The 64,207-nt window shown below is 42.6% G+C and overlaps 1 protein-coding gene across 1 annotated transcript; it reads right to left on the reverse strand.

Annotated features, from left to right (window-relative positions):
* Window positions 1–26,469: 26,469 nt before the first annotated feature.
* LOC112400470 (serotransferrin-like) lies at window positions 26,470–57,929 on the reverse strand. The gene is made up of 17 exons (XM_024746229.1): window positions 57,800–57,929; window positions 55,670–55,842; window positions 49,676–49,784; window positions 48,721–48,897; window positions 47,832–47,979; window positions 46,720–46,775; window positions 46,015–46,193; window positions 45,109–45,286; window positions 43,746–43,900; window positions 41,690–41,780; window positions 41,052–41,090; window positions 39,566–39,721; window positions 36,652–36,796; window positions 35,429–35,493; window positions 31,726–31,910; window positions 30,336–30,525; window positions 26,470–26,658 (listed from the first exon to the last, which is right to left on the reverse strand). Exons 1-17 carry the CDS (start codon window positions 57,840–57,842, stop codon window positions 26,624–26,626), a joined length of 2,124 nt encoding a protein of 707 aa, XP_024601997.1. The 5' UTR covers window positions 57,843–57,929; the 3' UTR covers window positions 26,470–26,623.
* Window positions 57,930–64,207: the final 6,278 nt, after the last annotated feature.

Genomic DNA, 64,207 nt, shown 5'->3' on the forward strand with positions numbered 1-64,207 from the left:
TTTATATTCTTCTGAAGTGTTCCTTTCTTGTTCTGTCAACAAAAATTTCCATAGCTTTCAAATTTAGTTTTTAAATCCTTTCATATCTACTATAAACTAGGTCTAGAAACAGCGGGAAAACAAATTGAGCTGTAGTCGCAATAAACCTGAGATTTTCTTTCCACGAAAATTTTAAATATCTATAAACATCCCATTAATACTTTTTACAGTTCCATTAATTCTGTTGTCAATTATTTAACAAGTATATTTCACACCAATCTTCAGGCTAATTGTGATAACCATACAAAACCAAAGACCTTAAGCAATATATACAGTTAAGAGATACTGTTAACCAATAGGACTTATTCTTACTTACATTTCTTTTTCAAGCTGCTGCTGAATTAACTTTGCTGATTTTGCCATTGTAATGTCTGTAAAGAAATAAAGACACTGCTGTTGTTTAAAGCAGAAGGGGTCTTTTCCCAAGACTTCTTGCACATATGGAAAATTCCTATTTAAACCAGTAAGTTTCTTTGCCCCACCATTTAAAAAAATTTTTATGTTACATTGGATTATAGTTGACTTACAATGTTGTGTTAGTTTCAGGTGTACAGCAAAGTGATCCAGTTATACATATACATATATCTTACTCTTTTTCAAATTCTTTTCCCATTTAGGTTATTACAGAATATTGAGCAGAGTTCCCTGTGCTATACAGTAGGTCCTTGTTGGTTATCTATTTTAAATATAGTAATAAGTATATGTCAATCCCAAACTCTCAATTTATCCCTCCCACCAACCCCACCAGTTTTTTAAAGAGCTTTTTTTTAAAAATTTATTTTTATTCTTATTTTATTTATTTTTGGCTGTGCTGGGTTTTTGTTGCTGCACACGGGCTTTCCCTACCTGCGGCGAGTGGGGGCTACTCTTTGTTGCAGGGTGTGGGCTTCTAATTGCGGTGGCTTCTCTTGTTGCAGAGCACGGGCTCTAGGCTGCGGGCTTCAGTAGTTGTGGCACAGAGGCTCAGTAGTTGTGGCTCGCAAGCTCTAGAGCACAGGCTCAGTAGTTGTGGCACATGGGCTTTGTTGCTCCGTGGCATGTGGGATCTTCCTGAACCAGGAATCAAACCTGTGTCCCCTGCATTGGCAGGCAGATTCTTATCCACTGCGCCACCAGGGAAGCCCACTTAAAGAGCTTTTTATCACTAGTAGTTCCATTATCAAAGTAAGCTTTATATTTGCACAAATATTTATATTACAATTATGCTTACAATTAAGCTGGTGACCCTAAAATTGAGAAGCTCTTTCACAGAAGTTTTCTACATCTTACAGACATTTGAAATCAACACATATATTGTATACATAAGTCCAGCCAATGTAACAAGAAGAGAAGCTACCAGCTTTGTGATTTTAACAAGACCCTTCACTCCAGTAGAAATACCCTGCCTGTCATATAAAACTAAACCAAGAACATTTCCAGCTGATGCTAAGATGGTATGTTACGGCATCAAGTGCACTTTAGTAATAAAAAAGCACTGGTTTGGCACCAGCAGAAGCCAAATAAATATAGAAGAAATAAAGAGGTCAGGTAATGACCCTAAGACTGATTCACGATAAGTCATTGTTAGGGTTACTACTAGCTCACCTTTGAGAAATGCATTGAGCTTTTCATAGAATGAGAATATTAGGTCTGAAAGAGGACTAAAGATCAACTAGTCTATCTTATTTTTAGTTTTTTAGAAAAGAGAGATTATTTCATTATTGAGGTAACATTGGTTTATAACACGTTTCATGTGTACAACATTATGATTCAATTTGTGTATACACTACACCATGCTTACTATCAAAAATTTAGTTTCCATCCATCACCACACAGTAGTAGGTGCAAATATCTTTCTGAGTTAGTGTTTCCATTACCTTTGGATAAATACCCAGAAGTGGAATAGCTGGATCCCATGGTAGCTCTATTCTTAATTTTTTGAGGACTATCCATACTGTTTCCCACAGTGGCTGCATTTACATTCCCATCAACAGTGCACAAGGTTTCCATTTTCTCCATATCCTCGCCCACACGTTATTTCTTCTCTATTTTACCTCACACCTGTTAGAGTGACAACAGTCACTCTAACAGGTGTGAGGTAATGTCTAATTGTGGCTTTGATTTGCATTTCCCTAATAGTTAATGATGTTCATCTTCACTAGTGCTGAACACCTTCATTATGTGCCCAATGACCATTTGTATATCTTTTCTGGAAAAGCATCTGTTCAGGTTATCTGCCCATTTTTAAATCAGGTTTTTTGTTGTTGTTGAGTTGTATGGGTTCTTTATATATTTTGGATATTAACCCCTTATCAGATAATATGATTTGACAATATCTTCTCCCAGTCAGTAGGATGTCTTTTCATTTTGTTGATGGTTTCCTTTGCTGTGCAGAGCTTTTTAAGTTTGATATAGTACCACCTGTTTATTTTTGTTTTTGTTTGCCTTGCCTGAGGAGACAGATCCAAAAACATATTGCTAAATCCCACGTCAAAGTCCGAACTCCCTGTTTTCTTCTAGGAGTTTTATGGTTTCAGGTCTTCTATTCAAGTCTTTAATACACTTTTCAGTTAATTTTTGTGTATGGTATAATAGTCTACTTTCATTCTTTTGCATGTGGCTGTACAGTTTTCCCAACACCATTTACTGAAGAGACTGTTCTTTCTCCATTCTATGTTCTTTGTGCCTTTGTTGTAAATTAATTGTCCATATGTTTATTTCTGGGCTCTCAATTCTGTTCCATTGACCTGTATGTCTGTTTTTCTGCCAAATACCATGCCGTTTTGATTACTATAGCTTTGTAGTAATATTTTGAAATCAGGGCATGTGATACCTCCAGCTTTGTTCCTTTTTCTCAGAATTGCTTCGGCTATTCATAGTTTTTCATGGTTCCATACAAATGTAAGGAATTTTTGTTCCATTTCTACAAAAAAATGTCATTAGGATTTTGACAGGGATTGCTGCAATGAATCTGCAGATTGCTTTAAGTAAAATAGACATTTTAACAATGTTAATTCTTCCAGTCTATGAGCATGAAATATCTTGCCATTTCTTTGTGTCTTCCATTTCTCTCAACAATGTTTTATAGTTTTTACTGTATTGTGGGATCTTAGTTCCCTGACCAGGGATTGAACCTGCACCCTCAGCAGTGAAAGTGTGGAGTCCTAACCACTGGACCACCAGGGAATTCCCGTCCTTGGTTAAACTTATTCCTGGGTATTTTATTGTTTTTGCTGCAATTTTAAATGGGACTGTTTTCTTAATTTCTCTTTCTGCTTGTTTGTTGTTGGTGTACAGAAACACAACAGATTTTTGTATATTGCTTTTGCACCCTGCAACTTTACTGTATTCATTTATTATTTCTAATAGTCTTTGGTGAAGTCTTTAGCTACATTGAATGAGAGTGGCAAGAGTGGGCATCCTTGTCTTGTTCCTGATCTTAGAGGGATAGCTTTCAGTTTTTCACATGATGTGAAATATGATGTGATGTATGATGTCAGCTGTGGGTTTGACATGCATAGCCTTTATTATGTAGAGGTACATTCTTTCTATACCCATTTTATTGTCTTTATCATAAGTGGAATAGTTTAAGAAGAATGGGTATTAAATCTGCTTTGAAAATTTGGTAGAATTTACCAGTGAAGCTGTCTGGTCCTGGACTTTTGTTTTTTTTGGAAGGCTTTTGATTACTGTTTTAATCTCCTTCCTAGTTATCAGTCTATTCAGATTTTCTATTTCTTCAAGATTCAGTCTTGGAAGGTTGTTTGTTAAGAATGTATTTATTTCTTCTAGGCTGTCCAATTTGTTGGTGTAGTTATTCACAGTATTCTCTTATAACCCTTTGTATTTCTGTGGGATCTGTTGTAATTTCTCCTCTTTCATTTCTGATTTTATTTATATGAGCCTCCTCTCTTTTTTTCTTGGTCTAGATAAAGGTTTGTCAATCTTGTTTATCTTTTCAAAGAACAAGCTCTTAGTTTCATTGATCTTTTCTACTATCTTTTTAGTCTCTATTTCATTTATTTCTGCTGGCTTTTAGTATTTCCTTCCTTCTACTGACTTTGGGCTTAGTTTGTTCTTTTACTAGTTCCTTTAGGTGTAAGGACTGTGGAGATTTTTCTTGTTTCTTGAGGTAGGCAAGTATTGCTATAAACTTGTACTGCTTTTGATGCATCCTATTAATCTGGTATGACATATTTTCATTTATCTTCAGGGATTTTTATTTCCTCCTTTCCTCCTCATTGACCTAATAGTTGTTCAGTAGCATGTTGTTTAGTCTCCACATATTTGTGATTTGTTCAGCTTTCCTCTTGTAGCTGATTTCTAGTTTCACATCTTTGCGGTAGGAAAAGATGCTCGATATGATTTCAATCTTAAATTTATTGAAACTTGTTTTGTGTCCCAGCATATGGTCTATCCTTGAGAATGTTCCATGTGCACTTGAGAAGAATGTGTATTCTGCTGCTTTGGGATGGAATGTTTTATTTATATACATGTATATATGTATGTATGTATGTGTGTGTGCGTATATATTCCACCTGATGTAATACTTCATTTAAGGCCAATGGTTCCTTGTTAACATTGTGTCTAGATAATCAATTCATTGATGTAAGTGGGATGTTAAACTCCCCTACTATTATTGCTGTCAATTTCTTCATTTAGATCTGTTAATAATTCCTTTCATGTTTTAGTGCTCCTATGTTAGATGTTTATATATTCATAAATGTTACATCTTCTTGATGGATTGTCCCCTTTATCATTATACCAGTCCATCTTGTTCTCTTGTTTGGCTTGAAGTCTATTTGATCTGATCTGAGATGGCTAAACCTGCTTTCTTTTGGCTGCCATCTGCTTGGAGTATCATTTTCCATCCCTTCACTTTGAGCCTATGTTTGTCTTTAGAGCTGAGATGAGTCTCTGGGAGACAGGACATAGCTGGTCTTGTTTTTTAATACATCTAGCCACTCTGTGTCTTTTGATTGGTGAATTCAATCCACTTATATTTAGGGTGATTATTGATAAATGAGGACTAGTACTGCCATTTTATCTTTTGTTTTCTCTATATCTTTTGTTTGCTCTATATCTCCATTGTTTCTGCCTGACATCTTAGTTGGTGGTTTACTAGTTTCCTCCTAGTTTCATGTCTCTGCTCTAGACTTACATTTTGTGGTTACCGTCAGGTTTGTATAAGACATCTCATAGATAAAACAGTCCTTTTTCCGCTGATAGGATCTTATCTTCATTTGCCATTATATGGGTTCTGTTCTTTTCCTCTTCCCCTTTTACATTTTTGTCATCTCAAATTATCCCTTTTTATATTGTGAGTTCATTACCAAACTGCAATAGCTATAATTATTTTTACTGCTTTTTCCCCTTTAACCTTTATAATTAACAACCTATTCTGATGCAAAGTTGCAATTTTCTGATTCTATCTATTTATCACCTTACTCAAAGTTTTGTGTACTTTTGCCTCTTTGTTTCAGGTAGGAGAGCTCCTTCCAACCTTTCTTGTAAGGCAGGTCTACTGGTAATGAACTCCCTCAGCTTTTGTCTGGGAAAGTCTTTATTTCTCCTTTGTATCTCAAGGATAAGTTTGTTGGAAGGATTCTTGGCAGAGGTTTTGTCTTATAATATTTTGAGCAGGCTATCCCATCCTCTCCTGGCCTATACAGTTTCTGCTGAGAAATCTGCTGATAGCTTAATAGGGGTTCCTTTGTAGGCTACTGTCTTTTTTCCTCCAGATGCCTTTAAAATTCTTTATCATTGAATTTTGACAATTTTAACATAATGTGTCCTGGAGAACACCTTTTAGCATTGAGATAATTAAATGTCCTCTTAGCTTTATGGACTTGTATATCCAGTTCCTTCCCTGGCTTTGTGAAATTCTCAGCTATTATTTCTTTAAATAAACTCTCTGCTCTCTTCTCCCTCTCTTCTTCCTCTGGGATAACCATTATCTTTATGAAGGATAATGAAATTGGATAGTTCTCATAAAATTTTATTTTAAAAAAAATCTTAGTTCTCTTGCTACTCCTACTTGAATCATTTCTAGATCTCTATATTCAAGCTCACTAATTCTCTCTTCCATATGGTCTGCTCTATTTCCAGTGCTTTCTAATGCATTCTTCATCTCATTTATTGACATCTTCAGCTCCAGAACTTCTGTTTGGTTCTCTTTTAGACTATCTTTAGTAAAGTATTTCTTCTGTTCATTAATTTTATTCCTGAGCTCACTGAACTGCCCTCCTGAGTTCTCTTGTAGCTTGTTTAGTTTCTTCATAACAGCTATTTTGAATTCTCTATCAGTTAGATTACAATCTTCCATGACTTAAGTTTGGCTGCTGGAGAACTGTCATTTTCTTTTCGTTACACTGTGTACTGTGGTTTTACAAGGTACCTGACAAACTGTTCCTCTGCCAGTGCATTTGAAGTAGCAAATACCTTTCTTATGTAGGTAAAGCTTTTTTTTTCTCCTTGATTCTTACAGTTCAACAAGTTGGAAAATAGAGGCCTTTCTTTTCTTTTTCTTGCTATAGCACAGGTTTTTGGCTTTTCTTACCTGAGCTGCCTCTGACTATATTTGAGAATTGGCACTTTCCACCCTCTACTACCTCTGCCAGATGTGTCACTGGTACCCTCACTGTCACTGCTTGAGCAGTGGGGGGTGTGTGGGGAAAAGTGAAGGAGACAGAGTCATGGACACCTTCACCACATCTGGGGTTGTCGGGTTTGCATGCAGCACTGCCATGAGCCAGGGGATTGGGGTCACAGGCCCCACCACCACTGCTGCTGCGGGGTTCCCTGTGGCCAAAGGAGCTACTGCAGCCAGGAGGCTGGAGCCATGTGTGCTGTCTTCCCTGTTGCTACAGGGTTATCTGGGGCTTCAGGCTCAGCCACTGTGGCCAGAGGCTAAGATTGTAGACATTCTTCCACTGTTCCCCCAGTTCTACCTCCTCCATGTGTTCCAGTCCACCCACCTTCAGAAGAAGACTTGTGGATCTCTCCAGCATTCTAGTGTGTTGGGCAGAGGAACCAGAGGAACCTTTGCTGAGTTTTGGACGTTTTACTAGTTGTAGAATGAAGGGGAGAGACAAAGAAGGTGTCTTACACCTCATGATGCTGACATCACTCCTAATCCGATTTTAAAGGTAATAAAACTGAAGCCTAGTTTTACTGGCTGAGACTAAAATGTTTTTCATTCTTACAAAGTTGCAAACTCTCCTTGATGAAATGTGCTAGATGGCAAACTTGTTTAAAAGGAGAGACTCCATCCTGTCCTTCCTCAACTGTGTATCTGATATGACATATTGTCGATCTGATGAACTTAACTTGGTAAATTAAAATGATTTACGATTAAAAATAAAACACTGTATCAAAGAATAAATGACAATAATCACTCCTTTGTCACTCCTTAGAACAGCCTGGTAAGGGAGACTATGAAAATGCTGGAGTATAAATAAATTTTAAGATTTAAAATCCTTAATTTATAGCTCATTAGCAATCATCTCTCATCCTCAGTAATAACAATTGTAGATAACTGTATTAATTCTTAGTAGCAATCCCAGAAAAATCTCAACTATTATTACCAGAAAATAGTACCTTGCTTATTGCAAGCGATTAAGAATGACGGTGTGTTCTTCAGACCAATACTGTCAAGGAGGACTTGATACAGAAACTCTGCCACATCTTTCACCTCTCGCTGGAAGGCTGCACTATCCACAACAAACACAATAGCCCTGGAGGGGGAAAAAAAGAAAAACTGCCATGTGGGCATGCAACAGTGCAGCATTATATTTAAAAATGGTACCCTTAATTTTGCCCAATTCAATCCTAATGATTAAAACAAAACAAACTCACATACAGGTGTCTGCACAAGTAATGATACAACACAAATACTTAACAAAGGACTACTTAGTGCTACTATGTATCAATGACTGTATCTAAAAAGACAATAGAAAATGATGCCTCCCCTCAAGTCCAGCAAATTGTCATATACAAAACCATGTGATAAAACACTAGGACAGACCTTGTACCTGTACCTCCCCTCAAGTCCAGCAAATTGTCATATACAAAACCATGTGATAAAACACTAGGACAGACCTTGTACCTGTACCTCCCCTCAAGTCCAGCAAATTGTCATATACAAAACCATGTGATAAAACACTAGGACAGACCTTGTACCTGCTATAATAGAAACAAAGAAGAAGATAATTTACATGAAACCAGGTCAGGAAGACTTAAAGGAGGATGTACTAGTTGAGTGAATTTTAGCCAGACAAAATACTACTGTGGCAAAGACTGTCTGGAAAGTAGTATGTGCAGGGCACAAAGTGGTGGAACAACATGCTTTGGAGAACTCAAGGTAAGCTAATACACAGATAGGTGGGGAAATGAAGGAAAACCAGGTCAGACGGCAAAGGGGTGCAACACACTGACCTAAAGAGTTTATGCTTTTCTGTCTTACAAAGAATATTAGTGCCTAAATGACAAATACAACTAAGAGGATAATCAAACTAGAAGCAGAGTGACCAGGTAGGGCCCAACCTAAGGCAGCAACAGTGAGAATCCTCATGTGCCAGAAATAAAGAGATATCTAAGCTAAAGCAAAGCAGTCCAGGAAAACAGCAGATTTAGGCTTTAGGAACAAGGGTTTGAAAGCCCAGGAGATGTGCAACAGCCAACATGGAGTTGGAAAGCTGGAACTGAACACTCTGTGCAAAGCCTAGTACTTAAAAGCAGTCTAACAGACAGCAGTGTGGGAAAATAATCCAAGAAGAATTGAATCACCAGGCCTCCTGTGCCACACACAGAAACAGGGTATGAACTTACACTATCTCATGGTGTAAGATCCCCAAGCAGGAAGATATATAAAAATTGGGCCAGACTCAATGAACTCCTATGGCCCGCAAAAGAAGGAAATATGAACCCCTTCTGGAGAGAGGCTTTCATAACCTAAAGCAATTTAAAAAAACAAAACAAAACAGCAACCACAACATCAACAGCAAAATCTAACCCCCTTGAACAGGGTATCTGGATCAAAATTACAAAGCACAGTAAGTAAACCATTATGAGGGAGAACCACAAAGGCAGATTAATCAGCACTCAAAACTAAAAATAATAAAGCAATCAGTAAAATATTTTAAATTATTTAAAAGAATACTAGACACCATAATAAAAGAATAAAGATAGTACTAAAAAAAAAAAGGCTGATTTTGAAAGATATGTTTTTACAAGTAAAGAACAAAATTAGTAACAACCCAATGGATAAGTTAAGCAGAGAATACTACAGCTGAAAAGGATATAATAAACTACAAAATAAAGACGAAAATATCAACTATACGTAAGGTAAAAAGACTTGGAAGATATGACAGAGAAGAGACAAGAAGAGCAGAAATGATAAGGTTCAATGATGTTAATAAGAGTTCCAAGAGGTGAAAGTGAGAATTTGGAAATAGAACTACCTAAAAAAAAATATTGTTGAGAATTTTCCAGAACTGAAGATACAAATCTTTCAACTGAAATAGCACACTTGAATCCCAACCATGATAAAGCTAAATCACCCCTAAACAGAAGGATAATCTACCCCTGAATACAGGATTAAAAAAACATAGATTCTGTATCATGAAATGACAATTAGATTGAGCACTGCTTTCTCATCTACAACAACAGATATCTGAAGTCAGGAGTAATGCCTTCAATGTGAAAACAGAAATAACTGCCACCCAGGATTTTATACTCGGCTAAAATAGTTATTCAAAAATGAAGGCCAATGAAAAAAGTTTCAAATGAACAAAAGATGAGAAACTTTTATCTCTTATTCACCATTTCTGGAAACATATCCAAAAGATATACGTGAAAGAAAATTAAATCAAAAGGAAAGAGTAAGAGGCAAGAAGCGATAGAGAAAAAAGAAATCCATAAACATCCTGGTAATTCTAGGTGATCACTGAATGATGGAGAAAAATATTAGTAACTGTTGGATGTTAAGAAAGAGAAATAAAATGAAAGGAAGATGTGAGGAAGATCAAAGTAAGGTATCTTAAGTTCCAGTGAAAGAAAACCAATATTATTGATTTTAAACTTAAGTAATCAAAGTTTAAAAAAAAAAAAGTAGAGGGTAACAATGAAAAAAGAAAAAATAGCATACTTTCAAACCAGCAGAGGGGGAAAAATAATATCAGGGAAACTTGATTAACCAAAAAAGGTAGGATTAAAAAACTAGAAGCCTCAGATCAATATACTATAAGTTGACCCTTGAACAACGTGGGCATTAGAGGCCTGACCCTCCAGTCAAAAATCTGCGTGTAACTTCATGGTCAGCCCTCTGTATCTGAGGTTTGGCATTGCCGGATTCAACCAACCACAGATTGTGCAGTACATATTAAGTGAAAAAATTCCTCCTATAAGCAGACCCACACAGTTCAAATCCATGCTGTTCAAGGGTCCACTGTAGTAAATGTCTTTTGAATTTGCATTTATTGTGATTATGATTTGAGTTCATTTGTATCTTACATACTTTGAACGTTTTAGCTACCCAAAATACTTGGATCAAAGAGTAATTACACTGTGAACTGTAAAAAATTTATAATTGAAAATAATTTTAATTAGAAATTAAAACCCAATTATAGTAAAATTTGCCAGTTCTAGATTTGTATCAATTGTTTGAGGAATTAAAAAAAAAAAAAAAATCACACAACTCCCAGTTTCCAGTCCAGCATGAAAGAAGCTGGAAGTCACCACTGCATTCTAACAAGTAAAAAGCTAACCAGACTGAAAACTCAACAGCACTTAGATTCATCAGAGAAGTGAGGTTATACAGCAAATCACTCCCCGCCAATTTGGAGAGAACAACACACATATACAGAAAAATACAACTTACTGAGGAATCAGTTGAGAATCAAGTATGAAGCTCACAGTCCAGAGACACAGGTTCACTAAGACTGAGACCTAATCACAGGACACTTCCCTTCCCCTCACACTTCACCAGTTCTTACCCAGTATATTGTGTCTGGCTATCAAGAAAAAATTACAAGACATACTAAAAAGTAAAAAAGAGTTTGAAGAGAAGGGGCAAGCAACAGAACTAGACTCAGATGTGGAAGAGATGTTGGAATGATTAGACCAAGAATGTAAAACAACTGTGACTGTGGTGCTAAGGGCTCTAAAAGATAAAGTAGACAACATGCAAAAACAGATGGGCAATGTAAGGAGAGAGATGGAAGTTCTAAGAAATAACTAAAAAGAAAGCTACAGATCAAAAACAACCTAACAGAAATGGAGAAAGCCTGTGATGGAATTATTAGTAGACTAGACATGACTGAAGGAAAGAATCTCTGGCTTGAGATATCTCAATAGAAGCCTCCAAAACTGAAAAGCAAAGAGAACAAAGACTTAAAAAAACATAACAGAATATCTGAGAACTGCAGGACAACTACAAAAGGTGTAACATATATGTAATGGGAATTCCAGAAGGAGAGGAAAGAGAGGAAAGAACAGAAGAAATATTTAAACAATAATGACCGAAAATTTCCTGAAATTAATGTCAGACACCAAAGCACAGATTCACAGAAACCACAGGAAGCTCAGAAAACACCAAGCAGGATTAATGCTAAAAGAACTATACCTAGCCATTATCATTTTTAAACTACAGAAAATCAAAGATAAAGAAAAAAATCCCACAATAAGCCAGAAGGAAAAATACCTTATTTATAGAGGAGCAATGTAAGAATTATATCCAACTTCTCAGACATCATGCACGCAAGAAGAGAGTCAAGTGAAATATTTAAGGTATTGAGAGAAGAATCCCCAAAACCTAGAATTCTATACCGTGTGAAGTTTACAGCATTGAATGCATTTATTAGAAAAGAAGAAAGACCTAAAATCAATCATCTAAGCTTCCACCTTAGGAAGCTAGAAAAATCAGAGTAATTTAAATCTACAGTAAACGCAAGAAATAATGAAAGAGCAGAAATCAACGAAATAGAAAATAGGAAATCAAAGGAGAACATCAACAAAACCAAAAACTGGTTCTATGAAAAGATCAATAAAATTTATAAACTTCTAGCCAGTCTAAGAAAAAGAGAAGACACAAATTACAAATATCAGAAATGAAAGGGGATATCACTACAGACTCATGGACATTAAAAGGACAATCAAGGGATACTATAAATAACTCTATGCCCCAAAATGTAATAACCTAGATGAAATGGTCCAACTCCTTGAAAGACGCAATCTGCCAAAACTAACATAAGAAACGGACAATCTGAATAGCCCTGTATCTATTAAAGAAACTGAATCAATAATTAAACCTTCCAAAACTGAGAGCACTAGGCACAGGTGGGATCACTGGTGAATTCTATCAAATGTTTAAGGACATTTATACAATGTTATATGCCACAAATATTCAATTTAAAAAAATTTAAGGAAGAAAATATACAAGTTCTCTATAATTTCTTTCAAAACATAGAAACAGAGGGAATATTTTCTTACTCATTCTATGAGGCCAGCATTACTTTAAACACAAACCAAGACATTACAAGAAAACTACAGATAAATATCTCATGAACACAGATGTAAAAATCCTCATGAAAATATTGGCAAATCGAATCCAACAATGTATGAGAAGAATTATACACCATGATTGGTTCTGGACCCAATTCCAATGTGGGGGATGTGGGTTCCCCCACCACCAAGCAATGCTCCTGACACCAGATGGGTGCCCTACAATTCAACTCAATTCTGATGCTATCTACTTGGAGATAACATCAGATTTCGCAGGTTAAAGGCTCAGTGCCACAAGACTGCCCTCCACTTCAGACGCCAATTACAAGCCCAGACTGTTACCTGTGCTTCTGACCAACAGGCTACAGACTCGAAGGTCTCACAACTCCTTCCTTCGGTTTGATTAATTTGGTAGCAGGGACCTCAGACACCAGTCAGAAGTCCAGGTTGTTAACTGTACTTCTGACTGACTGGCTATAAATCAGAGGTTCCCATGACCCCTCCTTCTTGGATTCAATTAATTTGTGAGAGCAGCTCAACTCAGGAAACTCATTTAACTCACTAAATTATCAGTTTATTGCAAAAGATATTAAAGGATATGAATCAACAGCCAGATGAAGGGATACATATGGTGAGATCCTGAACAAAGGAGCCTCTGTCCCCACGGAGTTTGGGCCCTGCAGGGTGGCATGTGGAAGCATTCTGGTTCTCCAACCTAGAAGCCCTATGAACCTCATCCTTTTGGGGTTTTATGGAGGCATAATCATATAGGCGAGATTGACTGAACAATTGACCGCTGGTGATTGATTCAACCTCCAGCCTCTTTCCTCTCCCTTCCCTGGATAGGAATGAAAAGTTCCAACTCTCTAATCATATGGTTGGTTCTTCTGGCACCCAGCCCCCATCCTTAGGTGCTTTCCAAAACTCACCGCAAAAACGTAACAAAAGACACATTTATCACTCTCATCACTTAGGAAATTCTAAGGGTTTTATGAGCTCTGTGCCAGAAACAGGGATGAAGACCAAATATGCATTTCTCATTATAAATCACAACAACCAAGTGGTATGAAAGGCTGGTTCAACGTTCAATCATCAATTAACATAATCATTTCATTGATATATAAACTAAAAAAGAAAAATCGTATCAACAGATTTGACAAAATCAAACAACCATTCATGATAAAACCTCCTAGTAAACTAAGAATAGAGGGGAACTTCAACTTGATAAAGAATATCTACAAAAATCAAATGGTTAACATCATACTTAATGGTGAAAAAAATCAAAGATTTCCTGCTAAGACCAGGAACACAGCAAGGATGTCCCATCTCACCATTGCTTTTGCAACATCGCACTGTAATTTCAAGCTAATGCATTAGGACAACAACAGGAAATAAAAGATATAGATTAGGAAGGAAGAAATAAAAATGTCTGTATTCGCACATGAAATGACTGTAGATGATCTGAAAAAATCAACCAAAAAGCTCAGGAACTAATAAGCAATTATAGCAGAGTTGCAGGATACAAGGTTGATACACAAGTGAATTGCTTACCCAAATATCAGGAATGAACAAATGGAATTTGTTATTGAAAACACAATACCATTTACATTAGCATCCCACAATATGAAACTTAGGTACAAATCATATGAGATCTATATCAGGAAAACTATGAAACTCTGATCAACAAAATTGAAGTAGAACTAGAAAAATGGAGAGATATTCCACGTTCATGGATAGGAAGACTAAATAGAGTCAAGATGTCAGTTCTTCCCAACTTGATTTATAGACTCAATGCAATCCCAATAAAAATCTTGGCAACTTATTTGTGGATACTGACAAACTGATTCTGAAGTTTATACAGAGAGGCAAAAGACCCAGAATAGTCAACACAATACTGAAGAAGAATAAAGTTGGAGAACTGATGTTACCAACTTACTATGAAACTATAGTAACAAAGACAGCATGGTATTGGTGAGAGAATAGATCAATAGAACAGAGTCCGGAAAGAGACCCTCATATATACAGTCAAGTGATCTCTGATGGAGGAGCAAAGGCAACAAATGAAGCAAAGATAGTCTTTTCAACAAATAGTGCTGGAACAGCTAGACAGCCACATGCAAAAAAATGAATCTAGATATACAGAACTTACACCTTCCACAAAAATTTACTTAAAATGGATCACACAGGGGCTTCCCTGGTGGCGCAGTGGTTGAGAGTCCACCTGCCGATGCAAAAAAAAAAAAAAAAGGATCACACATCTAAACGTAAACCAAAACTACAAAACTCCTAGGAGATAACACTGGAGAAAACCTAGATGATCTTGGGTTTGACAATGACTTTTTATATACAATACAATCCATGGTAAACTGGACTTCAGTAAAGATAAAAATTTCTGCTCTACAAAAATCAACATCAAGAGAATGAGAAAACAAGCCACAGACTGGGAGAAAATATCTGCAAAAGATATATCTGATAAGGACCGTTACCCAAAATATATAAAAGAACTCTTGAAACTCAACAGTAAGAAAACAAACAACTTAATTAAAAAATGGGTCAAAGATCTTTATAGACACCTCACCAAACAAGATTTAAATAACTTATAAATAGCAAATATAAAAAGATGCTCCACATCATATGTCATCAGGGAAATGCAAATTAAAACAACAATTAGATACCACTACATACCCATCAGAATGGCAAAATCCAGAACACTGACAACACTAAATGCTGGTCAGGATGCAGAGTGACTGGAACTCTTTCATCGCTGGTGGGAATGCAAAATGGTACAGCCACTTTGGAAGAGAGTTTGGCAATTTCTCACAAAACTAAACATACTCTTACTATATGATTCTGCTATTGTGCTCCTTGATATTTACCCCAAAACTTATGTGTACACAAATACCAGCTTAATTCAGAACTGCCAAAATTTGGAGGCAACTGAGATGTCCTTCAACAGGTAAATGGATAAATAAACTGTGGTACATCTAGACAATAGCGTATTATTCAGCACTACAAAGAAATAAGCTATCAAACAATGAAAACACATGGAAGAAACTTAAATGCATATTACTAAGTGAAAGAAGCCAACATGAAAAGGCTACATACTGTATGTTTCCAACTATATGAAATTGTGAAAAAGGCAAAACTATGGAGACAATAAAAAGATGAGTGGTTGTGAGGGGTTAGGGGAGAGAAAGATGAACTGGCAGCGCAGAGAATTTTTAGGGCAGTGAAACTACTCTCTAAGATACTATAATGGTGACTACATATCATTGTACATTTCTTCAGATTCCTAGAATGTACAACACCAAGAGTGAATCTTAATGTAACATACAGACTGAGAGATTATTATGTGTCAATTTAGGTACATCAGTTGCAACAAATGAACCACTGGGGTGAAGGATGCTGATAATAGGGGAGGTTAGACATGTGCAGGGGTAGGGTTATATGGGAAATCTCTGTACCTTCTATTCAATTTTGCTGTGAACCTAAAACTCTCTAAAAATAGTCATTTTTTTCGCAGTACGCGGGCCTCTCATTGTTGTGGCCTCTCCCATTGCGGAGCACAGGCTCCGGACGCACAGGCTCAGTGGCCATGGCTCACGGGCCTAGCCGCTCCACAGTACGTGGGATCTTCCCGGACCTGGGCACAAACCCGTGTCCCCTGCATCGGCAGGCGGGCTCTCAACCACTGCACCACCAGGGAAGTCTTTTTTTTTTTTTTTTTTTAAATCAAGTAACAGTCTCAACTATGACAGATTGCTCATCACCACCACCTTGTGGGCCAAGAAGCAACAACAAAATACAAAACAAGATACCTTCAAAAATAAGGAAAGAAACAACTACCTCATTCCATCAACCCAGATTCCATCAATTAAAACACATATTATTTCAGGTTCAACTAAGAAAGAAAATACTGCCAATTAAACGATGACACCATTAACTATAAGTGGCATTCCAATTTCATAGATGTTAAAATGTGTCTTAAAATAAATGAAATGTGGTATTTTGATTTTCCTCAAGCTCCTACCAGTGTTAGAGACTACACAAGATAAAGCATCTTAAGCTGAAGCACAAGAAATTTAGGAAATAAGAGTCAGTAATACTAGGACAATACTAAACGAAATATGAAAATATTCTTCTGTACTTTTCAGGTGGCAATTTTAGATAATTTAAGGATGGAAATACATAATGTTGGATTTTAATATCTTCTCAGGTGCCACCTACCTTTAAAATTCTTTTTTCAGATTTTAATAGTTCTACACATTACTAAATTTGTCCTCAGAGTAAATGAAAATTTTACTGACATCCTAATAAGGGTAAACACTTTCTGAACACTCTGAGAAATATTTTCAAATATTATCTCATATAATCCAAATGAAGGTGGACTTGCAACCCAGAAATGCTGACCCCAAGGTCCATGCTCTTTCCACTCCAGGACACCAGGATGCCTCCAGAATACCATGAGAGCAAACAACATAGCTGGCCTTGATATACAGATTTCAGACAAGCCCTTCCCACTTCCTACTTACCTGGCTGAAGCCTTAAACCGCTCTAAGAACTGAAGTCTCAAGCTCTCATGGCCAGGGAGGTCAATCAAGGTCAGGCTAGTGCCCTAAGGATGCCAGCAATATTATTAATGTTTCAGTCCGGATTCACATTTACAACATAAATCTTTCATATCAGATCGCAGGTATCAGAATGGTACCCAATTAATGAATCAAAAAAGGTCACTGTAACTGATAAATGAATCAAACAAATGTCCACAGAACATCCTTTATTTATAAATCATGAAGTGAAGGCTCTGGAGATTTAACAATGGACAAAAACATGGTCCTGCCCTAACAGAGTTTATAATATAATCAGAAAGGTCAACACAATGTAAAATTACATGTAAATGTAAAATTACAACTTTGATCAATGTTCTGAGGGTACGTGAGAAACCTGACCCTGTATGGGGAAGTCAGGAAAGTCCACCTGAGGCTGGGAAAAATACCAGTATGAATAAAAGCAAAAACATGTGAAAAAACAGTAATAAATATTCACAAACTAAATAATATAAGAACCTACATTTTATCATATAACATGTTACCACTGCAGGGATCCCCAACCTTTATAAAAACAAAACATTCTTTTATATTTCTACTGCAATCTAATTTTAAAATATATGTCCACTAGACACACCATTTATTTGTTCCAACTCTGTCAATATTTTTTGTCAATTCTTGATCCAGGTGACAATCACTGAACAGGGCGGGGTTGTGCCACTACGGAGCAGACTGATTAAGTGCCCACTTACATGCTATTCATGCCAGGCCTTCATTCTTGAGCTCAGGTTCAATGCAGATGTGGCAATGCTCAATCCTAAGACTCTCGGGTATAGCCCCGGTACATTTATCAGACCCACGGATCATTTCTCATATGTTCTGCCTTCTCCACAGCCAGCCTCAACCACTATTCAGCAGGAGGGAGTCAGCATTATGCACAGATTTGACATAATTACAGCTGGATACACTGTGACCTGTCACTTAGTCTGTTTGATCTTTTATAGGTAATACATTAAGTATATTAGCCTTTTTTCTATTTTTATACTGGTAGTGTAGGGACCTCAGGTTGGGACCCCCATCACATTTCATAATCAGCACCACAACACATACTATAAACAATCCACAAGGTACAGTACTAAATATATTACTATTTTGAGAGACTAAATCTAAAACATAAAGAGGGTGGGAAAAGAAGTAAAAAAGGGTGGGATGTTTTACATATTCAATAGAAACATGCAAGTCTTATTTGTAACGTTAAGTTTTCTGATAGCTATATTAAAAAAGTAAAAAGAAACAGGTAAAATTTTAAAAATATGTATTACATAAGCCAGTATATCTAAATTAGCTTTATAACATATTAAAAAAATTCAAGAAATTGATATTTTATTCTTTTTTTCATCCCAAGTCTTCAAGATCTGATGTATATTTTATACTTATAGCAGCCCTCAATTTGGACTGGTCACATTTCAGGTGCTCAACAGTCACACACGATCAGTGGCTACTCTGTAGGAAAGTACAGGTCTAAAGCATACCCTGGAATACCACACTTAAAATATCTAGTACAAGTGCCCCAAGAATTAAAGATCTCCCAAATCTGAAATTTCAAAATCTGAATCCTTGGGAATTTAAAAAGGTCTGAGTCAGAAACAGTGCCATTATTGAAAAAAGAAAAAAAATACCTCTAAGACATTTAAAAGGATGTCTCTTTATCTTTGCTTACAATGTTTAATACTGGAGGTACCAGAAAAGGGCAGGGCGGGGGTGGGGAGGACCCAAGGAGAGGGAGAAAAAGTCTCTAAAATCACCATTCTAATTCATCCATCTATACATCTAATGCCTCCAATCAGTCATCCACCCACCTTCCTTCCACTCACTCACTAAATACCTATTAAGCATTATAATTGGCTTGGCAGTCACTATCTACATTCTGGGGCCATACAGGTACATAAAAAGTCCTTCTCACGATTCCTTATTGGTGTTTTTTAAATATACTCATGTATACTCCATAAGATATCCACTGCAACACTGTTTGTAAAAGCAAGATTGTAACAACCAAAAAACTAAATGTCTGTTAATAGGGCTCTTATTAAATAAAAACTCAACATTAGTTGACAGGAGTAAAAGCTTTCTGATTATACTGTCTTCACATTCAACTGTGATCATGTACTACTTTTCCATGTGTACCTGTAAGATTTTTCTGTCATGTCTCAAAAGTAAAGGCTTTAAGAAAGGAAAAAAAAAATTGTATGGTATAGCCACATAATGGAATACTATGCAGGTCACAAATCAACCTGGTAGTACTATGTATGCAAATGAGGAAGAAAAAAATGAAAACAAATCCAAGCTGTATCAGTTATATTGTTAAATTAAAAACAAAAACAAACAGGAGGGGGTAGAACACAGTGTTAAAAAAGAAAAAAGTAAAGATATACAGATATGTTTGTATAGCATAGACCATCTGGAAGGCTATACAGGAAAATGGTAAGTTACTACCTCCAAAGAGAAGACTCGTAAGAAGGGACAGGAAAGGCAAAATTACTTTTCACCGAATATCCTTTCTAACCTTTTGAATTTTTGTCCCATATACATGTACTAAAGAAAAAGGCTTAATGCTCACTCTTAAGAACTCATGGTAAAGTTGGAATTAAGACACAGAAACAAAAATTAATAAATAATCAGTGTGCATAAGGTACAGCAAAGCAGGGGAGGGCATGATTAAGTCCACTGCTTGGATGGTCAAAAGAAGAATTTGTCACATGCACAATATTTATCCATAAAAATAAGCTATGAACGTACCTATGCCCTCAGACTAATTTATCCTAGAAATGTCTTTTCCTGACACACCAAAGTAAAGTAAAACTGTCAGACTCCCCACATTCTAGGAACCTCTTACCCTGTTATTGTTGACTCTGTAGGCAGCAGAGCTGTCAGTGATGGAAGTCTGAGTGTCTCTGTAAAGGCCTGTTAACAACTGTAAAACAAAACAAAACAAAACACAACATGGGGGAGATCAGAGTAAACATATAAATAGCAAACCTAAAGAAAGTAACTTTGCTCTAACTGTCCTAGGTGTAAGGTCAAATAAACGAATGTTACTTGCAATAGCTGAAAAGGACCATATTAGTTTTTTTTTCTTTCTTCCTTTGCTTGTACAAAAATCTTATTAATTGCAAACTTCATTCCCCTCTCCTTAACGAGAGGAGGGGGATAACTATTATTTTTAAACAATTATTTTCAAATAATAGTTTCAAATGGTTAGTGGCCAAATTTATTGACCTTCCATCAACATTTACAATCATCAAAGTGGAAGGGAAATAATTTATACTCTCAAAAAGAAGAGTAATCAGAAGAAAACCTCTGCTACTCTCTGTAGCAAAAACCAAACATTTAAAAATACTACATAGGGCTTCCCTGTGGTGCAGTGGTTGAGAGTCCGCCTGCCGATGCAGGGGACACGAGTTCGTGCCCCGGTCCAGGAAGATCCCACATGATACATGGACTCAAAATAAATATTAGTGAAAAGAAGCCTAAGTAGCCATTAGGCAGAAGAATCACCCTTTAAAAAAGTTTCTTTGACAAAGTCTCAGAAGAATTATACACTGTATACAGATTACTGCCCTCTATCTCTTCAGCTGGTCTGGCATCCTTAGCCATGACATGAAAGTAGTATATAAAACCCTTAAATGGGATAAGGGTTAAATGTCAGTATCCGGCAAGTACAAGTGAATAGAAATGGTCAAATTCCAGTTTAAGAGCTTTTCAAGAGTCTTTTCATCCTTCCAAGTGATTCAAGAATTAACTCCCCAATTTGTCAGCACAGCTTCTTTTCCAAAGTACACCTCACAGGAATAATGGGGTGCCCTAAAATTTCCTATCAAGTTTAAGAGAGGTGTAAATCAAAGCATTTACTCTGACAAAAAGCAATGTTTTCCCGCAGTCACAAAGGCCAACAAGAAGAACAGCTCTTTGACTGCTCCTTCGGCTCCGGATGAACTTCCAGAACACTGTGGAATAGAGAAAAACAACCAAAATTATGCCTTGATTATCAACAATATGCATGTATGGTTAGGCTGTGGGAAATTAAGTCTACCACAGAACACTTCATTCACCTGGAACTTACCTCCATTGTTATTACCACCATTATAATCATTATTGTTTTAGGGACTCCGCTGAGTGCCTGCCACTAACAACTGTCAATTTTTCTGCATCTGCAGCCCCTACACCGACGGCGTACTCTTCAAGCGCAATCTTGCTCATTAGCTTTGTATCCCCAGCGCCCAGTTCGCAAACATAGGATGCTCAAACTTGGAGCGACGACCACTGGAGTCTTCGTAGCAAGAGCAATGAAAGGGAGAGAACCGCGCGCTCACGCAGAACAGGGGCTAGTAACGCTGCGCTGCTCCTGCTGCTTCAGGCAGGAGGGCAGGTTGGTATAAGGGGTGATTCCCCGTCTCTAGACGCCCCCCCGATGCCATGTCCGTTCCGCGTCCGCGGTCTGCACAAGCCCAGTCCAAGCTCGGATCCCCGCCAGCCCTGCACCCGCCATATCTACCGGCCGCCTCTTTACCCAGCGTCAGCAGCACCGCGACGAGCGCCACCACGACTGACAGCAGCGTCGGATCCCTCTGCCACAGTTCCTGCCGCAAGGAGTCCAGGTAGAGCTGGAAGGCGCCTCCGACATTGCCGCCGTTCCCCATCCGCCGGGAGTCCGCGGAAGCCATGGCTGAGATCTTGCTAACCGGCACCGCAAAACCAACGTGGCCCTCGGCTCTGCGCAGGCGTCCGAAGCGGAGCATCACGGGAGTGGTAGTTCCTAAGTTATATTTCCTCCTTCGGAGGCCGGGATCCCGAAGGTCCTGATGGTAGTTGTAGTTCTCTTGGACACAGTGCTCCCGCCGAAAAGACTGAGCTGCCAGACGCAAGTATGAGTTACACGCTCATCCTTTAAGATATGAGTCAGATGTCGCCGCTGTCTTCATGGTTGTTGACAAAATGATGGATGAATAAAATGAATGGCTCGAGCAATCTCTGCTGAAGATTTCTAGTCGCTCCCTTCGTGAGGTGAGGTGTCTTGTGAGGAACTCAAGCATTACACAAATATTTCATCGGAAAATCACGTGGCAGGAGGTGTGACTGAAGATGTAAGGTGCGGTATGGGAATGCAGAAAGGGGCGCCTAATCCACATGGGTTCAGAGAAAAGCTCCCGGAGGAAAACGACAGGAACTGGGCCATGAAGGATGAGTTATCCTCTGCAGGTGAAACAGGAGAAAGGGTGCTCTGTGCAGAAGAAAAGAGCAATTCAGTGTCCCTACACTGTAAATCCAGGGCTGCAACTGAGATACCTACGTTAAGGGAAGCAGCCAGGAAAGTCAATGGGACGGGCAGAGCCTGTTGAAAACTGTCACTCCTGCCCTAAGGGGGCAGCCACCACTCTGCCAGGCAGGTATGTGGGAGCAAGGTGGCCAGTTCTTCAGTTTTTCAAGAGAAGCCAGAAAGAAAGGTTTTTAAGAGAAATTTTCCACTTTTTAAATTTCAGCAAGCAATGAAAACTTGTAGCCCAAATAAAACACCTCATAGGGTCAGAAGTAGCCGGCCTAGGGGCTGCCAGTTTGCAGTCTCTGTCACTAAGCAGGTGTCATTTCAGCAGAAGTGGCAGGAGATGAAGCAGGAAATGTTGGCAAAAACCAGACATGAAGGGACCGTGTGCTATGCTGAGGAACCTAGACTTTATCTAGAGTGCAATAAGAAGTTTCAGTTGGGAGTGAAATAGATGACTGGCAGATCAATGGAGAACTATGGTTTGAGAGAGAAAAGACTGGAGGCAAGGAGACCAGCTGGGGCTGTTGCAGTGTTTTGGCAAATGATGCACAGGGTCTGAACCAGGGAAATGTGGAAAGTGGAAAGGAGGGCACAGACATGAGAGATATTTAGAAGGAAAATGTATAGGATTTAGTGATTAATTGGATAAGCTGAGTTAAGGAGAAGGAGAGCTATCAAGACTGCATCTGAAGCACTTGGTGTGTGTTGCTGGGAAGATCAAAGTGCTTAACGCAAATCAGAGAACTCAGGTGAAGGGTCTTTGGAGCTGGGGACATAGCCAGGATGAAAACTGCCTCTCTTTTGTGTATATGGAGTTCCCGGTGCCTCTGGGAAGTCTGAAATCGTATATCAAGCAGGTGATACAGTAAACAAATGTGAAGTCAGCAATAGGTGCTAGATTTTCATTTGGAAGTCATATGTAAACAAGCAGTCATTAAATTGTGGAGAGCATGAGGAATGAGGAGGAGAGGGAACCCCACAAAGAAGCCTGAGAAGGGAGGGTCAGCGACACAGGAGTAAAACGTGTCCTGGAATTGGCCAGCAGCATCTCTGCAGCAGAGGTTGAAGGCTTGAGTAAAAAGTGAGCTCAGGGGGAACAGAGGGGAGGGGTGGGGGGAGACAAGGTAATGAGGATAATTGCTCACATTAATGAGTGGTTGCTAGAGCCAGGCATTGTTCTAAATACTTTAAATTTATTAATTTGTTTAATCCTCACAATGACCCATTATCCCAATTTTACAGAGGGAAAACTGGGACAGGGATTGAGTAACCTACCCACCAATTCCAGGCAGTCGGGCTCCTTTATGCTTGACTATATGCTCTAACACAGTATAATTCATTTTCCAGGCATTTCATTGATAAAGGTAGGCAACAGGGACTCCAGATTAAGGAAGGATGTTTAGGATGGGAGGTTAAAGTTAGTAAACCAACTTCTATATTTTAAATTAGCATTATGAATTAAAACTGTCAGAACTGACAGTAATCTTACCACATTCTATTTCTTTTCTTTCTTATGGTCTTGATCCCTGCTCTGTATCCACCACCCAACACGCGCACACACACACACACACACACACACACACACACACACACACAGTTCCTTTATAATAACTTCTGTTAGGGATTAAAATGCAGGGAAGGAGGAAGGGCCAGGCATGGAGAACATCTACCAGAAATGTCCTCAGTGTATAGGGATTTTTAGTCAGAGCTACGTGAGTGAACAAGTGCCGTGTTGGTGGAGAAATTTGGGGATGAGGAAGCAGGGCTTTGATAAGACATGGTCATGCTGTTTTTCAATTTGTTTCCTGCGTATTATGAAGGCAGAAGAGATGTGCACACCTTCCACCCTCGTGTTAGAAGGTGGTGCTGCCATTCTCAGTAATGAGAGCAGGAGAGAATGGCGTCGGAGGCTTCCTGTCCTCTCACGTCTCTCTGCCTCAGGGACTCCGCAGGCTCCCAGGGGCTCTGTGGGGATGGATGTCAAGGAAGGACGTGCAGACACTGCTGCTGGCTGAAAGTGCTCTGCTCCCTGATTCTAACAGCAGATGGAGAGTTACAATAAAACCAACATAGACAATTTTTTCTTCTCTTCCATTAATTAAAATGTCTCATTCACCGGACACATTTTTCTCTCCTGTTCCCAGCAGCTCCAAATCACAATGGAACCTATCTCAGACTCAAGGACACCAGTCATGTGATTCCCCTACTCTGACTTATCTCTTTAATTCTGTTTCTTTGAAAAAATGGAGGATTTTTTAAAAAAGAATTAAAATGAGACATTTATTATATTAAAAACTCAATATAATAATGAAAGATCAAAGAAGAAAGACACAAATCACCTTAGTTTTTATACCAATAGTATCTGGTGAACATGATTTCAGACATTGTACAGATATACTGACAAGAAGGCAGTCTAGAGGGAGGAATAAATAAAAAATAGACAGAAATTATTTTCAGAGACTATAATATGCCTTGCTGTGTTCACAGTCCCTAGAACAGTGCCTGGATCATGGTAGGTACTCAGCACATTGTTGATAAAATTAGATTTGTTGGCTCATTGCAATAAGACAGACCACACGCCAGAGGAATGGTGGGACATCTCACCAAACAAAGGAAAAGAAAGAATTATTATAGGATTTGAGGTGAGGGTGGAGTTTAGGTGGATATTACATAAAGCAGAGTGTTGCTAGACTCAAAGCAAAGCAGGGCTGTATGTAAAAAGGTGAACATCAGGTCTGGTCTGCAAAGTGGACCCAGGGTCTGTTTCCTTGGTTACTCGAAAGTTGAGAGATGTGGACTGTTGTGTTCAGAACCCCCTACCTGCAGCTGTTCCCCAGAGTGTAGAGGAGTTAGGAAACAAAGGGGCAAACTGAAGAGTTGTTTAGAAGGCAAAATCAGCAGAACTTGCTGACATTGGATGTGGAATGAGGGGAAAGAGTGAATTGAAATTTGACTCCTCAGTTTATGGCTCCTGTGAGTGGGTAGCAGACCATGTCTTTACCCAGTATGAAATATATGGAAACAATAGTTGGATTAGGGAAGCAGGAGAGGGAAGGGGTAAGATGATCACCTCACTTTTCTTTCTGTTGGGCTTCCGATTGCTGTGCGAACTCTACCGTATAGATGCACAGGCAGGAGGAGGTGTGAGTGTGGGATGCTGGAAGCAGGGGTGAGCACAATAGATGTAGATGCCCAGGAGTCATTCTCATTGCTTACGGAGGGCCTGGAAAAGCACTGGATCAAGAGAAGAACCCCGGGAAGATTACCCTACTTTTCAGAGCTGGTAGGATGAGCCCACAGTAAGACCACAAGAGGACAGAGAGGTAGGAACCAAAGCGAAGAGCTGCTGTGTCAGAGAAACTGGGAGAGGGTTCCAAGGAAGGGTGAGTGGTCAGCCATATCAAGTTAGTAAACAGACTCAAGGATGAAAGAACAAGTTGGTTTTCACAGCTGGCAGGTGGGTGGTAACCTTGACCCGAGTAGCTGCAGGGATGTGAGTGGAGCAGAAGACTGATTTCTCTGTGTTCAGCCATTAATAACCAGTGAGGGGTGGGAAGAATAAGGCTCCACCTTTCAGGAGCTCCACTAAGAATGGGAGGAGACAGGGCAGTGACTGCCATGGGAGGTGGGGTCAAGCTATGATTTTTAGCAAGAAGAGTTTCCAGTGATTCACTTTTCCAAGCAGTAAGAGTCAGGACTTCACGTATACCTGATGAAATTTATGAAAAATATTTTAAATGTGTAAATCGTCTATATTCTTTTTCTGTACTGCCTTGAACGCTCCATCTCAATACTTACTCTGCATCCTCCTTCCTTCCCCTTCCCCAGCAACGCGCACATACACACACACACACACACACACACACACACACACACACACACACCACACAGCCTTATACACTTGATTATATTATAATGACCATGAAGACCCCTTTTAGAAAGAATTCCTACTTGGACTGTACCCAGGAGGTATGGCTATGGGAAAGAGCAAATGAATCTTGAGCTCTGAAGGAAGGGCTAGTTGCACATGTATTTAGTCCTTCCAGACCAAACATTTAGGGAAAAAATGAAGTTTTTAAAAGATAAAACCAATAATAACTTTTATTTTTATTTTGTCCCGCAGAGGTGCCACCACCAAACTGAAGGCAACCAAACCACTCAGACCAGCAAAACCAGGGGAAGCTTATGGGTCCGGTGAGCTCCCATCTCCATCAGGTGGTGGCCCCACTCTTGGATTTTAACCTCTGTGGAAACTGCAGGCTTCCAGGAGTTCTGTGGGGACAGAGCAGAGGGGTAGGGCAGTTAATATCTACCTATATTTGTTTTCTGTTAAGTGAATCAACAGTTAAGCCTGATACAAAAGTGCTCAGACCCGTTGCCCTGCTCTTCTGATGGGTGGACCTGGCCGTTCTCCTAGTGGCCTCCTCCTCCTGCCTGCACAGCTCTTGTGCCTACAGCGGGCAGTGTCTCACACCAAGAATGGTAACAGGATTTCCCTGCCCTACATCATCCCCCATCTTGTGTCTTACGGGCAGGGCTCATACGCCTGAGTCCATGTGGCTGGAACGAGCCTGGGAGGACTGTCCTCTCTGATCCAAGTGAGGAACTAACATAACGAGATGCACTAAGCACCCAGCACGTGCCAGTTTCCGTCCTGGGAGCTGGGGATGGAGCAGAGTACAGCAGGGCCAGAGTCTCCACCCCCTCACAGACTATATAGGTAAATACAACCTGGGTACTCAGAACAGTGGCCATGGATCCTTCCTTATACCAGAATTATGTGGGCAGCTGTTTAAATGCAGAAACCCTGAACCTGGCACAGACTTGCTGAATCAGTGTCCCCAGGACCTGGGAATCAGTATCTTAAGAACTGTGGCTTAGGGACCTGCACTCTGCAGTTGAAGAATAACCTCCCTATAGCTACATGGTATTCTCCCACATCTTCCAAATGATTCCAAGTCATTAAATGATGTCCAACATAGCTATAGTACAAAGGTGTGTTTTACTGTATTCTAGTTCTTAGAAAACTGGTGTTCTAGATGAGTACAGGCATACCTCATTTTATTGTGCTTCGCTTTATTGCACTTCACAGATGTTGTGTTTTTCACAAATTGAAGGTTTGTGGTAACCCTGCATCAAGCAAGTCTACTGGCGCCATTTTCCCAATAACATTTGCTAACTTCATGTCTCTGTGTCACATTTTGGTAATTCTTGAAATATTTCAGACTTTTTCATTATTATTATATATTTGTTATGGTGACCTGTGGTCAGTAATCCTTGGTGTTACTATTATTAATTGTTTTGGGGCACCACAAGCCGTGCCCATTAACATGGCAAACTTAATCGATAAATGTTGTGTGTGTTCTGACTGCTCCACCAGCACAACAATATTGAAATTAGGCCAGTTAATAACCCTACACTGGCCTCTAAATGTTCAAGTGAAAGGAAGAGTTGCACATCTCTCACTTTAAATCAAAAGCTAGATGTGATTAAGCTTAGTGAGGAAGGCCTGTCCAAAGACAAGCTGGGCGTCTTGTGCCAAACAGTTAGCCAAGTTGTGGACACAAAGGAAAAGTTCTTGAAGGAAGTTAAAAGTGCTGCTCCAGTGGACACAGAAATGATAAGAAACAGCCTTATTCCTGATATGGAGAAAGTTTTAGTGGCCTAGATAAAGGATCAAACCAGCCACAACATTCCCTTAAGCTAAAGCCTAATCCAGAGAAAGGCCCTAACTCTCTTCAGTTCTGTGAAGGCTGAGAGCGGTGAGGAAGCTGCAGGAGAAATGCCTGAAGCCAGCAGAGGTTGGTTCATGAGGTTTAAGGAAAGAAGCCATCTCCAGAACATAAAAGTGCAAAGTGAAGCAGCAAGTGCTGATGTAGAAGCTACAGCAAGTTACACAGAAGACCTACCTAAGATAGTTAATGAAGGTGGCTACACTAAACAACAGATTTTCCATGCAGACAAAACAGCCTTCTATTGGAAGAAGATGCCATCTAGGACTTTCATAGCTAGAGAGGAGAAGTCAATGCCTGGCTTCAGAGCTTCAAAGGACAGGCTGACTCTCTTGTTAGGGGCTAATGCAGCTGGTGACTTGAAATTGAAGCCAATGCTCATTTACCATTTCAAAAATCCTAGGGCCCTTAAGAATTATGCTTAGTCTCCTCTGCATATGCTCTATAAAGGGAACAACAAAGCCTGGATGACAGTACATCTGTTTACAATATGGTTTACTGAATATATTAAGCCCACTATTGAGACCTACTGCTCAGAAAAAAAGATTCCTTTCGAAATATGAGTGCTCACTAACAATGTACATGGTAACCCAAGAGCTCTGATGGAGATGTACAAGATTAATGTTGTTTTCATGCCTGCTAACACAACATCCATTCTGCAGCCCATGGATCAAGGAGTCATTCTGACTCTCAAGTCTCATTATGAAAGAAATACATTCCATAAGCCTATAGCTGCCGTAGATAGTGATTCCTCTGATGGGTCTGAGCAAAGTCAAATGAAAACCTTCTGGAAAGGATTCTTCATTCTAGATGCCATTAAGAATATTTGTGATTCATGGAGAAAGGTCAAAATATCATCATGAACAGGAATTTGAGAGAAGTTGATTCCAATCCTCATAGGTGACTATAAGGGGTTCAAGACTTCAGTGGAGGAAGTAACTGCAGATGTGGTGGAAATAGCAAGAGACCTAGAATTAGAAGAGGAGCCTGAAGATGTGACTGACTTGCTGCAATCTCATGATAAAACTTTAATGAATAAGGAGTTGCTTCTCATGGATGAGCAAAGAGAGTGGTTTCTTGGGATGAAATCTACTCATGGTGAAGATGCTGTGAAGGTTGTTGAAATGACAACAAAGGATTTAGAATATTATATAAACTTAGTTGATAAACTAACGGCAGGGCTTGAGAGGATGGAACTCCAATTTTGAAAGAAGTTCTGCTGCGGGTAAAATGCTATCAAACATCATTGCATGCTACAGAGAAATCGTTCATAAAAGAAGAGTCAATTGATGGGGCAAACTTAATTGTCGTCTTATTTTAAGAAATTGCCAGAGTCACCTCAGCCTTCAGCAACCCTGATCAGTCAGCAGCCAGCACCATTGAGGTAAGACCCTCCACCAGCAAAGAGATTATGACTTGCTGAAGGCTCAGATGATGGTTAGCATTTTTTAGCAATAAAGTATTTTTTAATTAAGGTACGTACATTGTTAGACACTTTTTAGACATAATGCTATTGCACACTTTATACTGTAGTATAAACATAACTTTTATGTGCACTGGAAAACCTGAAACTTCATATGTCTTGCTTTATTGCGATATTCCTTTATTGCAATAGTCTGAAACTGAATCTGCAGTATCTCCGAGATATGCCTGTGGTGTGTATGGCAACTTTAGAGTTACTGGAACTTATCATTGTTCAAGCTTTCAGGAGCAGCACCATGTAAAAGAACTCTCTGCAATGCTGGAAATGTTCTCTTTGCTCATCTATGTGGAGACACACGTATCTATTGAGCACTTGAATTATGGCTAGTGTGACTGAGGAACTAAGTTTAAAATTTTGTTTAATACTAATACAAATTTAAATACCCACATGTAGCTAGAGGCTACCATCTTGAACAAGGCAGCACTGTGTGAAAAGGTGTTTAGAGCAGAGTAATTGGCATGGGCACATAACTCTCTTCCCTTTCTTAGTAATAGCATGGAATTCTGTATGTCCTGGCAGTCACTACCTCAGTGCCTTCAGCCCGGGCCCCCTTACGATCAGCCCATGCAAGTCAGCCTTTCATTCATGCTGGGATTGCATTGTTCCCTCAGCATTTCATCCTGTCTGTTGGTCATCTCCTGGGGACTGCAGCCCGCTCCTCCTTTGGTATCCAGCACCCAGAACCCCGCACATGTTCGTTTTGCAGATTCCCCAATGCTGTTCCTCGTACTCACTTGAGGTTGAGCATTGTCTCAGGTTAGCCAGAGCTGTGACATAATTAGCTCCTAAGTAGGTTTCATACGTTGTTGCGTTCGGAAGTTCAGCCAAACATTTAGTGTCACTCCTAAACAGAAGGTCCTTGTTTTCTGAGTGGAACAAACAAAAACTGCTCGGGCAGTTAGTTCCATCGTTTCCAAATTTATCCTGTCAAATGGACAGAAAGTGCATGAGGACCTGTGGCAAAGAGCTGCTGGGAACGCATGGATGGGATGGAGGGGACTGGAAGCTGGGAACCAGCCCTGGGAAGAAAGGGAAGCCGCAGAGGATGCCTCGGGATCTTTCCACATCCATCACCTGGCATTCATACAATTATGGACCACAAATCTGTGCTTCCATGAGGCCTCAAAGTCCTCTGTAGGGTCTGTCCTGGTCCCATCTCCTTGGGGAAGTCCCTGCCTCCTGCCCACTGCTGACTTCTCTGATCTCTCTTCCTCACTTCGTTGGCCATGGTCTTGGGGGCGGCTTCCAGGAAATGAGAGGGAAGAAGCATGTCCCTTTTAAGTACTATTGTCAAAGAAAATATTAAATATGAGCAACCCAGTGAGGAGTAGTACAGGTAGCTGTTAAAAGTTCATATTTGACTTTTAAGTTCATGCGAACTTAAAAGTTCATCTTTGATCCTATCTTGATAAGAGGCTCAACTCCTCCAGGCCTTCTAAGATTATAAGTGAAATAAGGATTACAGAACATTTAGCATTCCATCTAGCACTTAGGAAATGTCCATTAAATACTAATTATTAGTACCATTTACCTTCAGAGGACTCACAAAGGTATGCTATCTTAATTTTTAAAAGAAGAAAACCAATGGATCAACAGACAGGAAGCTGTCACTGAGGGGAGGGTGGTGTTTGTGGGTGGAGGGGTCTTTAGGATTAAAATACTCAGGCAGTCTCTCTCCCCACAAGGCCAGCCCTGGGTTGGTTGTTTTCCCCAGAGGACAAGTTCCTGGGTTCTTCTGCCTGTTGGAATGGTTCTTAGTCTGCCTAAGTAAGAGAAACACAGTCCACATTTCATGACTTGTATCTAGAAGGGCTGGGAAATAGGATCCGTCACCTTCATTTAAGAAAAGGCAGAAGTGGGGAAAATGAGGGTACCACAGAGCAAGGTCAGGGTCAAGCTGCAAGGCAGGTACTTGGACCCTGGGACACTTGCATCAGACGAGGTCTGATCTCTAGTGAGCAGAGCGAGGCCTGGGAGATCCAGTTCCACAATCCATGCCCTCCCAGTTCTAACTTCCAGGAAAAGAATGCTGGGGTACCGGGCTGGGACTCAGCTGGGAAATCCCCAAATAATCCACACGCACCCAAGAAGAAAGGGTTGGAGGCCCTGTCTGTGCCACCATACCTGCTGAATCATTAATATTTTGTGAACACAAGCTGCCTTATCTGCCCGTGAGACCACAGCATGATTCGGGGCTCGGGCCAGGTGGCAATCCTCAGCCTCCTTCACAGGCTTCCTGCTTCCGTCGGTGCACAGCAGCTCAAAATTTTCCTCCTGCAGTGTTTTTGCCCACTCTTCAGGGTTTTTTCCTGGGTACAGAAAAGGTGGGTCAGCCACAGTTTTGATCAAGGCACACCCACTGGCGTGTGGAGGGCCTGGACCCAGTGGCCAGCAGGGGTTACAGTAATGTGGAGAGGAAGAGAGTTACCAGGAATTCCCAGAGACCACTCCTTTCAATCTGCCCACCCAGCCAGGGGAGGGTGAACCACGTTCTATGGATGATGTTCAAAATGACCTTCATTTCTTCTAAATTCCAAAGTATTTGGATCTCCTGCTCCAGTGTAGAAAGAATGTGACCCTCTAAGCAGGTTTGTGCTGTACCATCTGGCACTAGCAAGCAAAAGAGCTTTCCCCAGAAGCCCTTTTGGAAGGGCCAAAGATTTCACTTTTATGAGTGAAATCTGGCTCACTCGTACTAGTTCTATGTGGAATGCACGCATGCCTCTGTGCATACAGGTCCATATCCTGTTCTCAGCCCCTTGCTTCATCTTTTCTGTATTCTCTCTGAAAAAAGAACATCTCACCTATTCTCAAGGTTTAAGCTCCTTCCTCCTAAGGCAATTCTCAAATAAGTTTTCCCAGTTTTTGCTTCTCTCCTAAAGTACAGGATTGCAGTCTTTTTCTTAATTTAATTTTCTCATTTAATTGAAAAACTAATATATGAATGCAGTATTTTAAAAGTTTAAATTTATATAGAGAGTAAAAATATCCCTTTTCCTACACTCTCCAAAGGCACACTTTTGGTTTTTATAGAAAACCCCAAATTGCCTGCCTTTCATCCCACCAGTACCTGCACATATCTTTGCTCACCTTTTAACATTTCTCCTTTCTTTTCTTACCCATCCCTCCAACTCAACACCTTCCAAGTGAAATCCATCCTTATTCTCTCCAAACCCATTCTCTTCTACTTAGTACTTTAAGCATTTATTCAGTACCATGTCCTCAGCCTTCTGCAAGACACAGTCTTATTGGAGGGGGGAAATAGCACACATACCAAAATCAAAAATGCAGGGCACAGATAATAACATTTTGTATTTTGTGTAACACTCTCTAAACGCTGTGTGAGCTAGGGAACCAGCACAGCGAGAGCACATTAACTCAGGAAGGCTAGCTGGAGAAGGCAAGTTTTCAGGTGTGTCCTGTAACACGTGTAGGCCTGAGAGGAGGAGAGAGGAACGCTTCTCTGTGAGGGGATGGAGGGCTCCGGCAAGACTCACGGACAGGTACGTGCCCGGTGTTCCTATTGGGTGGAGGAGAGCCCCCCTGGAACAAAGTCTTGGGCAGTCAGGCTAAACATGCTCAGATCCTCAAGGCCCTGAGTGTGGGATGGAGTGTGGCACTTAGGTAGGAAGAAAAGTGGGTCTATGAGAACTTATGAACGGAAATCAGTGTTAATGTGTGAGCCTGAAATAGGACAAGTAGAAAAAATGAGATGGGAGGTGATTTGGTCTGGGTTAGGAGCAGTGGGCATCTAGAAGGGCATGATAAAAAATTTTCTTTCCACTACAAATAATGCTTGTTTACTGCAGCTAATTTGTAAAATGCTACATAGTTTAAGGAAGAAGACTTTGAAACACAGTATAATCCCACAGCATTCACCTTCAACATTGGTGCATTACTTCTAGTCTCTTTTCTAGACTCATATGATGTGCAGACACATATCTATATAATTAGATCATAGTCTCTATGCCTTTGTATCCTGGTTCTTCCATACCACAACATACCGTAGAATTTAATGAAGACATACCTATTCCGAAGAAAAAAAAAACATACTGACTGAAAATTTAATCTAGGCTCGACTGGCAGGGCATATAATAAAGACCTCCATGGGGACAGAGGCTGTGTGAAGAGGACTGGGTTTTGATAGAAGTATGAGGAGTTTGGCTTTATACAGGTTGAGTTTGCAGTGCCAGTGTACTTTGTACATAAAAATGACCACAGGGCAAACAGAGATCCTGGGATGTTATTTAGATGGGAGGTGGGCCTCCTCTATAAATTCCCCTCAGGAGGTAAGGCTTTTGGAGTCTTTGCAAAGACAGTTGCGGCCTCGAGAGGGGAGCCCTACTTGGAAGGGTGCAAAGAGAAATCAAGGGATGACAAAGAACCAGCCTAGGGTAACACTCAGGTAGCAGGAAAAAGGACAGCCCTTAAAGGAAAAAGCAAAAGTAACAGGAGGGAAGAAAGAAAAATTAGCCAAACCAATTATTCCCTCAAGTAAGTACTTAGCAACTTCTGTGTGCCATGTACTGTGGTTGGTGTTGGGATGTAAGAAGAGGAAAAAAGAGCTCCCTGTGGCCATAGTTTATTACGGAATGTGATGAATTCAATAATAAGAGCAATATGGACAGAGGATTCTGTTGTGGGATGGAGGTGTGCCATTGGGGAAGGCGTCTTAGAGGAGTTGGTCCTGTACTAGTTCATTCTAAATGAGTTGCTGGAAAAATTTGAGGTTGAGTAAAGGGACATGAGGGAAGGAGGGAAGTAATAGCTGCCTGGACTCTAGGTGGGGAATATAAGCAGTTAGTGATAGAGAGTGGGCAGGTGGAATACTCATTCCTACTGACATTTTGAAAATTTTTGTCTTGTTTGTTAATGTCATGGCCATCTAATATTCACCCACTAGTTTTAGTGCCCATTGATGATCCTTGCTTGAATCAATTATTACTATCTTGGTTGCCGAACGATAGTTTTTTAACTTCGTAATTATTTCTGCATCTGTAATTAGCATTCTACAATAAGGAAGATGTTTCCCTTATACTCATTTGTTTAATCAGGATGGACTTATGCGTTCCTATTTTATTCAATGGGTTATTATTTCTTACTACTATTATGATGTCTTTTCAAGCTCAAAATGTCCCAGATTTGGCCAGTGGAGGGCTTTCACAATGGCTCCTATGTGCTTTGATACGTCCCATCTCTCTGAGCTCTTCAGCATGATGTCCCAGGTTCACCTTATACTTTTCCTGCCCCAGCCACAGAATCAGCTATTTTTCCAAGGGGCCTTGGTTCCTTCTATTGGAGAATGGTTCTAGAAGCCAAGGTCTTGGTGCTCATTCCTACAGGGGCGCCACTGTCTGTATGTTTTTCCCAGTGGACATATAATATATTTAAATATATATTGGACCTAGAAATATGAGAAATAGTTATAAAGGACCTTTTGGGGATAACTCACAGAATTTGAATAGGGACTGTGGACGTGATGAGTATTAAATCCATGTTAGTATAAATTTCCTGATCTTGCTAATTGTAATGTAGGTATGTGAGAGAAAGTCCTGGTTCTTAGGAAATGTGCACTGAAGTATTTAGGGGAAAGGAGGCACAGTGCCTGCACCTGTAGGAAGGTTCCTGGGAGAGACTCAGGGCCACTGGGAAGCCCATGGTCCTTACCATTCTGCTTATCCAAGCAAACGCTTCTCTCTTCACCAAACAAACAGGTTGAGAATCAGAGCTCTGGACCCTGACAGAGTCCAGAACACTTCCACAAAGACATCTTGGACACAAGGGAACCAGCGACCCTGATTTATGGGGACAAAGGTTATGCACATACCACCAGTGTTCTCTTTGACAGTCTGGTCCTTCACAAAGGCCACGTCTCCCTTCTCAACCAGACACCTGCAGAGTACCAGACAGGGAGAGAGAAGAAAAGAGGTCAGAGACACATCTGTCATTCAGAAAAGCCACCTTATAGATCCAGGGCTGGCCATCTGATATCAGCAATTGTGATTCCCATTTGATCACTAATCTATTGTCACTGATCTTACATATTACTAATGTAAGTAATAAAAAGAAAACAAAACCTCTGATATGCTTTGTAGTTATACAATCTCACTTCTACACTCTAAATTCTGGCCCATTTTCTCCAACAGAGCTACATCCATTTCCTAGCTTCAACACAGATATTAGAGGGGCAGTCTTCCCTCAAGGTGATTCCTTACTCACAGTCTCCTTGTAAAATTGTAAACTTGTGGGCTGTGAATTGTTCTTACTCTAACTCACAAGCTGGTTGTACCTGGGAAGTTGGGATAGTCTTTGTTTTTCCTTCCCTAGTGAGAATTTTAGTTACAATACCACCATCATAGTGAAGTTGATGGAGTCATGAACTGCTAAGTGACACAGGCCCAAGTCAGACAGGATAGTTAAAAACTAATAAGGTCGTAAAGTGCACAGGTGTCTCTTTAAAAACGATAGAAACTCCATGAGCTAGAAATGTAACCAAAGATGTAGAAGTCATGTACTTTACTTTTGTATTGATATATTTCCATGGTTGTAGGTTCCCCCAGAGGTGAATGGAAGAACATGAGCCAGATGCTTGACTCCTGTGTTTATTCAATTATGGTAGGGTTTCCTCACGTGGCACTAGTGAATTAGGGGCCAGATAATTCTTTGTTGTAGGGTGCTGTCCTACGCATGTAGGATGTTTAGCAGCCTCTCCCAGTTAGATGCCAGTAGCATCCCCCAACTCCACTGGTAATCAAAAACATCTCCAGACACTGCCAAATGTCCCCTGAGGGGCAAATCACCCCCGCTGAGAACTTCTGACCTGTACCATACTGCCAGTCTTTGCTGTCTATGACAGCCAGGTCTGGAGACCGTGTCCTGGAGGGAGCTGGATGCCTCTTCTCACAGGTTTCTACTTATGTTTGTAAATGTGACACCCTAACATGCAGGACTAATGGGATAGGAATGTAAGAATCTCACCTGCGTTCCTAAAAAGGAATTTCGTCAGGGCTGGGATTACTATTATTTTTGTATGAGGATTATAATACTCACCTGAAAGCCCCTGAATAGCCATAGTATCTCTCATGGTTGTTGGGAAGACACTCCCTTCCCGGAACACCTTCTGAGCCAATGCACAGAGCACAGAGACTGGAATTTCGCAGAGACCCAGGAGCACAGCCTTCACTGAAAAATTTATCTGTGCAGAAGGATAAGAGAAAATCAGCTCTTCCTGAGTCAATGTCAGTGGCCTTTACCTAACACATCACAGGTGTGTATGGCCCAGGATAGGTAGAACATACTCATTATGTGACCTGCCATCAACTCAGGACCTGCCAGGGTATAGGCTTTGAAAGGAAACTTAATTGAGGCTGGGAACCATTACAAGTCAGGTGGAGGGGATTCCATCAGCATCCCAATAGTGTCTCACTCACCTAGAGAGATGGGATGGAAATGATATGAAAGTTGACTAAAAGGGGTAAAATTGAAGGTCTCACTCCCTGAGTTGTGCAACTTGTTTTTGGTGTTTCTTTTCCCTGATATTTATTAGAAGAGCCTTTAACAGAACGTAGAACTCCAACCCTGAGAAAGTGCTGGGGAATTTCACACACAGTTCAGCTGCTCTTCCGTAGCTGTAAAACTGCCAGGAGGCTCAGGAGAACAGAAGTGCTGCCCTTGCTGGTGGGCAACAGAACTCCTGAATGCACCCCCCTCACACACACACACACACACACACACGAACACACACAGGACTTGCCTGGTTCATAACTGTCTTTAGAGACCCTCCTTTTGAAGTAGCTACAAATATTTGGAGGTGGCAGGGAGGAAGTACTCAGGAAGTTAAAGAAAATAAAAACCATGACAAAACATGTCCATGGTGAAATTACACACAGATTTTAGGAGGTAGAACTAAGCTCATACCTGAAGATATTCAGAGGACACAGAGAATAAACTGATTTCCACCCCTTTGAAGGGGCCTAGGAGCTGAGCAGTCACTTGGTGAGACTGCCAAGATCTTAAAGAGACCCGAGGACCCCTCATACCACATTGCCTAGAAAGCCCTGTGGCAGGGCTTGGAGCTGTCCACCCAATGGCCATTTCCCCTTGCTTCTTCGTAACAAAGATCAAGTTTTTTTTCTTTTTCTTTTAATTTTTTCTCCATTAATTTTTCATTGAGATATAATTGACGTATAACATATTAATTTCAGGAGTACAACATGTTTTGCTACTGTGAAATGATCACCACAATAGGTCTAGTTAACATCCATCACCATACAGGGTTAAAAAAATTTTTTCTGGGCTTCCCTGGTGGCGCAGTGGTTGAGAGTCTGCCTGCGGATGCAGGGGACACGAGTTCGTGTCCCGGTCCAGGAAGATCCCACATGCCGTGGAGCGGCTAGGCTAGGCCCATGAGCCATGGCGGCGGAGCCTGCGCGTCCGGAGCCTGTGCTCCGCAACAGGAGAGGCCACAGTAGTGAGAGGCCCGCGTAACGTAAAAAAAAAAAAAAAATTTCTTTTGGCTAGGACTTCCAAACTATGTTGCATAAAAGTGGCAACAGTGGGAGTCCTTGTCTTGTGCCTGATCTTAGAGGGAATGCTGTCAGCTTTTCACTGTTGCATATGATAGCTGTGGGTTTGTCATATATGGCCTTTATTATGTTGAGGTATATTCCCTCTATGCCCACTTTCTGGAGAGTTTTTCTCATAAATGAGTGATGAATTTTATCAAAAGCTTTTGCTGTATCTATTGAGATGATCATATGATCTTTTTCTTCAATTTGTTAATGTGGTGTATCACATTAAAATTTCTTTTTCTTGTGATGAGAACTTTTAAGAGCTACTCTCTTAGCAACTTTGAAATGTGCAATACAGCATTAACTATAGTCACCATGGTGTACATTACATCCCCATGACTTATTTATTTTATAACCGAAGTTCTTACCTTTTCACTACACTCACCCAATTTGCCCACCCCCAACCCCTGCCTCTGGCAACCGCCAATCTGCTCTCTGTGTCTGTGAGCTCGGGTTATTTTGTTTTATTTTTGTTTAGATCCCACATATAAATGAGAACATACGGTATTTGTCTTTCTCTGCCTGACTTATTTCACATAGTGCCCTCAGGGTCCATCCATGGTGTTGCAAGAGGCAAAATTTCTTTCTTTTTTATGACTGAATGATATTCTATTGTATATATATAAACCACAATTTCTTTATCCATTCATTCATGATGGACACTTAGGTTCTTTCCGTGTCATGGCTGTTGTAAATAATGCTGCAGTGAATGTGTGGGTGCATATCTTTTCGAGTTAGTATTTTTGTTTTCTTCCAGTAAATACCCAGAAGTGAAATTGTTGGATCATATGGTAGTTCTACTTTTAATTTTTTGAACAAAAATCTAGTTTTATTTGGGACAGAAACATGCCCAAATAAACGATGACATTTTTCAGCCTCTCTTACAGCTAAATGTGACTATGTATCTAAGTTCAGGGCAATGAGAAATTAGCTGAAGTAATTGGGCTACAGTTCCTGAATAGCTCCTTTAACAAGGTGGCACATACTTCAAGTGCCCTTTCTCTTTGTTCCTTGAGGTTGCCTGGATCGTGGATATAATGGCAACCATGAGTGACCTTGAAGATGGAGGCCTCATGCTGAGAATGGTGCAGCAGGAAGAGAGAGGAGCCTGGGTTTCTAACGACAGTACCAGCCACGGACTGCTGTCTCTGGTCTTTTTCATGAGAGAGAAAAGTAAACGCATATTCACTTAAGCCATTATGTGCAACTGAAAAGAACCATTCTGATCCACCTCCCAGCCCTACCATTCCTTTTAGATATTTTCTTGAAGTTCACTAAACCAAATTGTATTACCATAGAGCCACGGCCACAGCATCTTGTACCATACCTCACTCTTCCCAGTACACCTCTTCCCACCTGGCCCTGACAACAGTAGCCTCTCAGAGCTCACTCACCAAATTCACAGTGGTTAATATTATTGTAGAGCAGACCCATGGGGATGTTCCAACCAGCGGTTCTGTCTACTGCAGTGTGGCAGGACTTCCTGCCTTTCAGATTGTTCCAGTTGATATCAGCATCTGATGTCTTAACCACAGCCACAGCAAGGTACCCTGCAAGAAAGACACCTAAATAGGGAGTATTAACACCCCTGGGCCCTCCAGAGTGTCTAAATCTGCCATCTCCTTAAGGAGTAGAATTATCCCAAACCATTCCTTCTCTCTTTGAAAGGGTTTTCCCAATAACTGATGGGGGGGGTGGGGGTGGGGTGGATACAAGTCATTCCAGGAGGTGGAGATTAATCTGAACTTAGAAAGTAAAGTAGTAGGAATACATAACCATCAGAGCAATGGCTGGTGTATAACCCTTCCCCAAATGCATGAAGCTACTGACATAAACCAGCAACTCACCCTCCACTGTGGAATAGTAGAGGAATGGATACTGAAGGGCACATTAGGAAAGAGTAGTAAATGAGCAATAAACCACAGGGATATTCTGGCCAGATAATTTGTGATAAGGAGAATACAGGTTTGCACCACAATAAATATGCAAAGTGGAAACTGTCAAAATCAAGTTAGCTGCCATGATTAGCTGCAAATACATGCTGATCTTTAAAACTGGTAATAGAATATCAACTCATGATTTCAGTTTTCCAATTTAATTAATTCAGGAAATTGTTTCCAACAGAAAAGACACAAATCTTATTGTTCATGGAATGAGAATGGTTATATTTTTGGCTGAAGAGCTTGGTTCCTAGTGTGATGGGGAGAGGCTGAAGGTTGTAACTGGGACAAGTGATGAGGACAGACTTGCCCACTAATGGCTGGAAATGACCTGCAGGGACCTGAGTGTGGGCCCCAGACCCCACCTTGATAAGATTTCCTGTCTTTCTCCTGCCACATCTTTCCAGATCCACCCCCAGCCAGAGCGCTGGGTGAGAGCCAGGTTGGCCTGGGTTCCTGGGCCTAGCTCTGGCTGGGAGGCTGAGCAATCATGCCCCTGGACATCTACCGGTATGAGCCTCTCCCTTCAGCCCTGCCAGGCACGTCTCAGCAAGGCTCCTGGGCTGGTGCTAACCCTCATCTAAAACTTTGCTGGCCTCGTGCAATGCGAGGCAGTCAGGAGTGGTGGGGAGGGCCTGTATTTGCTTGCTGGATGTTGGAGTCTAGACAACTTGTAATCTCTCTGAGCTGTTGGTCCTCTTATGCATCCTTAGAAGTCAACAAGAAATACCTTATAGGATTAAATGAAAATTCCCATGTGCAAGTCATAGCAAGTGTAAAAACGTAATCATCATTGCCAGTGACTCTACTTCCATGATTCCTTTGCATTCCGAAAATTGGTCTCTTATCTACTTTTGATTTGAATTTAAACTTACCTTACCCTTTCCCAAAAGCAATGGGAATTTATCTTAAACTCATGAGGTTACCAATCTCAACTCACCTTCCTCTGGTGTGTTTTTACAATGTGGGCCCTCACTTTCTGTAGAGGAGAAAACGAAGAAGTCATTAAATACTCATTTATAGATTGGAAATCGTCTTTACCATGTGCAGCTCAGAATTAAAAGAGCCAGGAAAACTGTCTACATATCACCAGTTTCCAAAAGGTCCAGGCTGTCTGGATTATGCAAGTTCACTTTAGCTCCCTGGCCTCTGGATTGCAGTCCAAAATTGTAAATTTCAGGTTTCCCACTCTATCTATCCTGTGGCCACAGTGGTCTCTGCCAACCATACTTGAATCCCTGCACCAGGGCAAGAGGAGAAGTGTGAGCTTTGGAATCAAGAAGACCTGCCAGGAATCCCAACTGAGAATCTAGATGTCCTCTGCAGAGGGGTCACTTTTAGCTAGAACTTCCCAGTGCAAAGCCTCCAACTCCCTTGTGGGAGGTATGATAGAAGATCCCATCCTTCAAGAAAAGTGTTGGGGACTAGAGATGAGGGAGCCCAGAGCTTAGGAAGTAGGAGGTGCTCAGTAAGCAAGAGCTTTATGGCCCATGTGGCATAAATCAGGCTGTGATTTTCCATTTCCTTTCTCCATGGCCCAGGGGAAATGAAACACTGAGAGAAGCCCCTTCCACTTACTGTAGTTCTCTGCCAGGACAGGTACCAGACCACATTTGCCTGCTATGTAGATGTAGCCTCCATCCAAGCTCATGGCATCAGCTTCTCCTTTCTGCAAAGACACAGCACATCACAGCAGGTGAAAAGAGACCATCTTCTGTCCCACATGCCCTCCAAGCTGTTTCCTTGCAGCAGCCTTGCCAGCACAGGTCATGAAGGCCCAGCGAGACAGAAGCTGCTGGTACTGGACCCCCAAAGGATCAGTCAGGCACACCCAACATAGAAAATAAAATGTACTCCCATTTTCACCCAAACCATGATGAACTGATGATCAACTCTGGGTGCTTTGCTTAGTTTCTTCAGAAGGAAAGACCCACATTCAGTCCCCCTGTCCTCTCATAGGGCACACTGTCCCAGAGACACTCTCACAACACCTTTCTGACACCAGGAGTTCTCATTTGTAAGACAAATGAGTGGAGTCAGAGACTCAGGGCTGTGCCTGTGGCATAGAGCGCCTCCTGATGGGGGCCCCAGACCCGAATCTCGGCCACATTGGCTGGGTGCTATTTTGGTTGCTTGGTCAATACAAGGTCTTTAATGAATGAGTCAAATAAACTCAAATGATCTGTTAGATATAATGATCTAATAGAGCTAATAAGCCCCAAATTTCAGAAATGCTTAAATTCAACAAGACTGCCAAGCTTCCCATTGGGCTTAGAAATATACTTTTGAGGAATATACCCTAAAGGAATAATCAGATATGTGGGAAACTATTTGGGCAAAATGTGTAAGTGGGCAAAAGCAAGTGTGATTCATAATATCAATGAGATAGGACCAAACTTAATGCTCAATAGCAAGGAAATGGCTCAACAAATTGTAGCACATCCACACTCTGGAATAGCTATCAACATTAAGCTATCGACATGTTTTCACAGAAACAACCTAAATGTCCATCGACAGATGAATGGATAAAGAAGATGTGGTACATATATACAATGGAATACTACTCAGCCATAAAAAAGAATGAAATAATGCCGTTTGCAGTAACATGGATTGACCTAGAGATTATCATACTAAGTGAAGTGAGTCAGAAAGAGAAAGACAGATACCATATGGTATCACTTATATGTGGAATCTAAAATATGACACAAATGAATTTATCTACAGAACAGAAGCCGACTCACAGACATAGAGAACAGACTTGTGGTTGCCAAGATGGAGGGGGCTGGGGAAGGAATGGGTTGGGAGTTTGGGGTTAGCAGATGCAAACTGTTATACATAGAACAGATAAACAACAATGTCCCACTGTATAGCACAGGCAACTATATTCAACATCCTATAATAAACCGTAAGGGAAAATAAAAATTTAAATTTAAAAAAAAGAAAAAAGAAAAAAAAGAAATGAAAGTCCCCCATAAACTTGGTCCCCAGACATACCACTGTAAACAGAATAGTGTATATTCTTTCAAAAATAAACTAAAATATATTTTAAAATATATTTTTAAAAATCATGTTTTCAAAGAATGACTTGTGACAAGGGAAAAGCTCCCTAGATAAGATTAGGTGAGAAAAGAGAGTAAATTGTATGTATGATATGAGCCCAGTTAACAGGATTTTCTCTGAGTTATAAGGTTACGATTAGTTTTTATGTATTTTCTTCTTTATATCCTCCAATTTTTCAACATTATCTAAAAGCAAATATGGAATGCTTTTGTGATCAACAAGGCTAAACTTCTACCTGCTTGCACAACAACACGACCCTGTCACACTTGTCTCACTTGCCATGGCACACCGTGGGTTTCAGGCACACCCACACTCAGGTCCAGCCTCCCTAAGCAGACATGACTCAGATTGCCCTCCACTGGGTGCTAACACTAGGGGAAACAAGCCCTAAGGAGCCCTTCAGATCCAGAAGTCCAAAGGTCCTGAGGTTTCGGTGGGGCTGGTCTCCCACAGTGAGGGCAAGGTTCCTTGGAACCCGGCTTTTCGTGTCATTCCCAGGAACACTCACTCACCCTTGGGGACAGGTGGGCAACAGTGGCAGGGATGCTGCCCTACAGAGGCAGGAGTGACGTACCATTATCTTGGCGATGCATTCTTCAGTGCTGTCTGCTGATTCGCACTCTATTTCCCCGTCACTGTTCACACTCCACATATCACACCTGACCTTCTCCAGGTGGTGCACTGCACACCACTTCACCTTCTTGCATTCACCCTTTGAGGCGATCGGGCCTAGGACATAAGGAAGAGAACCAGAGATTAGAAGAGGCCCAGATGTTGCCTGCTGGTTATGCTACTGTCTTCATGAAAATGCTAGGATTTTTCAGCATTACACAGACAGATCCCATTCAAGGAATTACTCTCTTAGAAATCAAAGGTAATAACAGCCTCTTAGTTGGCTTCTTATCATTTAGATTTAACTTAAAATTGTTTCTTATGAGAAGTCAACTTTCCTCCCGACCCCAAGGCACTCTATCACTTCAGGCTGGGTTTTTTTTTTTTTCCCTCTTTGTTTAGAAATAGCACTTAACCATCTGAGCTGTTGTTATATATTTATTCATTATTTATTGTCTGTTCCCTGCAGGAGAACATAAGCTTGGCCACGGCTAGGGTCATGCCTGTCTTGTTCTCCATGGCACCCTTAGTGCCTGCCTCATGGTCAGTACAATAAATGTTGGCTGAATAAATGGACACCTACCCAACTTTTAGACCCAGCTCAAGAGGCACTTCCTCAGGGAAGCCTTACCTCAATTCCGGGACCTGTCTTTCTTTGTTTTGCACTCTTCTAGAGCCATGATATTTTGTTCTGGGTTTTTGTTTTTGTTTTCCTTCTGCTGAGGAAATCTCTCATTTTTAATTGATCATTCAATGAAGTGACTATTCCTTCAACATTTGTCTTCCTCACTGGGCTGAAGGTTCCATGACAGCAGAATTTAATATATCTTTGACTCACCATTGTATGCCCAGCACGTTGCACAGTTTATAGATAGGTGGTCAATACCTGTCTGCTGAATGAATGTTCAAACACATCCCCAATGACCCAAGGAAATTCAGAAGCAGGATCGACCTGTCTAAAGCTCCAGCCTCACCATGGCACATGTTGACCATAGCATTGGCTCCAGATGTGCACGTTTGTAGCAATTTCATTCTATTTGACTTACTTCATGCCAGGCTAACTGGCTTCACAAAGTGGGTAGGGTAGCCTTGATTTATACAAGGGAAGCAGTGCTGGTATCAATACAAATCATTTTAAGCATGAATTTCCTTTAATGCCCATTGGTGATGCCATTTAGCATTCATCTAACACTGGGCTGCACAGGCAGGGCAGACAAAGGATTGTTGGGACAGGTGTTCAATACCTGGAAAGACTCTATTGCTGGTGCACACCCTCACCAGTTTTCCAAGCTCCTAGAGCCACACGATCCTTCACAAACACTTACGTGTATCTTCTCTTAGATTCCGAAGAGCGGTGACATACTCATATCCCAGGTAGAGCCAGGAGTCCATCTTAGGAGGAACCTTTAAAAACCCATTGGCAGAGTCCTTAAACAGCAGGTCCTTCCCATGAGGGGAGCTGAAGAGCTGGAAGCTTTCAGTGGTATCTCTGCCAAAATGTTCCTGTGTGTGGTAAAAACACAGATCTGAATGGCTACAGCAACAAGGGATGCTGCAAAATGGGACCGAAGAAAAATTTAAAACTCAGGAAACTAAATTAAAAAGTGAAATTTTCAAGATACCAGGAGAGAGGGCAGTCGGATCTGTTCTTTCCCACCCAGCACCGTCTCCATTCACAGCCCTCTTGGGACATATAACAAACACCCAATTTCACTGAATGTGTTTCTGTGCCTGTCTCCCTGGCTGGATGACAGCTCACTGAGTGCAAGAAACACATCTCCTTCAGAGGCTGACACTGTGTGGCTGCCTTGATGGACAGATGGACAGATGGGAGGGCCGGATAAGAGAAAGTTGGCTCAGTTCTGGTGTTCTGCTGCTCTAGGGAAGGAAAGCTGGCTGTGTGTGCAGCTCCCTTGCAGTCAGGCTGAAGGACCTTGGAAGAGAGATCATTTCCTTTCCAACGGGAGAGATACGGAATAGAGCAAGAAGGATCAGCTTCATGTCACTGGTCCAGAATGTAAGGGTCTGACAGATGATAATGCAGGACTAGGCTCTGTGCAACTCCAAGAAGGCTTTGCTGGATGCTTTCTTATAAGTGGATGGTGTGTGGCATGGTCCCCACTGTATCCTGAACACAGAAGGGCTTCTACAGTGGCAAGAAGGGAGTGCAGGAAAATGCCCCAGATCCAAGCAGGAACTGCTAAGCAGGAAAGAGGATGGGGATTCGATACCTGGGCCTGGTTAAGAAGCTCCCAGATCAAGTCCTCCTTGCCGCCCATGCTTCGGGCCACGACGGCATGGGAAGGGACCCGGGCCAGGTAGCACCTCTCGTACTCGTCCACAGGCCTCCGGGTGTTGTCCCTGCAGAGCAGCTCATACCCCTCCCTGTCAGCCTCGTTAGGCAGGTTCTCTGGGGGAGAGAAGCCCATGTGAGCCGACGGCAGGCAGAGCGTGAGGTGTGGTGCCCCTTCCGCTCCCCTGCAAAACCCCACTGAATCATAAACTGTGTGAGCCGAGAAGCCTAGAGTAAACACTGAGCCAGAAGAAAACTGACTTGCTCAGGGTCCCAGAGCCAGTTTACAGGTAAAGCTTCTGATGTCCTGTGCAGGGGTGACTGCCCACACCCCACAAGAGGTCTCATCTCAGCAGGCTGACTACAGGCCAAGGCCAGCCAGACCTCCTCCCAATCCTTTGCTATTGCAACACTGACCAGGAGGAAGGGTCCCAGTGTCTAGGAAGTTGAACGATAGGATGAAGCCCAGGAGTCCAGCCGGGGACCCCACAGACACACGCCTCTGAGCAGGTAAACACCCCAGCAGTGAGAAAGGAGGAACACGCTATGCTCATGTCTGACTACTGAGCATGTAGAAGAAGGCAGGAAGAAAAGGAAGGCCTTCTGCTTGAAGGGACCTGCAGATGCTTCTCCTGTCACCTACCAAGTACCGTGGTGTGCTTGACAAAGGCCACTTCCCCAGCGTCCTCCATCAGACACCTGTGGGGAGGAGACACATTAGGGGGGTTCCTGCTGGGCTGGCCCTTCTCCTCAGGTTGAGGGTCTGACCACACTCTCCAGCCTTGGGGAAAGGGCAGGGCCTGGGGGAGGCCTCTATGAAGACCCACAGCTGAGGGGGCACCATGGGGCACTGATATCCAGGGTACCATGGAGATAGGGGGGTGAGCTCACAGGAGCTGGAGGACCCTCACCATGTGCCCCAAAGCATCAAAAAGGCACTGAAGGGCTTCCCTGGTGGCGCTAGTGGTTAAGAGTCCGCCTGTCGATGCAGGGGACACGAGTTCGTGGCCCGGTTTGGGAAGATCCCACATGCCGCGGAGCGGCTGGTCCCGTAAGCCATGGCCGCTGAGCCTGTGCGTCCGGAGCCTGTGCTCCGCAACGGGAGAGGCCACAACGGTGAGAGGCCCGCGTACCGCAAAAAAAATAAATAAATAAAAGTAAAGAAAATAAATTAAAAAAAAAAAAAAAAAAGGCACTGAAGATGTTTCAATGAGAAAAGTGTTTTCAAACTTCTGGTGGAGGATAAAGGCATAGTGTCTCTTGAGGGAGGAAAGGTGCCCTTGGCTGGCTCTAAAACTTTAGAGTTATAACCAAGGGAGGAGAGGGAGCAAGAAATCAGCCACATGAGCTGCCTGCACAGGGACGGTGAGAGGAGCCAGGAGAGAGGCCAGCGCCTTGAGCGGTCAGCGCTGCTGCAGTGGAGAGCAGAGGGCCTGCCACTGAAGAGCAGCATGGACACTAGGGCCGTGCCCGTCATTTCAGGCTCTGCCTAGTCCAGTGAGAGAACTCTGGGGAAACGGAAAGAGGAGCCCCAGGAGAGGACTTCCTTGTCAATGTCACATGAAGAGAGTATGCACTGGCCCGGCCTGGCCTGGGGAGTCCCAGCTGTGTCACTAAGTCCCTGTGTCACTGAGGCGATTAGGCCCCCTGGTTGCCCCTTTGAAGACTGGGCTCTGCTGTGGGCCAGGGGAGATTTCCAGCCAAGGACATTGGACACTTAGGAGCCCGGATGGAGCAGAAGCTGGTCTCACTCACTTGAAGGCCCCTGAGTAGCCGAAGTACGGTTCATGGTTGGAGCAGGCACACTTGTCCGTCCCTTTCCCCGCACACAGTTGGCACAGTTTGGGGAAGGACGACTGATCCACACAGGGGACGCAGCTGCTTGCGAAGAAACTGGCCGCTGCTGCTCAACACAGAGACACAGAAGCACAGGCGTGAGCCAGCCTGGCCAGAGGCACTTACAGCTCCCAGCTTAGGTTCATGATGGGACAGAGAGACCCAGACAAAACCAGCACCCCCAGACCCAGTTTGCCTTTACAAGTGTTCACTCTTCAAGATTAAGGGTTTCCAAAAAGGGGCGAGTTTAACCCCTTTCCTCCCTCCTCCCTCCCCAAGAACCAGGCTTGTGCCAGCCACCCTCCAAGACCAGGTCACCGTCAGCCCCCCTCCCTGCCTTGTCAGACTGGAACAGCTCAGAGACAGGTCTCCTCTGGGATCCATGCGTGAGAAATGGAGGACCCGCCTGGAGAGGTGCACGCCAAGTTCATGGCCAGCAGATGGCCACCAGGGAAAGCTCCAGCAGAATGGGGAAAGCATCAGCCACAGACAGGAAAGCACCCCAGGGAAGTGGACAGTGGGGCCCAGCAACCTTGGCCCTGACTGAAGCCCTCTGTTCCCTTCCCCTGACTCCTCAGGACAACCTCTGGTGGGGTGTCAGGAGATCAGAGATAAAAGGACTTATGACAGCCCCTAATGGCTGCTGGTGCAGCAGACCTGCCAGTTTAAAGCTGTTTAACCTCCCACCTCCACTCCCAGAGTCATCACATATCATCACCTGATCATGTCTGAGTGACGCCAGTGTGGCCCATGTGGGCATCTGAGGAAGAGATGCCTGCTGAGGGCACTCACCCTCCTGCCTGCTTACCTCTCTGAAGAGATTCATGTGGCTCAGGCAAGTCCCAGTAAAGTAAGCCCATGGGGATATTCCACCCAGCAGATCTGCCGAGGCCTGTGTGGCAGGACTTCTTGCCTTTGAGCTCTTTCAGACCAAACTCAGTGCCCTTCTTCACCACGGCCACAGCGTAATACTGAGTTTGCGGGTCTGCAAAAGGAGACCGTGGATGAAAGACTCTCAAACTGGGCCCCAGGGAAGCACTGCTCATCACTACTGGGCTCCTGAGTAGGGAAGGGGAACCCCGAGGTAACATTTATGTTGGGTTGGCTTCTAAAGAGGGAAGGATCAGAAAAACTCTCCTAGGCTTACATGGGAAAGGAAGGACCACAGAGGAGACATTTGTAACAACCCTCCAGGCAAACCCAGGAGCAAGAAGCCACATGCACACATGCCCCAATGCTATTGCCTACCCAGGCCTTGCAGGGAGTATCTGCCTACAACTACCAAGCCAAGCTCCCCTGGAAACTGGAACTGTGGCAACAGAGGCCACAGTCCTGACTTTCTCTAAGTATTTCTGTCCCTCACACAGGCCCAGAGACGGTGGAGTTGCTCTCAGAAGAGACGCAAAGCTGTCAGGGCTCCAAGTTTGTGCTCCTGTGTGATCTCTCCCCTGCGTGTGGCACCTGTGGTTCTTGGAGAACTGCTCTTTACACATTTAAACCCCAGTGGTTCAGCTCAGATTGCACACAGCCTGCCCAGGAGGTCAGTGTCCTGAGCACCAGTCCTCAACCAGCCCAAAGCTCCCAGAGGCCTTGAGTTGTGGCTGTGGGGGTTGATAGGGCCCCTCATTCCCCACTCACTGCCCCCTGGGGCAGGCTTATCAGTAGCTAATCCCCGTTACCTGCCTGAATGAGACAAGACTCAGCATCTACCAGGAGAGAACAAGGGCCACAAACACCTTCCTGGGTCCCCGGGGAGAACTTACTATCTTTTGGGCCGTAGAACTCTGCCACTACAGGCTTCAGGTTGTAGGGCTTCAGGCCTGCCTCAAATACCAAACCACCATCCAACGTCACAGCATCTGCTTCATTATCCTGGAAGAGAACAGACCAGAGTCTGATGAAGCCCTTACTTCTGAGCAAGGTCTGTCTATAATTGGGTGGTGCTCCTTGGATCTGGGGCCAGAAGAACACTCAGTGTGGCCAATAGCTAACTGCACAACACCACAAGCTTCAGTTAACTCTACCTCCCTGGTGAGGGGATTTGGCCACCATATTCCTTAATTCCTGCAAAGAGAAAGAATGGATCGTTTTTCTGTTTTCCCTGGTGAGGAGTCCAGCTGCTGGCCCAGAAAACTATCGTGATTTTTCAAGACTGACCTAAATTACAGAGGCTTTACCAGCAGGCCTCTTGGGGGAAAGCTGCCCCCCCAACACCAGACTGGGTGCACAGCCCATGCACCACAGGCTCTGAAGGGGCTGCAGTCAAGGACTCAGGTCCCTCTGCCTGGCCATGCTGTTACACATATTAACATTTCAAGTTCAGGTCCTTTCATTTGGTGACCCCTTTATTTTGGGCCTTCTGCTGAGATCTTCCTCAGATGCCTCTGTGGAGAATTCTCTATGGGGAAGGGGAGGCTTGAAGACATCCTTCTCCACTCTGATTCAGTACTCAGTACTTTTTCTTCCTGTCCTGGGTCCATATAACTGCAGGAGTCTTTTGTTCAGGGACGGGTGCTTTCTCTGGCTTTAACTTCTAGCTTATACTCTGAACTGAGTGTTAAATGCTAATTATTACTTCCATTATGGCTGACTGTTCATTTAATCAACTACACAGACACCATTGTCCAACTCAGCTCCATTTAACACATTAAAAAATAGAGGCCCAGAAACTTTAAGTCACCTCCCCAAGCCACATAGCTAGTAAGTCATGGAGCTGGGATTCGAATCCACGTAGTGTGGGTTTATTTCTCCCATTTACTGTTACTTGCTGGGTTTTTGGTTTTCATTTTTAGTTTTTGCTTCCACTAATTCTCATCTTTAAACCAGTAGTTCACTTGGTTCACTATAACCAATATTATAGATACCTTCCCACTAGGTCTAGAATTTATTTTCTCTTGAAGTGAGAAGGACCATCTTTTATATAGGCACTTCATAACATACTTTTATTGCTTTTTTTCTTGCTTCAAATATCTTTAATCAAAATGATTTTTCTTGAAGCCCTTGCTAGTACTCCATAAATAGTTCTTACTATTTATGGATTAAATTACAAGGCAGGGACTATAGCTCTATGATCTATGTCATGTTATAGATAAATAATAAGGTAATAGTATTTCTAAATGAAATAAAATAATAACGTAAGCCAAACCATATATTTGTCTAGCTGAAACTTTTCTTTCAATAGTTGGAATTGTTTTTGTTATTTTATTGTAATTAAATAACAACATAAAATTTATCATTTAACCATTTTTAAGAGTACCTTTCAGTGCCATTAAATACATTCACAATGGTGAAGGACTTTTTATTCCACAAATAGACTCCATATATGAAACAATCTTTATGGTTTTCTTGGTATCTCAAAAGGTAGGTGAAACCTCCAGAGACTGTCCCCACTCACCTCACACACCACAGAATAAAAATAAATGAGTAAACAAATAAGAGCTTATCCTAGAGCAGTGAGGTTGGGGCTTTTTTGGCCCAGACACCAGGATCCTGGGCAGGAATCACTGGGGCCTCAGGGGCTCGGGAACCAAGGAGCCAAGGCCTAACTCATGGAGTCCACAAGAGCAACAGGGATTCTGAAGGGAAACTGAACCAGCAGGGAGGGGCAGGATTAAAGTCAAGCATGACTTCCCAGGTGCAGATAAACAAACCCAAAAGAAGGTAAGCCACAATGCATAGGCATCAGCAGGAACAGCAGACTTGGGCCCTCAAGGGTTGTGGATGTTGGAATGGTCAGAAACAATGGAGAAGAGCTATATATGTGCTTCATTGGAGAAGAGCTATATATGTGCTTTATGCACAAAGTGAAGGCTACAATCACAGAGATAAGCATAGAAAGGAAATTATCAGGAATAAAAAAGAAAAGCTGTTTAAACTGGTACTTCTAGAAGCAAAAAATATAATTGTTGAAATTTAAAAAAAGTGAATGAATGGGCAAGAAGTTGATTAGACGTGTTTAAATTGAGAATTAGGAAACTGGAGGCTATATCTGAAGAATTCATCCCAGATGCTGCCAAAAAAGAGGTGCAGAGACTGAAACTATGAAAGAGGGATTAAAAGATATAGATGCTAGATTAAGGCCTACCGTGTTTTCTTGGAATCCTAGAATTAAAAAAAAAAAAAAAAAGGAACTAAAGAAAAGGTAGTATTTAAAAAGATAATGGCAGCAAATTTTCCAGAACTGGTGAAAAACATGATTCCACAGATCCAACATACTTTAAGCAAGATAAGTAACAAGATTTCTACAACTGGAAATATCATAGCGAATCTATGGAACATCACCAACCAAGGACATGAAATCTCAAAGTTTTCCAGAGAGATGATTGAGGGAATAATAGGATAATATCAGACTTCTCAACTACTACAGTGGAAGTCAGGAGACAGTGGAATAGTATTTTTAAATAGTGTAAAAATATCAAACTAGAATTATACATTCAGCAAAATTACCATTAAAGAATAAGGGGGAGATTAAAGCATTTTCAGAGAAAACAAACAAGCAAGCAATGGAGAGAGTTTAACACCAAGATACTGACTCTAAAGTATCACCAAAAGAACACATTTCAAAAGGAAAACTTGTCCCAGAAGGATGGTCTGAAATATAAGAAGGAATAGTAGGGAGTTCCCTGGTGGTCTAGTGGTTGGGATTTAGTGTTTTCACTGCCGCGGCCTGGATTCGATCCCTGGTTGGGGAACTGAGATCTCGCAAGCCACGTAGCTCAGCCAAAATCTTTTTTAAAACTTAAAAAAAATAAAAAAAGAAGGAATGGTAAACAGATGAAATGGCAAAAATGTAAACAAGTCCAAATTTCTCTCTCTGCCTCTCTCTCTCTCTGTCTTCTTCCCTCTTTCTGAACTTTTGGGTGCATACACAAACTTACACATGCACACACTCACACACACACACACACACACACACACACACACATATATAAATATATATTTATATAGTATTTTATGTATACTGCCAACAAATACATGAAGTATCTACATTCCAGGGTTAAAACAAGATAGACATAAAATATCAAATAGTAATATCTACACAGGGAAGAGCAAAGTCTGAGCTACTACATTCCAGAGTTCTTTTGCTGTTTCAGAAGGACATAATGGTCAAGATTATTTTACTATTAACATTTTGTTAAGCTAAAATTGTACAGTAAAAATTTAAGGGAAGTCATTAAAATATATAAATTGTTTAAATTTACTTTCAGTAGGGGGAAAGGTGGAATAAAGGGAAAACAATCCAAATGAACACACATGTACAAACTCCATTTTTAAAAATCAGAAATCAGAGGGAAAGCAGGACTAAGAGAAATCAAAAAGTAAATGGCAGAAATAAGTACAAATTTATCAATAATAAAAATAATAATTTGGGCTTCCCAGGTGCCTCAGTGGTTAAGAATCCACCTGCCAATGCAGGGGACACGGGTTCGAGCCCTGGTCCGGGAAGATCCCACATGCCGCGGAGCAACTAAGCCCACGTGCCACAACTGCTGAGCCTGCACTCTAGAGCCCGTGAGCCACAACTACTGAGGCCGCGTGCCACAACTACTGAAGCGCACGTGCCTAGAGCCTGTGCTCCTCAACAAGAGAAGCCACCTCAGTGAGAAGCCCATGCACCACAACGAAGAGTAGCCCCTGCTCGCCAAAACTAGAGAGAGCTTGTGCGCAGCAACAAAGACCCAACGCGGCCAACAAAGAAAATAAATAAATTTATTTATTAAAAAAAATAATTTATTAACGGTCTAAATTTACCACATAAAATAAATAAGCTTGTCAGATTTCATTAATAAACAAAATCCAGCAATATACAATTTTCAAAAGACACACTTGAAAGATCAGCACACAGAAAGTTGAAAATAAAGGAATGGAACGAGATATAGGAAGAGGATACTAACCAAAAGAAAGTTGATGTAGTATGTATGCTAATATCAGAAAAATAGAGTTTAGTTAAGAAGTACTGCCAGAGATAGTGATTTTTTCATAATAATAAAATATCAAATTCACCAAGAATGATATGGGTTATGCTCTCATACACTGCTGGTGAGAGTGGAAATTGGAATAACCACATTGGATTTGCTTAAAAACCAAATACATTTGGCATCGTCTTCAAAGTCAAATACTCACATATCCCATGGCACAGAAACTCTGCTCCTACATATATATTAAAGAGAAACTAGTAATTCTTGTGTCCCAGGAGATTTGTATAAAAGTATTCCACAAACACTGATTAGAATAACAAAAAACTGGAAAAAATCCAAATGTCTCATGACCAGAAAAGAAAACATAAATTGTGGTATACTAACACAATGGACTTTTGTAGAGCTCTGAAAATGAATGAACAATAGCTATATTCAACAACATGTGTGAAAACTTAGCATAATATTGAGGAGGGAAAAGCAAGTATGAGAAGACAACACATAGCGATGGCATGTTTATAAAATATTTTAAGAAGCAAAACTGTGCAATCATCCACACATACCTATATGTCTTAAATTAAAATAAAAGGCAAGAAAGTTTTAGGATTCTGTTTGCACTGGATGGGGAAACACACACTAGTTGTAAGTAGGGCCAGTGGCTTACACTACCCCAAGTGGTGTTGTTCCCATAGAATCCAATGTTGCCACACAGTAGCCCTAGAAATAAGCTATTGGCAGTGATGAAGTTTTGAGAACCTCTGGTGGGTTTGTGGATAATATTATTTTATATTATTAACATATTTAAAAACAAAGAGGGGTATGCATACACCAAAGCTGAAATTATGTCATAAATCAAGAGTTATAATTAAGCCATGATAGTAACTGAGGTTCAATAAACACACACACACAACAGACCAGTTGTTTATACCAAATCACTGATTCCTTGAGTTAATCATGCTCCATCTGGCTGACTCTACCTCTCCCACCTCATTCCTCCTTCCAGTCTCCTGCTTGCTCTGCTCCAGTCACCCTACCTTCCGTACAGAAACTCAAACAAGCCCAGCTCTCCTCTGTCTCAGGCCCTTTGCACATGCTATGCTTCACTACCTGGCGTATTCTACCATAGCTTTTGGCAGGCTTACCCATGCTCATCCCTGGGGTCTCAGGTTCATTGCTTCCTCTCAGAGAGATTGTCCCTGACACCCAGGCCAAAGCAGGTTTCCTCTGAAAGTTCTGTTTCTTTCTCTCCATTGTACATGACACAATTTGAAATTTCACATCTACTTGTTTGCATGTCTTTCTTCTCTCCTGACTAGACTGTAAACGCCTCAAAAGTAAGGAGCATGTGTGTTTAAATTCACTACTGCAGCCCCATTGCCCAGCACAGGGTCTGACACACGTTCAAATGTGCAGGAACAATGTTAAAGGAGTGAAGAGTATTTTGGAAAACCTAGAAGACAAAAGGATCGGCTATCAACAGCAATCATGACTATGTATTCCTCTTCCCTGAGTGTACCATTCATCTACTTCTTGTGATGCATCAGGAACCTCCAAAATAGTGTTACATGGCCATTCTGATAGCATGTATTCTTGTTTTCTTCTTTGAGTTCAGAGAATTTGGTGGCTCAAAAGAGTCCCCTTTCAGAACATGTTAGATTTTGCTTTAAGACTCATTAAAGGTGACTGCTCGTATTTCCATTTCTAAAGTGATTTTACTAGCACTAGGGGCTGACTGCCCCACACAGCAGCCTCCTACCTATGAGTACAGAATGATTCCAAAACAACAGGAGAAAGAGAAAGTATGGATTTTCTTCTTCTCTCCTTTAGGCAGCCACGACTTACCATGATGGCCTTGATGCAATCGATGTAGGAGGTCTTCTTCACACAGGAGACAAAAGGACCAGTATCAGTGAGGACTTTATTCATATTTTCACGGAAACTGGAGCACTTATTGGCCTCGTGACTTGAAACGGTGCACCACCTCACAGTTTTCTCTGAGACAGCCAGACACGGCCCTAGGGGAGAGAGGTCAGAGGTCCTGTGCCAGTGGGAGAGACAGCAGCACCCTCTGGAGGGTCGTGAAGTCTACTTCCCCTCCATCATGTCCACTCCCACTCCTGTCCGTGAACAACAAGAGACAGAGTTTCCACTGCATTCTGAGTCTGGGGACGAGTGACAGGCACCCTAATGTCCTCTTAGCTTCCCACTGACCAGACTGTGCTGGCCAGAGGGATGCCGACTTGACTATCAGCTCTCAATTGGAGACAATAAGCTGCTCCTCTGTGTTCTCTGAGCCTCCTTCATTCACCTCATGACCCGTGGCCTGCCATGGAATACAAGCTTCAGGATACACAGGGGATTTTCAGCTACGTCAAGGTGTTGGCTCAATGCTACAACTCTGGGAAGCCAGCAGGGAAGGAATTACATCATCCAGTAATTACCATCTTTTAGAGATGAGGGAACTGGGCTCAGAGAGTGATGCTTTACCCTAGGTTACCCAGCCTGTTAGTAGCTGAGACTGGCCTAGAAATCAGGTCTCCAGACTTTGGTCTCTGCCCAGGGAACAAAAGAAGATAACATTCTGAGTTGTTTTCCATGTGCTTGGCCAGTACATAGGGGTACATGATTGATGAGGCAATAAATTTGCCTGTGATGCTTATCTGTCATCCTCTGTTCCAAGAATAACTAGAAACTCCACATATTCAATGTTTCTCTCTGTTTCCAATGACCCCTGCCTCAATTTTACCATTAGGCTTTCTGGCTGACACTATGAGAAGCTAAAGCCAGCCATGTCTGTAGCAATTAATCCATGGGGTTGCAGATGTGTTGTCCCCATGATATGAGCATTTGGCACTGTCCACAAAGCCCTCTGTCATCTCCACTCTGTGGATCAACAGCACAGGGCTGGCTCAAGGAAGTGGATGAATATTCACAATGCACAAAGCAAGAGAGGGGGAGGGAACAGTTCTCCAGGATGGAAAAAGAGGGTCCACAGGAAGCCTGTCCCCCAACCACCCTTTATCTCACCTCTGCCCATGGGATATCAAAGGAGGCAACAAGGAGTCAGTGGCAGACTCTCCCAAAAACCACTCCTCCAGGCCCTCCCCAAACTGCCTCTCCTGAGATCCCAAAGGCAGGAATTTGTCCTCAGTCATGCATTTACCTTCCACAGCCCTGTGAGATTCTCTGAGGTTAGGATTGGGGGCTGGGTGGGTAGGCAAAGTCAAGTAAGGTGGGTCGACTCTCAAGGGTTAACTTTAAGACAAGTAACTAAACACAGAAGGCTCCAAAGGTATACAAATGCACCACGACTGGCCAGCAAAAGTTAGAGGACAAAGGGGGCCTAACAGTGACAGGCTCCAAAGCACAGATGTGTGCAGCAAAGTCCACTCCACTAGTGCCTGGATCCACAGCCTCATTTACTCTCACGGGACCTTTCCAGGTCAGGCTGTACTACCCCCCTCACCGCTGGGGACGCAAAAAGTTTGGCTTCAAATCCCATGCTCCAAACCCTTCAACTGCCCTGCCTCATTAGTGGGGCATGGTCAGCACCAAGGGCACCCATGGGACATCAGACTATCAGTGGAGGTGGGACCAGATCTGGGGAGGCCTTGAATGCCATCCTAAGCAGTTTGGATTTGATTGAGACCGCAGCAAAGGGATTTGATAAACCGTGATGGAAGTGCTCTAATTTATTGTGTTTCGCTACTACAAGGTTTTCTGGACACGAGGAGGAAGCAAGGAAGGGGTGAAAATGTGGCAGAGGCACAGGCAGGACCAGAAGGTGCGCGCAAGCGCAGAGCTGTCCCTGAGACAGTGATGAAGCAGATGCAAGGGTGCAGCGGGGAGAAGCGAAGGAAAGGTCCGGGCTTCCAGCTCCAGCGCGGAGCCCAGGGATGGTGTGGCGGGCTCCAGTATTCAGGGGGCACCCGGGCCGGCGACTCTGCGGGCCTTCCCAGCGACCGCACTCACCCAGGACCGCGCAGGCTAGCAGAGCGCGGACGGCGAGCCTCATCCTCCCGGGTCTGCGAAGCGGAGTGCCGAGCACAGACGGACCGGCTTCTGGGCCACCTCCCTGCGCCCCGCGCCCCTTTATCCCCCGCGGGGCTGGCCAAGCACAATCTTTGACCCCCTTTGTTTGTGCAGCTCGCTTGCCCAATCGCCCGTCAGCCCTCCCCCTTCATTCCTCGCTCAGGCTGATCACCTCATTTCCTGACCTCTGGGACAGATTCGTGGGTGGAATCCAACACAAAAATGCTGACTGGAAGGGAATTAAAGAAAAATCACCCCGTTGTTAACGCGCGCTTGCTCTGTGCCAGGAGCAGAGTTGCAGCGGAAAGAGGCGGGGGTGGCTCTGCTTCTGAATCCCAACGTGCCACAGCTGGTCCTGAACCAACCTATGTGCTCATTCTACAGATGGAAGAAGGAAGGGACTGGCCCAAACGCACACCAGAACAGGAGAATGACAGGCAGGGACCTTCCTGGGAGAGGGTGTGAGAGAAGAATAAGACTGACCACAAGTCAAAGACAACAGGCTCAACCTCTTTCACTTGTTCCCAGGTGTATCCAGAAATCCCACTCCTTCTTGGGCCCTTAAAGGCCCACAGAGGAGCTGTCCGTCCCCATGTGTCCTCCTGAGCACAGGATCCTGGACTGGTAAACTTCCTTCCCTTCATGCAGCCTGCTGGACACCTAGGCTAGGGACAGAGTCACAGGAGAGACAATGTCTCTCCTACAAGAAGCTGCCCTGGAATGTGATCAAGACTCTGTGACACTCAGGACAAGTGACACATGAACACAAAGAAAGGGACCCAGGAGAGGATGTGGCCTGATCTCATTGCCCTGGGTCATCCCTGGCTCTCTCCAGAAAAGTGGTCTCCAAACCATTTTGATTGCCCATCCTTATCCGGAAAACTAGTGAGGCTGTACATTGTGTGTGTATATATATATATATATATATAAACACTTTATATATATATATAAACACTTTTTAAACTAATATTGTGTATATTTCAATCATGAAAGGAATAGAAAATTTGTAAACAATGAGACAAAGATGAAACACTCATTTTTAAATGTCTCTCTATATACTCTGCCTTATACACAATGAAAAATATCTTAAGGCAAAATATACACTTAGGGAAGGGGCAAAGTTCCTGATAGTAGATGTAAGTCCATATTCCAGAGAGTCAAGATAATTTTAGGGTTTTCTTAAGTTACTTATCCAACCCAATCAGATTAGCATTGTTTTTGGTTTTATTTACACTAATTTACACCAGACTTAGAAGATATCTCAGTAGTGCCATTTTATTTTAGTTCACCTGTGTTTGTGATATCGGAATTATCTTCTAGGTCTAGTTTCTTTGCAGGAATCTTTCTAAGGCACTCATGCATTTTGTGAGATCTGATGAGTTAAATCACGTTACTTAATCTGTACATCCATTTTACTGGGCATATGCAAACCACAAAATGTGGAACCACAAAAGCCAAAAGTAAAGCACAGTTCAGGGAGTCACAGCCTTCCAGCATCCCCTTCCCCACCCCACCCCTTGTGAGGCTTTCCCCATCTTCCCTCAGGAACCTCAAAGGCCCTCCATGACATGCGTCTGCCTGCCTTGCAGACCAGGCGGGAGGCAGTGCCAATCCTCATATGAAACAAGAGTGAGTGTTAACTTATTCATCTTTTGCATGAGGAGTAAATATAATCGGAAGCTAGCATAAACTCCCCACGCCCCAATAGATTGTCTCATGTACAGGGGGCTACACACGCCCCATTTCAGAGAGCGCTACTTTAGCAGGGGCTTTCTGTTTACAGGGGGGACATAAGACAAGCCTGGCCCTCCAAATCCCTGCCTCACCGTGAAGAAGAGTGGCGGCTGCTGCGCTTGTGTCCCTGCCCTTGTGGACCCTCTGGCTCAAGCCATGGGAAACCCAGAATCTTGGCAGAAGGGGTGAATTCCTGCTGCCCACTGCAGCAGGCATTAGGGGGTGGCCTGCCCTCATGGGGCACCTTGAGGTACAGAAAGAAGAATGGAGGGGGAAAGTCAGGGGCAGGGCTGGCTGGGAGAGACTCCACAGAGCAGGATGCCCACACTCAGCTCATGCCTTCTACAGGTCCTGCAGTGAGCTTGCAGAGTCTGCCCAGAAGCAGGAAGGAGAGTTGTCGAATGTTGAGCTAATCCACGAACACATGGGAGCTTGGTGGAGGGCATGCGAGGCAGATGGACCTTGATCCTCCCCCCTGGGCCCCTTCTGCACTCACACAGTAAACCTTTCCTGAGGCAGCTCCTCTGGGGGCAGGCCTACAGCCTGGCCTGAGCCCTCAGAGAGAGCACTCTGGCCAGGCTGAGCCCTCTCTGGGCCAGCCAAGCCTATGCCTTGCCTCAGTGGAGCCCCCTGAGTCTGAGCCTAAGACACGCAGGGGAGGAAGTACAGAGCCCACGGGATCTGAAGAAGGGCCAGACGAGACATGGAGAACAGGATCCCGCACCATCTACTCACAAGAGCCTTGGTTCTTGCTCAGGAGGACAGGATAGAGGCCTGTGTCTGCCACTCCTAGGAGGCAGGGGTGAGGCCAGCTGTGGGTGTACATGAGTGCATGACCCTTGTTGTATGTCTGTGCCCACATCTATAATGTGTATGGGGGTGTGTGGTGGTGAGAGGTGAAAGTGTCAGTGTTCTGTGTCCTTGGTGGCCCATGACACTTGTCCCTGTGCTCTCCCTTATGGTGTTTAATTCTTTACTAGAAACACTCTGGAGTCAGGAAGCTCATTGTCCCTCTTTTACAGCTTAATGATGGCTAATACTTGCTGAGAGATTCACTGGGCCCTCACCACAGCCCTCTGAGATCGGTGCATTAGAATCCTCATTTTACAGATGAGATGAGGACACTGAGGCCCTGAGGGGTTGTTAACTTGTCCAAGGTCAGCTGGCAAGCCAGGTTCAAAATCAGGCTGTCTGGTTCCAGAGCGTATGTACCCATCCACCAGGGACACTGCCTCTCCCATGAAACAGGGACACACACACAGGCCAAGAGGCTTGTCTGGGGTCACACTGAGAGAGAAACAGACCAGAGGCCTCCAGGACTGCCATTTCTCTACAGACACACAGCCCCCATTTTCTGCTGCAGAGGGACTTGTCTCTGGGAGAGGTGTGGGTGCCCCAGCTGCAGCACCTCAGGCATGCACTGGCTTATTATGCTCAGATGGAAGGAAAGGATCATGTTTTCAGCTGTTCCACATGCCAGGCACTGTTCTGGGGCAAGACCTTGTGATCTTGACTAACTGCCTAAGGAGGTAAGATCAGTCCCCCATTTTTTAGCTGTGAACATTACAGTAAAATGACAGGTCCTCATTCACAGAGCTCTGGAACCTGAACTCAAATCTCCTAAGCCCCAGCCATCTCTAGACCACAGCTGCCTTCTTGATATTGATCTTTTCTCCTTTTTTTTTTTAATATTGATCTTGTCTCCTTTTCTCATATTGATCTTGTCTCCTTCTTTTTTCTATATTGATCTTCTCTTTATTTGTCCAGAGAGGAAGGGAGAAAGGGAGGAAGGGAGGGAGGAGAGAGAGAGAGAAGAGAACTTCCAGTTACAGATGAATCTAAGTCATGATCCAAATCTTCCACCATAAGCTGAATAAAACTCTTAAATTTCAACAGGATTGGCCCTCTTGTTGAAAGAGGTGGACTTGTGTGTACATGCAGGGAGGTTGGTTAGCTGACCTAAAGGAGATGGCGTGAAGGCATTGGTCCTCTGAACCAATATTTGTTTCTAAATGTTGCCTCATTTACAAAGAAGCAGAGCAAACAAAGGGCCTCTGTCTGCTTGAACCCGTCCCTCCTCCCCCTCTACCTCACTGCTCTCTGCCCAACACCAAGGCTTGTCCTCTGAAAGACCTGCCTGTGGTCATTGGGAAGGTGGGATCAGGCAGCCGGAGAACTATACTCGTAGACTCCTTATCCTGCAGACCTGCCAGCTCAGGGATGTGTGGCGTGATAGTTGGTAACAAAGAGCAGAGTCTTTTTAGGAAAATGCCAGGTAATTTGTAATGTCATACACCACCACCTCTGTCTCTCTTTTAGTTCTACCCCACAGAAGTCCCTGAACAATGGATGGCTCTTGGGTTTCTATTCTTTCTCCAGGGGAGCCCATAAAAATATCCTTTCCATGAAGAATAGTCCAGGACCAGATAGCTTCACGGATGAATTCGACCAAACATTAAAGAAGAATTCTTCTTACACACACTCTTCCTGGTAATAGAAAAAGAAGGAATACTCCCTGACTAAATTTTTAAGGCAAGTACAGCAAAAACCAAAAACTGTCAAGGATATTATGAGAAAGATAAAAAAAATTCTTTTTATGAACATAGATGCAATCCTAAGCAAAATATTAGCAAATTGAATCCAGCAACATCTAAGAGGGATACTAAATCATTACCAAATTGAGATTATTCCAGGAATGCAAGTTATCTTAAAAAAAAATCAGTGTAATTGATCACATTAACAGAATAAAGGAGAAAAGTTATATGACCATCAGTGGGTAGAGGAACAGCATTTGGTAAAATCCAACAACCATTCATTTTAAAACACACTTAGCAAACTTATTCTAGGAAATTTGCTTAATCTGATAAAGAGTATGTACATGTGTGTGTGAAATATACATAAAAGAAATATATATGTAAATATACATAAGAAATGTATATGTGAAACCATCATATTCAGTGGTGAAATGGTGAATGAAAGTTTTCCCTTTGAGATCAAGGAAAAGATCAGAAGGTCTACCATTATCATTTCTATTCAACATTTTTACTTGCAGCCCTACCTGCCAGTCTGCTCAGGTATGAAAAAGATATAATAACATAAAAGGATTGAAAAGGCAAAAATAAAACTCTTATTTTCACTAATGATATGATTGAAAATGTATAAAATTCTAAAAAACTAGATTAAGTATTAGAAAAATAAATGTTAGATAGGCTTCCGGGAAGATGGCGGAAGAGTAAGACGCGGAAATCATCTTCCTCCCCACAGATACACCAGATACACGTGGAACAACTCCTACAGAACACCTACTGAACGCTGGCAGAAGACCTCAGACCTCCCAAAAGGCAAGAAACCCCCCACGTACCTGGGTAGGGCAAAAGAAAAAAGAATAAACAGAGACAAAAGGATAGGGACGGGACCTGCACCAGTGGGAGGGAACCGTGAAGGAGGAAAGGTTTCCACACACTAGGAAGCCCCTTCGTGGGCGGAGACTGCAGGTGGCGGAGGAGGAAAGCTTCAGAGCCGCGGACGAGAGCACGGCAACAGGGGTGCGGAGAGCAAAGCAGAGAGATTCCCGCACAGAAGATCGGTGCCGACCGGCACTCACCAACCCACGAGGCTTGTCTGCTCACTGCCGGGGCGGGGCTGGGAGTTGAGGCTAGGACTTCGGTCGGAGCGTTGGGAATGGACTGGAGTTGGTGGCGTGAACACAGCCTGCAGGGGGTTAGTGCACCACGGCTAGCCGGGAGGGAGTCCGGGGAAATGTCTGGACCTGCCGAAGAGGCAGGAGACTTTTTCTTCCCTCTTTGTTTCCTGGTGCGCGAGGAGAGGGGATTAAGAGCACTGCTTAAAGGAGCTCCAGAGACGGGCGCGAGCCGCGGCTAAAAGCGCGGACCACAGAGACGGGCATGAGACGCTAAGGCTGCTGCTGCCGCCACCAAGAAGCCTGTGTGCGGGCACAGGTCACTATCCACACCCCCCTTCCGGGGAGCCTGTGCAGCCGTACACTGCCAGGGTGCCGGGATCCAGGGACAGCTTCCCGGGGAGAACGCCCGGCGCGCCCTAGGCTGGTGCAACGTCATGTCGGCCTCTGCCGCCGCAGCCTCGACCCGCACTCCGTACCCCTCCCTACCCCCAGCCTGAGCGAGCCAGAGCCCCCGAATCAGGGGCCCCCTTAACCTCGTCCTCTCTGAGCGAAGAACAGACGCCCTCCGGCGACCTACACACAGAGGTGGGGCCAAATCCAAAGCTGAGCCCCTGGGAGCTGTGAGAACAAAGAAGAGAAAGGGAAATCTCTCCCAGCAGCCTCAGAAGCAGCGGATTAAATCTCCACAGTCAACTTGATGTACCCTGCTTCTGTGGAATACATGAATAGACAACGAGTCATCCCAAATTGAGGAGGTGGACTTTGAGAGCAAGATTTATTATTTTTTCCCCCTTTTCCTCTTTTTGTGAGTGTGTATGTGTATGCTTCTGTGTCAGATTTTGTCTGTATAGCTTTGCTTTCACCATTTGTCCTAGGGTTCTATCCGTCCGTTTCTTTTTTTAATAATTATTTTTTATTTTAATAACTTTATTTTATTTACTTTATCTTCTTTCTTTCTTTCTTTCTTTCTT

This window comes from Neophocaena asiaeorientalis, unplaced genomic scaffold, assembly GCF_003031525.2.
Source record: "Neophocaena asiaeorientalis asiaeorientalis breed wild unplaced genomic scaffold, Neophocaena_asiaeorientalis_V1.1 scaffold437, whole genome shotgun sequence".
NCBI lineage: Eukaryota > Metazoa > Chordata > Mammalia > Artiodactyla > Phocoenidae > Neophocaena > Neophocaena asiaeorientalis.

Bases quoted from the DNA above. Each gene is read 5' to 3' on its own strand.
- LOC112400470 (XM_024746229.1), bottom strand. From the start codon at position 57,842: ATGAGGCTCGCCGTCCGCGCTCTGCTAGCCTGCGCGGTCCTGG. The intron at 47,980-48,720 runs GTAAGCAGGCAG...TGTGTTGAGCAG, and splicing joins ACATGAATCTCTTCAGAGAG to CAGCGGCCAGTTTCTTCGCA. The intron at 46,194-46,719 runs GTAGGTGACAGG...TCTCTCCCCCAG, and splicing joins CAAGCACACCACGGTACTTG to AGAACCTGCCTAACGAGGCT.